This window comes from Parambassis ranga, chromosome 13 (genome assembly GCF_900634625.1).
Source record: "Parambassis ranga chromosome 13, fParRan2.1, whole genome shotgun sequence".
Classification (NCBI taxonomy): domain Eukaryota; kingdom Metazoa; phylum Chordata; class Actinopteri; family Ambassidae; genus Parambassis; species Parambassis ranga.
Window position 1 is genome coordinate 8,533,451 of NC_041033.1, and position 72,089 is coordinate 8,605,539.

The 72,089-nt window shown below is 42.2% G+C and overlaps 1 protein-coding gene across 6 annotated transcripts; it reads left to right on the forward strand.

The window, feature by feature from the left end:
• The first annotated feature begins 8,492 nt into the window (after nt 1-8,492).
• Nucleotides 8,493-39,462, forward strand: ets1 (v-ets avian erythroblastosis virus E26 oncogene homolog 1). Of its 6 annotated transcripts, none has more exons than XM_028419623.1 (10): nt 8,493-8,599; nt 9,805-9,881; nt 12,979-13,126; nt 31,254-31,373; nt 31,866-32,066; nt 32,357-32,434; nt 32,828-33,070; nt 34,656-34,916; nt 38,478-38,596; nt 38,823-39,462. In XM_028419623.1, the coding sequence occupies exons 2-10, from the start codon at nt 9,810-9,812 to the stop codon at nt 39,036-39,038; spliced, it is 1,458 nt and encodes a 485-aa protein (XP_028275424.1). In that variant the 5' UTR covers nt 8,493-8,599; nt 9,805-9,809; the 3' UTR covers nt 39,039-39,462. The 6 variants fall into 6 exon arrangements, with proteins under 6 accessions (XP_028275424.1, XP_028275425.1, XP_028275427.1 ...); XM_028419624.1 differs by having other exon boundaries at nt 32,876-33,070; XM_028419626.1 differs by lacking the exon at nt 31,866-32,066.
• The last annotated feature ends 32,627 nt before the right edge of the window (nt 39,463-72,089 follow it).

Here is a 72,089-nt window from a genome sequence, read left to right on the forward strand (position 1 = left end):
GACTGGAAAAATCTAGAAATGTGACACCTGCGGCTCTTGTAAGAAGGTTTTAAAAGGGAATGTTCAGTTTAAAATCCAATAATGATATCTTTCCTGTGACCTGCAGTGCTATGCATGGATCTATGTGTTGTTTTTTTCTTGCTCACAATCCTCCAACTTGAACCAAACAATCTTGGATAAATAGCTGTATATGTCATTTTGGGGTGAACTGTGAACTCATGCACACACAAAAAAACAGCAATTTCAAAGCTTCTATCTTCATCAAGTCAAGCAACCTATCAGTTGGACTCAACACAGAGTGCAGACTGTCGCTTGTGTGTGTGTGTGGAGTGATAATTAGAAAGGGGAAGTATTAAATTAAAGCAGGGCAGTCATTTTATGAGGCAAGCATTTATGAAGGTAATAGCATCCCTATAAATTAACGACCTCCCAATGCCTCCTGATGTGTTGCCACTCATCAGGTCTGTGCAGAGAGCAAGGCGCTGATATGTCCACTGCATGACCTCATCTGTTCTGTTGTGGTATTTTTGCCCCCGGGGGTAACACTTCTGAGATGAGAGCCGGGGACAGACATGTGGTGTCGAGACACATCGCATGTCGTTATATTCAATATGCTCTGGTATGCACTTAATCAAAAGGGTCAGCTTCTGTGTGTATCTGTGATTTTTGCATCTGCACTGTGTGTCTACATAATTACTTTTCACAACACCACAAATCACAGTGGATGTCTGTCGGTACGCACAAGGGTCTTCCAGACCACCTATTTGACTTCAGTTCAACTTTAAGTGTGGACACACCCTGCCTGTAGTCCAGACTGGGCATGGGAAACCAAGGTGCTTACTTTACATTTTAAATCAGTCTCGCTCGCCAAGGGGTAGACATCCCTACATGAACAACATGGGGCTGGAATAAAATCCCTAAAAACGACTGCTCCTGTGGAAAAAAAGCAGGGAGAGCTAGAGCAGCAGGAAAGCAGTGCCACTGAGAAAGCCTAAATCATCCACTGAACTATAAATCCACTGACCGCTCATCATTCAGCAGCATTTTAAAAAGCCCTTAAAGAAAAACACTGAGTGAAATGAATATGCTGTCACCTCTCATTTGGGTCTGGCCTGCCTGCTCAATAAGAAAAGTGTTGTTCCCTGGAAGGCTGCTAGGTCGGGCTGAGCTCTCAGGTTTAGGGTTTACCCCTGTCCCGCATTCTCAAGGCTTTTACTTTGAGGCCTGAGTCTCTCTTTCCTCCCCCACGTCCCCCCAGACATGTCTGACAGGCTGAACTCGATGTGGGCTGCTCACCAGACTACAAAAATCATTCATCTGTGCCTTCAGACGGTCAAATCTGGATCTAATAAAGGGAGCCTGCCTATTGATCCTATTCATGGTGAACGGCACTGCCAGCTTTCACCACTTGGGGGCTCTGTGGCTCAAGCTAGAGGTAGCAGACTGAGGAAGAGTGGTAGCCTACTCTATTGTATTAACATAAAAGGGAGGAACTTTAAAAGTGAGTGTGATTAATTATTAATTAATGAAATTTTTTTTTCTTACTATCATTTGTGTTGAGTGTTAAGTTTCTTAGGTCTCAAAGAAAACAAATGTCCACAGTCAAGTTAGTGACATGTGCAAGAAAAGGTGTTGGATTGTTATTCTAAAACCAAAAAAAAAACACAGGCCGGCAGGGTTACTGGGGTCAAAGATAACAACAGCACCTTCCTTTTTTTCCACCTGTGGCACCAACAAACATGTGAAACAAAAAACATGCATAATCCTGACACCATGCCAACCAGATGATGGCTGGTGGGGACTGGAATAGAATGAAAGACACAGGCCACAAAACAACACCAGAAACCTTCTCCTCACACAGGCCAGGGAGGCATCTGAGGGTGAAAAAGGAGTGAGAGCGAGAATGAGTCACTTTTAGGGTTGTGTTTATGTGTGGGTGAGGGCACTACCCCAAAACGCCTAAGCAAACCACAGCATTCCATGTCGGGTCTTAAAGAGACAGGGCGACGCTGTCATCATGGGGATCTGGGGCATAAAGTGTTAACATATGGCAAGGGCTATTTGAGACAGCTGGTGAGACGCACAGATTCCAGTAGATGGCCATGCCAGCTCTCTGATGGCTGACAAGTACACCAGCTAACACTGTGTCAGAACGAGGAGACTTTTTCAACTTGGTAATGTAACTAATAAAATCTTAAAAAAAAATCAAATCAAATAAAAGTGAAAAAAAAAACGATATGCAAATGATTTGCAGTCAAAACCCAAATAGACCCACAACAGCCCAAAATATAATTTGTTAAAAATGACAATTTAAGACATGTGTGTCTGTGTTTCAAAGGTCTGCTGATAGAGGGCACAGTTGAGCCGTGAAACAAGTGTTATGTCAGGCTCGCTGAAACTTTTTTATGTAAATTGCAAACCTTTGACTTAGCTAAAAGTGTGCATTAGTGTTTTAAACAATAAACATTTGTTTGCATAACATTTTTGTGTTGTTGCAACTTCACAATAACTCATTCCATTGTAAAAGTTTTGTGTTATTGAATCTGTTTTGGCTAAAATGCTCTACAACTTGACAAGTTAGTTAGCATCTAAAATTCATATCATGTTTCATCCACAGACAGACAGCAGAGTGGCTGAGCAGTCTGTAAGATGACAGGCCCAGATTGCATGTAGAAGCTCACTGCTAGGAAGAGTGCAAGCGAAGATGAGAAAGAGAGAATGAGAAAACTGTGTAGGTGTGAGGAGAGCAAGGCTTTGGTGTTGTGTTGGTTGGTTGGTTTGGGGGGGGGGGGTGAAAGTGTAAGGGGGTGTTATGTAGAGAGGGTTTCTGTGAAGGAAAGAGAAGACACAGAGGAGGAAATGAATGGAAGCGAGGGGGCAAAAAAAGAGAAACAGCTTGTTTCCTCAGTGAAAACCCGGGGCACAATATGGACCTAACATCCTTAAACCATCAACAGAGCTCTAAAAATAACCCCTCTTTCTGCACAGTAAGAGAAGGGAGCGGGAGGAGTGAGGTGTGGGTGAGTAGGGGTGGCTGGCAGTTGGAAAGGAGACTCAAAGCATGGAAGTGTATGAGAGAAGCCAGACAGTGAAACAAAGAAACCTGCCAGTTATGAAGAGAGATGGGTCTGAAACCTGCTGGCTGTGTGCACGTGTTGGAAACAGAATCAGACCCAAAACAAGACACTAAACTGTCAAAACTTTTCCTTTTACTTAATAAGATTTTTTTTATTATATTCAATAAATTATAAAAATGTTTTTTTCTTTGCTCACCTGTACTTTAAGTTCTCACATACAAGGAAATGCAGGTTCATTTCCTGAAATTGAAGCATATATTTAAAAATGAATTTAATTTAATTTGAACTGCACATAAATTGGTGGAATTAACCTTTACCTGAGTCAGCTATCAAGTTAAAATGCATCAAGCTGTTCAATACATCAGTAATTGTATACATAACATGTAGCTTGATGTGAGTGAGTTCAACCAGACATCACTGAAACTGGCAAGTTAAACAATCCTGTGAATGTGTGTTTTGTTGTGATGGATGGGAAACGCATGCCTCGGTCTGTGCTGCTGCTTATTGTCTTTATAAGAACCTGATATTGGTCAGCTATACACTTATAGCACCATAGCACATTTGGGAATCATCTTCTGTGAAGCTGTGTAGTGTAAAAATAATAACAAACACAATAACATGAACATATCTACCTGGGTGGGAATAGAGTATATTAGATGCCATATATATTGGACAGACACATAAGTCAGTTTAGATCATGCATTGTTTCACATGTTGACAGTTTGTATCATAATAATGTTGGTGGATCTACATATAAGACAGGCGATGTAAGCATGCAGGCTCCAGACAAAATGCAGAAACCAGCCACTGACATGTAGCTCCTTCTTCCCTCTCATCACCCTGATAAGCCCTCCTCTGCAGCCTGAACCACACCTCATCACAGGCTGACTGAACTGAGCGAAGCCGACAGGTCTACTAGTGGCACTGATGTTGTTATCAGTGTGAACACAACAGGGATGTAGTGGAGCTAATGATTCCCCCGTCTCTTTAAAAGTGACCAGAGACAGACCTTTTAGGTACCTGTAAGAAACAGCCAGATAAAGAAAGTCTACTAACACCAGGCTCTGTGTGTGACAGAAGATTTTGACATCATGTGTAACTCTTAGGCGGAGATAAAAACGTCTCATATAAAACATGAATATCTTATTTAATGTCATATCTAATGTATTAAAGTTCATATTTGTCTCTTTATTCATAGATGATCCTGCTAGATAATGGCAGCAACCCCTGGCCTAAATGTCTTTTGCAGAAATGAATATTAAAGGGAGTACCAGTTGACCGAGGTAAGTTATTATAATTTTGTCCAGACCAAGTAATTGTCACTTACGCCCCTACTTGGCGCTCTAAATCTCGCCTCTTGACATGAACGGTTCTGCTTTTCTTGCTGCTCTAAACACTTTTTTTTCTCTCCCATGTTCTCCCTGTCCCTCTGTCTGTCTCTCTCCCCATCTGTCTCCCTGATTGCGCTCCCTCTACGTGCCTTCCAGGGCTGCCTCCCTCTCCACCTCTCCCGTCTCCCCCTCTCTCTTTTTCCAGCCTTCTCTCACTTCTCTAATGAGAGTGTGTGTTACACAGGCATTCAGAAAACCTCCTCTGCTAATTACATGACAAGCATCTTGTTCTGGGACTCTAATGAAGAGGAATAGTGAGCTAGAGACGCCACTGGAGTGGTGTGTGCCTGTGTATGTGTGTGGTGGTGGGGGGTCAAGCTCACAACTGGGTGGGGTGTTTGAGTGCGTGTGTGTGTGTGTGGGGGGGGGGGTATTGTGGCGCCAGGCCAGCCGCTTATCAAGTGGGGCAAGTTGGACTCAACATCTAGTTCTCTCCCTCTGTCCTCTGACTGCTTTTTCCTTTCATCTTTCCACACTCTCATTTTAACAGAGTGTAAAACAACATCTACACGTATTAAAGAAGGTCTAAGCTTCGAAACGCTTTGAAGTTTGAGCTAACATGCAAATCCATGCTCTGTCACTGCTTGCTGTCCAATGTGCTGTGCTGGGTTTGTGTACAAAACACTAAATGTGTTATATTGGTTGGAGGAGCGTAATCGGTTGGTCACGGGCATGCTGTTTATTAAAGACAATATTGGCTGACAACAGCAAAAGCTACAGTTCGTGCACACTCATAGCCTACAGATAAACCCACACGCACCGTGGAGACAGAACACAAAAAGGAAGAGAGAGAAAGAGAGACAGAGAGTGCGACCTAGGCAGAAATCCAACGACTCAGCATGTGATTCGGAGGAACTCGCTCTGTCAAGAGGCACACTCAAACAGAAGATCGCTGTCCCGTACCATCCCTCGTGAACGCTTGAGAAACACGAACCATCTGGAGGCTATAGTGCGCACTCTCAACCCATCAAATATCGAGGATGTTTGTCTGATTTACTGAGCCTATTTAGGACTGTTTGGACAACTTGGCTGAGGGATTGGTGCTTTAATTAAAAATAATATCAAGAGCTAATATTGCCCCCAAGACCTTTGCCTCACAGTCAACAGTGCAACAAAGTCATGGTTCTGTGGTTGAGGGTGAGAGTCTGAACCACAAACACTTCTAAATGAATACAGTCAGGCCTGATACAAAGGCCTCTCCATGCTCTTGATTTCACCGAGGTTACTGCCCCATGTTTCCCCTCTTTCTTTCTGCCAGTGCCAATAGCAATGAAGACTGTTTCAGGCCCAAGCCCACTGTGGTGATGGCATATTGATACTGTCATAAAATATTACATCCTCACTTTATTCATTATAACTGTGCTTTAATCTAAAAATACCACGGGCAGGGAATAAAACAGAGTTTTCAGCAGCAGAAAGATTAGGCCTGCGCTTCTCTCACTGAGCACCACAGCTCGGAAACACTGAGGCCCAAAATAGATGTTCTTCTCATAAAGGGCTCCTTCTTTGTAGTCGGCATACAGCAACAACATCTGCAGGGCAGTTTCTATGGGGGGAACAGATTCGGGCAGGCTATCAAAGAGAGAGGCGATCTCCTGTGAGAAACGGTGGGTGGAGGACTTCCATATTCTCTCTCTCTCTCTCTTTCTTTTTTCCCTCTCTGTCTCTCTCTCTCTCGCTCTTTCCTTCTATCTTTTGCTTCCAAAAAATCTGTGGCAATCAGGACGATGCTAATAAAAGACCATTAATATCACCTGTCAGCGCTATCTTTGGAAGATCCAAAATGAGAAAATGAGACAAAAGGATTCACAGTCTGGAGCTGCTCTATAAGACGCAGTAATGGTGGAAGACAGGCGGCAGTATGGTTTGGTCTGATGATTTAAATAAAGCTGTGGGGTGACAGTGATCCATCAAGAAAATAAAAGGGCCAGTGAACAGCTCCATTTATTGCTGCTTAAAAGGTATAAGAGCAAACCTTAGCTTGGGGGGAATTTGTTGGACTGTGCAAACTTTAAAGTAAAATTCCCTACAGCAGCAGTGTGGCGTCTTAACAGCTGTGAATCATTGGATTTTGAACCTAACATGACTCCAGATACTGTATTTTTCAACAACCCTGTCATGAATGCTTTCTTTCAGTGTTGGGCATGAGCAAACATGAAGCATTAAGAATAAGTTGTTCAAGAATTCTAAGTGTTTTAACTCCTCAGGTATAGTACAGAATTCAGAGTTGATGTGGATGTAGAAAAAGTGTGATGCTAAGGCCGTAAACCCCTGCAGGTCTTCTGACTGATGGATTTTACTGGCTGTGATGGCAAGGCGTTCACTGTCTGTTTAATGTAAAACATAAGCACAGACAGACAATCTGAGGCTCTGAGCGGAAAAAGATGGCACCATAATGGGGAGGTGAAAGGCGAGGGGCAACGTGATGATAGTGGCTTCATGCAGAGCAGAAGTGTATCGAAGGCCTCGCCTTTGAACTGGTGAGCCAGCTAATTGAAACAGCATTGCCGGGGCATCGGCCGAAGATCTGGATCGCATTCAGCCCCGCTTTTTATTCAATTTGGTCTCATCACAGGGGCGCGTCCCGTGCTTTTCTCTCCACATGGCAATAAGTCATACCCTCGCCTTTTGCCCTCAACGTGTTGCCCATCTGTGTCCCCTGGGGGCCCGAGGGGGTGCACAGGCCTACAAAACGCACAGGGATTCAGATGAGGTCTTGAGAAAATCCAGGCTGCCTGCCGCTGAGCCCCTTATGGTACTTCTTCACGCCTCTCACCTTGGACTTGACCCCCCCTTCAACTCCTCTCTTCCTCTGCTTCTCTCCTCTTCTTAGTTCTTTTTACACACACACACACACACACACACACACACACACACCTCTTTACTTGCAGACTTAAGATTTACTGGTAAGAGCAGTGGCTGTCAGGAGGTTTGAACCGTGCACTTTCTAATTCAAACAAATGCTGCACTGGGGTCACGGAATTATCATGGAGCCACAAGGTGTTTCAGATGACTCGCAAGTGTTGAGTGTTAAGCTGATAGAGTGAGAGAGAGAGAGAGAGAGAGAGCACGCTGTTAGGCAATGCAGTGTAAAGCTTGTGAGCTTGCTACTTGCAAAATAAATAAACAAATAAAGCGATAAATAAGCAAATAGACAGATAAACCCCCACACTCTTACCTGGTTATCACTAACCTCCATCAGAGCAGGTGGATGTAGATCCTGCGCTGGGCTGGTGGAACTTCTCATTTCGCAGAAGAGTGATCTTTGTTGTAGCTTTAATCAGTGTCCCACATGCATTGGTTGTTATAGCAGGTATAGCAGGGTGATACGATGGTCAGTGATGTAGATAAAAATAAATATGTAGAAGAAGAAACCTCTCAGGTGCATCCTGGTAAGACATCAGACAGTTTACTCTGACAGCTACAGCTCCTTTTGAAGGTTCATTTCAGCCTGTTCAGATGCCAGGTCTTAGAGGTCCACCATACAATACACTGTAAGTGCCATGGAGATGTTCATCAATGTCGAATTGTGCTATTTAGAGTAGCATTGACACACACAAGTGTTTTTGTTGTTTTGTTTTTCCAGATGACAACATCACAGGAAGATCAGCCATTGTCGTTATATTCACACCATTCTGCCTGTGATGTTTTCCTGACTGTTTCCTGCTATTTTTCCCAGCATGACTCTGGCCATGTGTCAACGGAAAAACAAACAACAAAACAAACATTTAAATTCAATTATACTGTGATTATTGAAACAAAGAACTTATAAGATGAGTCTAACAGCCCTACTGTTTACTCACACTGTTTACATACATATTGGAATATGACATTATAATGGAGACTGGAGGGCTGAAAGGTTGCTCTCTCACTCCACACCTGTACTGTACTGTGGCGGCATATGAAGCACAGCTGCAAGTGAAGCCCTAAGAGAACATGCAGAGGAAAAGTAGGATTTGGAGAGGATCACCGTACGATTGAGGGAGGGACTAAAAGTGTGCATAATATTCCTTCCTCTGTGTGGACTCGCTGCGAGCAGGTACAGCATCTCTGCAGTCCACCGCTCAGCTGTCACACTCAGCTGTCCAGCGCTTCCAGTCCACAGGAAACTTCACACACACACGCAGTCGGGTAAGTGCAAAGAAGTTTTATTGTACCTAAATGAAGTATTGTGTCGCGGCGCACCCTTGATGCACAAGGGAGGAAGTATTTAAAGTTTCTCTTTTCTCCCGGTTGGAATTGACATGAAGCGCGCAGCGCGCTTTTTAATGAAGATGCGCAGCTATCGACCTGTTTGCTGTAGTTTTGCGTAAAAGTTGCATGCACACTTTATTATGAGTCTGACTTATCTACATTTTATCCGAACATAGCCTCTTATATAAATACATTATATCACATAATAAATAATTAGGACTATATGAACGCTGTATTCTTTTATCCAACATTGATTTCTTTTCCCATCTCTCCAAATCAGTTACATTTAAAAGGCTAAAGGTAGTGCATGCATTTGAATGACAGAAGTGATTTGAGCATTATTCACTTTGTGTATGGGTACTTTTTCTCTGAAACAAGAACATCTGAATCTTTTTGAGCTGCTGAACATCTGCAAGCATTGAGCCCCGAGCGCATCTTCCCCGCAGTCTGTCAGCAGCTGCCATAAAACTAGTTATGCCAAATTGCTTAACATATGAATGTGAGGAAGATGGGACCTGTATGCAACATGCCACTGCCCATACACACCATTCCCTCTTCCTCTAATGTTCAGTTTCCAGTCTCTTTTGTTGATGCTGCTTCAAGTAAACAATGTTAAGTGATAAGCAAAGTGTGTAGGAGGGAAGGAAGAGGAAGGAGAAGAGGAGGAGGAGGAGGAGGAGGAAGGAGTGAGGCAGATGAAAAGAGGAGGCAGTTTAGCATAATGGGAAGGGAGGGAGACAGTGGAAGAAGTGATGGAAATGTTACACCAGCCTCAATATGGATGGGTTTGCTTTAATCAATTTTCTGCTTAAAAAAAAAGAAAAGAAAGAAACATAAATCAGATAAATGTCAGATGTGATGACATGATTGTGTGTGTGTGCGTGTTTTCTTTTTAAAAAAAGCCACAACCACATTTTTCACTCTTTAAAAGACCTGTTACAGATCATTCAAACCCAGCTCAAATGTCCTCTTTTTCTCTTTGACCCCCTTTTTCTCTCTCTCTCTCACACACACAAAGTTTATACCACACACACTCACACACATACACAGTGTAAACAGCGTGTGATAGATAGGTTTCTCCACCCTGCCTTGGCTGTTTTCGTGTTGATCCCTTCAGCAGGCCCTGCTTCTCCTGTCCACAGTGTCCATGATGAGTTACTACATGGATCCAGTTTCTTCCTACCCAGCCCTTCACCCCTGTGACCGTCTGGGAGCAATGGTAAGACCTTCCTCATAAATTATCTCTGCGTTAAGGCTGCCTCAGCTACCTACCACACAGTCAGCCAGGAGTGTTAGGGAATGTGTGTGTGTTCAGACACATGGCAGTGGAGGAATGTGTGCAGCAGCATACAGGAGTGGTGTTCTTGTACTGTGCATTAGCAACTCTGGAATCCATCAGCTCGTAGGAGCACACTCTATCTGAATCTGTTGTGTTTAGTCCACCATAGTTGCACTAATATCTGTATCTGTACGTGCTGTTCTTCCTGATTTCGTCAAAAGTTAGGAAACAGAGATTTAACAAGATGATTTTAAACAAGGCTGTGAAATCGCCGCTGTGAACTCCTCTGTGTTGCACAACCACCCTGCTCAGCGCACTTCTCTTTAGCAAGTAATATTGGACGTAATGACCAACCTTGCCACGAACCAATCAAAGAAGAGTTAGACAGTCCCCACCGACTAACACTTTTCTCAGCTGAGCCACCTGCGTAGTGCTTTGCAACAGCAACCGAGGCTCTTAACGTCCTCCAAATGAAAGAGCTGGATACAGAGTCAGAGACAGTGGTAGCTGGGAACATTGGGATTCCTGTCAGGTGAGCATTCGAAGGGTGAAGGCCAAGGAGCAGTAAAATAAATGCATCCATTTGTATGCAGAGCACCAGCACATTAGGATAATAGACTGAGGTTACATGCAAATGGCAACCCCACCCTGGCCTGATAGAAAACATGGAAGAATACAGCTCCCTGGCTCCTAATTGGCTCAGGTGGTGGGACTTGCCTTTGAAATTGAGACTACTGGGTGGTGGGGCAATGTGGTCAAAAGGTGAACCACTGTCACCTCTATAGCTCTATTCCCTTGAATTTACATGAATTATTAGCAAAGAGCAGAGGGTCCGATGTGTTTTCTTTTTTTTTTGTTTACTATTAAGACACCATCTGTGTATTCTGCGCTTCACGTTGTAGCTCATAGCAGCAGCTGAAAGTGCAACCTGACCTAGAAGGTAATTAGTTTAAGTTTTTAAAATTAAAGTTCCTTACTGTAGTACATGTCACACAAACAACACATTCTTCCTATTGTGTTATAATTACAAATATGTTAAACACGTGCGAACATGTAGGATTGTGACATGCTGAAAGGAGAGAAATGAGTCATGTTAAGCTGTATTGAAACATGCATGTATTGCAAAACATTCTGTGAGATTTCAAAGTGATGTACTTTTCTATACAGTCACACTCTTGTCAATTTAAAACTATAATTATTATAATTATAAGCTGCACTATACTCTAGAATGTTTTCATTGTGGTGTCTTTAATTGCATTCTGGACATCACTGAAAATGAGGGCATGCTCTTAATGATTTAAATAAAGGATAAATGAATGAATGAATGGGTGGTTACTTTGTGGATTAAGTGTGATGATTAATATTAATAAGCAGTGAAACAGAATCAAGAGAATCTAATGTGAGACTGCACACTGTAAAAGCTCATACAGCAGGCACCGTATCCAGGAATAAATTATCTTAGTGATAATAGCCTACACATTATACTTGATAATGTCGATATATGTCAAAATGAATATGGAAAAGATCATCACACTGAGGAAAGTGTGAAATCAACGTGCCACATCCACTTAAGACTTAACTTACCACTACTTTATGATTCTAATGATGACAGACTGCCAGATGAACATGTTAATATGCACAGTATTCATACTATACTTTCGTGAAAGGCTAAAGGTTGCTCTAACTGTACTGAGTTTTGCATGAAAAGTTATTCTACACCTGAGCTGATCAAAGAATTTTATGGTGTTGATGTTATCTCCATCGTTATCTATAACAGTCTGTCTGTCTAATCCATAAATCACCCAGGTGGCTCCTTCTCTGCCTATCTAACCCCCCCTTTTTTGCTGAGAGTCTTGATAGGAGATGCAAACCTCTGAAGAACCATATTAACCGGTCCTCCCTGATCCTCTGGTCACGTTAGCCATCCATAAAGCTGGACGGCTACTGATAAATGCCGCCGTGCTCAAACGGGGTCTGCTTATCAGATCGGCAGTCACTCCGTCTGCCTGGCTGTCAATTATTCATGATATGACATGTGGAAGAAAAGCGTTTTCATGTGTCGTATATACACAAAATGAAAAATTGCTGCTCAGTAAATGACACTGCATAAGGACACATGCTGCACATTGAAAGTGGAGAATATCATCATGTTTTGTACTGCATTTAAAAAAAAAAAAAAAGATCACATAGCATGCATTCTTGTGAGCGGAATGCCAGTTTGAAATGCCTAATGCTATCTGCTTGTGGTCAAATGAAGGGTTATATTTGCTAAAAATGGCCAAGTGGCTATCTTCCTCCCTCTCTCATGTATCCATGCAGAATTTCATATCTCTTCTGACTCCGCTGTCAACTGCTGACTTTAGACTTCCCCCTTTAGTGCAACCGCTTACGTGAACATTTCTGTGATAAGCAGGATAAAACAACACAGCTAAGATAAACTGAATGAGTCAAATTTAGCTGCAGGGGTTATCTTTACTGTGTGTGAAAACAATGAAAAAAAATGTTTCCCAAAATCCAAGGTTACACTGTCGCCAGAGCCACTGGATCAGTCCGATCAGTTGTTTTTTTTTTTTTTATGAACAACAACAACTCTTTTGGGGTTTTTGTTACATAAATCCAGTACAAACCAGGAATTGAAAACAGCTACTTTAAAATCTCATTTTCTTTACAAAAATCAAAGTTAAGAAACCTTTAACAACATTAAATTCTATGTACACTGCTTATTGTCTTTGCCTGGTGTCACTTAATGAGTTACACTGTTCATAAAAAGGGGCTCTCCATGGTGTAAATGTAAGAATGTTAAATGTTAAAATTGCACACAGTGTCACACTGACACTGACTTCATGATGTGCAAAAGCACTTATATCAGGTTTATGCTTAGTACATATTGCGTATTGTAGTATATGTCACTTGGACATAAACTGCAAGTTTTATTCAGATTTGATGTGTTTTAAAAGCTGTGACAAATATCTAGAAGTTTATCAGCTGAGTACGGATCATTCATGTTCAATCAATACTGCATGCTCTTTGTCTCCAGCGGCAGAGTGGAGGAGTGGCAGTGGGCCCTCAGACCCAGCTCCCAGGTGTGGTTCACCCTCAGCAGCAGTACTATCCATCGCAGCCACTTTACCCCCATGATATACCCCTGCAGGAGGTACCCGAAGGGCACGAGGTGTGTCCTACAGGTAAGAAATACACAGACAGTCTGATGCAGTGGCATGCATATATATATATATATATATATATATATATATATATATATATATATATATATATGTGCATTGTTTTTGTTGATTAGGACATACTGTATACATACATACAATCAGCTTTATATTTTCTCTCATACTGTACATGCTTCAGAAGTCAATAGTTCACTGTGAATAAACAACTCAGAGCAAACAAAAGACTTTGTGTCAAATGGAATGCTAAATGTTCAGTCACACACATTCATGTCTGCAGACTGACACACACAGGCTCCCTTATATAGTTTATTTTAGCATAGGCACACATACAGTTTTGCATCATTCTAGATCCTATCCACTACTCCTGAAACAAAGCCCTGTTGGAAAATGTAATGATTCACACTACAAATGCAGTGTGTGTGCTGGAAACTGCTTTATGTCCCCACAACAAATGTATATATGCACACACACACACACACACACACACACACAAAGTACTCTGCCACTGCTGCATAAGGGATGTTGGTGATGCTGACCCTAAGGGCAATGTCTTTACCAGACAACCACACACTCAAACACGCACACACCTCCCTCTTTTTTCTGTGTCTCTCCAGTCTGGGGACAGCTCAACACCCCGCATATTTCTGCTTCCAGTCGCCTCTTTCTAGTTTTTCTTTCATTGTTTTTCGAATGGATTTTACTGGAACATTCCTTCCAGTGCATTTGCCTGTGTCTGACTCCGGCCTCTTCTAGTCCTCAAAAGTGATTGATGCTGGTGGACTGGGACACACGCCACGGGAGTAGGGTAGGGGTGCTGTGGGGGCACTAGCTTTCTTCCGTCACCTCCTTCAGCTGTATGCAGGGGGCAAGACGGAGGCCAAAGGGCGGCCATCTTTTTCCCAAGCCTCTGGTTTGGTCTCTGGAGAGGTGGAGGGGGCCTAAGTGTGCATATGTGTGTGTGTGTGTGCATGTGTGTGTGTGTTTGTGCCTGTATGAAAGGGAGTCAACATTTGATGGGATTTGCTGATGTTTGTTGCCAGAGACACACTCCTTTGGAGGCTTCACTTCATTCCTCCCAGCGCTAACCATTGAGATAAACATTGCTGAGTGGAAAAAAATGACCGAGCTGTGACCCCTTTTTCTTTTTCTCTGACTATTAAATCCTTGTAGACCACAGGTCTAAGAGCGTCTGAGCCACCTGGAGATGTTCTTAGAGTCATTTAGCTCTTGATGGTTGTGTCATGTAGAGCTGCTGAGGTTTCTGTGCTACCAGTATACGCCGTTATGAGTTGCTGCTAACCTCAGAAGAAGTTAAATAACCTCTGACACAGCCTGCACACCCCGAGCCGTTGCTTTGACTCATTTCTCTCAAGCTCAAACAGTCGCATCTTAACAATGTGGCATTTATAATGTAAGGATATAACAATTAGAAATGGAGCTAGCAAAAAAAAAGCTGCAGTGATTTGGTAATTTGCAGATATAGAAATCACTTTAGTTTATTTAGACAAATGGAAATCACATGCAATAAGTTCATATGATGAAAATTAGAGTCATTGTAACCTCCTTTCACACATGACATTACAACAGACAGGGATATAAATGTCACATACAGTTGGACATGTCCATTATCACCGCCTCCCACACAAAGCAACACATTCCATTCATTTCCATTGCAATACTTTGGTACCTCTTTCAGTAACTTGTGCAAAACTCCATCCATCTCTATTCAGGCAGCACAAGTGTGTTTTCAGCTGGTGTTGAGCTGGAAGAGACTAAAAAGACATTAAAAAGTAACACAGGAGCTCCTTTAACACACACTATAATGCAACTAAAAGGACTAGGAAATAAATAGAAGCTCACATTGAAATAGATGAATACATGGAAGTAAACACCCTGGATATAAATGTATGCTTTAAGTCAGTTTCCAAATATTTTATAACAACCAGATCATAATAAAATCATAATAAATTTGGTGACTTCTGTCCTGTCTCAAGAACAAAACACACTGTCTGGGATATATGGAATGATTTATTGTATTTATCCTGTAAAGTGGGTACATTAGGACTTTACAGCCGAACTCACTTTTTTTTTTAGTTGTGAATGGATAGGCTGTTTTAAAATGAAATGTGTTAGTGTGAGAAAGAAAAAGTACAGAGCAGATGTGAGGCGGGGAAGTTGGATGTGAAAGGAATATCGCATGTTTGGCTTAGAGCCCAATGTCACACACACTGCTTCCTGACAACAGCCATGCCATGGTGATGTTTACACTAACCCGGCTCTTCTCTTCACTGTCCAGCACTCACACTCACTTACATTACAGGACCTGTCGTAAAACTCACTGTGTGTGTGTGAGTGGGAAAAATGTAGCTCAAATCTGGATGCAGATATCACACACTTGTATATAACATCCTGCAGTGATGCGCACTCCGCATATTCATTCATTAAATTCACACCCTGCACTCTGGTGTGTATTGTATTACAGCATCCTTCCATTCAATAAAGGAGGCACACACATCCACTCCCAGGCACTCGGGTTCACTGTACATTTAAACATGCACTCCCATTTAGTACACGCAGACACAGCTGTGATCTGGCACTCAGGGACCATTGGCCTGTGTTTTATTTGATGTGATTTGACAGCTGGACAGTTGGAAGAGGAGGGGAACGGGGTGGGAAGAAAACGGGAGTGGGTGGAATAGAGTTTGTGGAGAGAAGACGGATAAGGAAAGGGATAAGTCACAGGACTGGGACTGCGATGGTGGGAGGAGAGGAGACGAGGGGAGGAGGATCTGAGATGTGGAGACTTGGGAGGGTGACTGGGTGGGGGGTGGGATGTGGTGGGGGGGCTGGTGGGGGCTTCGCCTCTGATGAGGGGCACGTCCTCACGGGCGAAGGCCCATTTTTTATTTCTAAAAGTAAACAGGCAGCCTGCGGGGGTCTGGGGGGTTATGGGAAAGGAGGAAACAGTGATGCTAATCAGGCCGGCGCACACTTCCCCCTCCAACAATAAAACAAAACAAGAGTGGAAACACGGAAAAGCGACAGACAACTGTGGAGGAATGGGCCTATACACAATTGCTGTGGTCCTTTAGTTGAACTGCGCTGTATGATGATAGTGCTAAGGCAAGAGGTGTTAGTCAATAAACAGAGGAAAGTGGTAATCTGTTCTATACATTTGTAGATTATATTTTTAGAAGTCTGAACTATTTGTTTCTACAGTTAGGCTTCTGAGAAGTGGGTGTATTGTGTGTTCAAAAAACATTTTACAATAGAGTTACTCTGGAGTTTCTGCCTGTTACTCTCCATACTGTTTGGGTCAGCAAAAAGCTTTTCCCAGATAAGCCATATTTGTTTCTAAATAAATACTACTGACCTTAAGAAATGCATTTTCCACCACTGAAACAGTTATTGGCTTTAATGCAGAATGACTCCTTTCTTTCTTGTTAGCATTTAAAAGGTTTCTAAAGCCTCAGCCAAATACCCGATTCTTGAACTTCCCTTTCTCAGAGTTCTACAAGTTTTATTTCTAGGAAGTTTTTGTGTGGTAAGTTCCTCTTGATAGCACGGTGACTAATTACAATGCACTTGGGCTGGAGAACATGCAGTTCTGAAAGACATGCAATCACTGACGGGGTGATGATGCAACACATGCCAGCTCATCAGGAAAGGTGGTGCTTTAATGAGTCCTTAGAGGGACCTCCCATTGTTTTAATGTTTATATTGTGAGCTTAGCCATATTCACAGACTATTAACTACAATGAGTGTACACTGTCTAACTGCGTCTCCTAATTTGCGTCCATAGCGACGAGTCAAGTCTGTACTGTTGCACTAGGGTCTTTTCTCTGTAATCATTCAATATTATAAGAAAGAAAACAATTGTCCAACAACTGTATCTGTGCAGACTGAGCACATAATTTCTTTAAGTAGTGCAACTTATTATCATACCCAGCCTTCACTTATTCATTGAGAAATAAATTGAAACCGCAGACGGATGTATTTTCCTTGTGAGGACTAGCAGAGCTTTTTCATGGTGCTAACAGAGCGCAGGGAGGGGAGGGCAAGACGAGGAGAGGGAGGTCTGGGAGGCAAAGAGACTCGGAGGGGGGTGGGGATAATTGAATTATCTGCACAATGGAGTGATGGGGGGCACGTGGTGCCGCTAATGGAGGAAGAGATGTCCTTTTTAGCGAAGCTAATTGTTCAGAAAAGAGCTGAGCCTTTGTTCAGGGAGGCCCTGCTACTTTCCCAGTGCACTTACATGCACACAGTTTAGCAGAGCGCACACGCACATACACACACACACACAGGAGAGACTTTGGAATGTGAGGCACAAGAGAGAGTGGCTCACACAGACACACACACACTTAAGGAATACACCACCGTCGCTGTCCCAACTAAGTCTCTGATCTCAGCAGGAGTGCATCCAGCCTGTGGCACCTTCAGACAGTATCCACCACAGATAGAGCTGAGACTGAGCTGCTAGACAGGGGCCACAAGGACCCCACTGTTTTACTGTTAGACTGTCTGGTCTGTGTGTGTGTGTGTGTGAGTGTGAGTGCCATCACCCATCTGTGTGAGTGCTTGAGTGCCTGTAAATGAGTGACTGATTGATTACATGCTAAATGCCGTCCATTCACACAACATACCAAACCTGTCAAGTCATATCCATTGTCTGTATTCGTCTTTTTTTTCTGCCATCGTTTCACATTTTATGTGTGTGAATGTAAAAGAAAGTCTGGCTCACTGTTGAACTCTAAAGACTTACTAGAGCAACCAGGACTCCTTACGGCTTGCTGCGAGGGCGCCAGCATCAAAGACAAATATCACTTGACAGCTGTATGGATTGCTCCAAATCGAATAACCTTTCAGTTAACTCTGTGAAAAGTAGCAGGTGCAACGGTTACATCTAAGGATTATAGACAGGCAGGCAACACAGATGTGTCAGTGAGAGACAGACAGCGAGAGCAGTGAGAGAGAGAGAGAGAGAGAGAGAGAGAGAGCTGCTTTAGCTGTTGTTGCTACACTGCAGCAGCACAAACGAATGAAGCCAGCTAACTGTCAAAACCATGGAAACAGCATTTGCCAGGTGAAGAAAAGAAACCCAAACTTGATTTTGATCTGGGACAGTTACCCTCAAGTGAACTAGTATGCACACTGGCTTATTGTTTTACTACAAGACAACTGACAATCCCTCATGTCTATAAAGAAAATGACACGGATCAGATCAATAATAGAAGTTTAATAGCCGTTTTTTTGGAGTGTGCACATGTCAGTCCTATAAATGGACATCTCTATGAAGAGAAAGTTATTGTATTTAACCACCTAGGGTTTATGCACATTATTTTCCTCATGTCAGTATACACCGTTCATAAAATGTGTTTGTCAGGAGGGTCATTGCACACCAGACTGTGAAATGGTTGCTGCTCTGAGAAACAGATTAGTAATGCACTAGGATACAAAGATATAACTGTGTGCCCCGATTTCAGGAAGTTAAAGAGACAAAGCTTTATTTATTTTGATCTAATTCGGTTTTATCATCTAATAAAATACATAAATAAGAAAATAGAATAAAAGTTATACTGCAAAAAAAAATATGTAATGTAAGAAAAGCAGAGACATGCAGAGGAAACTACAGTGACTACAGTCACTACAGGACTACAGTGATGCCTGGCCAGATATTAGTCAGCAACACCATTAAACCCTAAATGGCTGCCCTTAGGCACGAAAAGCACCCAGGCTGTCCTTTCAAGAACAGATACGAGGGAGTTCATTAGGAGAAGACAAAGAGGTTCAGTCAGAAGTAGTGAGAGACTGACGGGCTGAGATGAAGTGAGAGGTTACCGTTCCTCCTTCCATTCTCCTCCTCCTCCATCTACTTTGCCCCCGGTGAGGCGGCTCCTCGCACCGCAGAACCCACCAGCACTCCTCCCAGATGAGGCTCCTATCAGGCCAGTGAAATCTGATCCAGGGCTGCTAATGGAGGCCGGTGAAGTACCACCGGTTTAAAAATCCATGTGTGATCAATATTCCTGGCTCCCGAGCCTCCTTCTAGATTATCCCATTTAGACCTACATGCATGCAGTACATGCAGGAGTATCATATTGACGTGCACTGTAGGTTGGCATATGACTCACTCTAACTAGGCTGCTTATAATGAGGCTGATGTGGAAAAAATGGAGGGTTGATGCCTTTAAGAAAGACATTTTTATTGTTGTAGAGGAGAAAAGCATTAACCTGGCCCCACACTACTCCATCATTTTTCTTTACTTACGATAAAAGAAATAGTATTATAATCTGTTGTTTCAGTTGCCATGGGAGATGGTCCCTAATGGAGATGGCTTGTACAGAATGGAGTCTTACCACGGCTTAAAAAGCCTAATCTTTCTCTTGTCTTTGTTCTTTTGCAGTGGCAGAACAAATTCTTGATTTAATTTCCAGCAAGACATGGCCATTGTTCCTGATTATTGTAGATAAGAAAGCACAAAACTCTTAAAGAAGAAGAAGAAAAAGTAGCTAACTGGGAATAAGGATGGCTGGTTCACCATGCTCACAGCAGATTTTCATTGATAGTCTTGGTGGATTTGGATATCTGTACACTTTATTTTTGCACTTACCTGCACAGATGTACTGTTGCTGGTGCAGCAGCGTGAAGAGAATAGACATGCCTGGTTTTTATTGATCAGGACACAGCGGACAGGAAATACTCTGAGGTGTTTATGAGGGTGAGTTACAAGTTATGAGCTTAGACCTGGAATATAGGGCAGAGACAGTCCAGACTCTCCTCTGTGTTTTTTTAAAACATAAACTGTATGTAAATTGTTAAGATAGGCTTGTCCGTAACCTGAATTATCTCCAGATATCCTTCTTATATCATTATACTGTGGAAGCTATTTTGGTCCCAGTAAAGCATTCAGGAGACTATATTCCAGTTTGTAATCTGGCATAAATGATAGAATAAAAGAGTTTTCTCATCCTGTAAAACACATGTAACATGCGTCTGGTGGAGTCTTGGTGCAACTAGGTTCACTGACACGGGGGAGGATTGTTTGAGCGTGTGTGTCTCTGTGCATATGTGTGTGGGTGGTGGGGCATTGTAATTGAATTGTGAATCAACTGGCAAGCCCCAAACACCGCCCCCTTCGGTTGTCGACGCACTCCGGGGCTCTGCGCGAATGCAACGCCCATAGCCAGAGATAGAGAGGAAGGAGTGAGTGAGTGAGTGTGAGTAAGAAAGAACGAGGAAAAGAGGGAGTGTGTGTGTGTACCGGAGAGAGGGAAAAGATAAGTTAGGAGTACAAGAATTTGAATCGGGTTTTTTTTTGAGTGTGAGAGGAAAGGTTTATAAGAAATAATCACGCAGTTGAACAGAGCCGGGGCGCCAGAGGAAAGAGAAGATTTCTCCTGATATTCTGTGTGTTTTTTGTTTTTTTGGAGCTGTTAGAATAAAAGAGGGACGCGGCGGTGTTAGGTCACACTGATCTGATGATCATGACGGCAGCTGTCGATATGAAACCGACGTTAACAATCATAAAGCCTGAAAAAATGGACGGTGAGTAATACAACTCTTCTGTGACAGCTTGACAGTTAACACGAGTCTAACATTGTACTTGTAACGCAGCCGGCTGGTGGCACGTTACGCTGACGGTGACCACGGTCAGACTTAATTCTCAGCAATTAGATGCGGGGAGAAGGACATAACGTCCTGAACGCGCTTCTGTGTGCAGACGCTGTTGATTGCTCAATACTGGACAACACACAATACTTGACAAAAACGCAATCACGCCGGAGGGCACAGTCATTATGCGCTGTACTGTATGTGTGCGTGTTTCTTATTGTTGTTGAATGAATCAGCGCCTGGCCGGCGTGCCTTGTGTGAGACCTGGTGGCAACATATGGAAGAAAAAAAGTTGTTACACTAAGTTTGGACATTTTGATCTGAAAAGCAGAGCAAAAGTTGAATCCTCTCATGTAGCCTACCTGTCATACAGACAGACATGTCAGAGACTCTAAGGACTATTTTCAGGTTTTATTCCTCTCATGTAAGTTTTCTTACTTCTTTGTGTTTGTGTTGGGAAGAATGCACATGGCTACTGTCTCTTTGATCAGATTGTCAGCATCCCTCTCTCTGACCCATATATTCCATGCCATGCTGGGGAGAGTCAAGGCGCTCTGCCCAGCCAGCAATGGAGACAGGCAATGGTGCCTAATAACCCACCCACCCCCTCCTCCCCCCCTTGCCAACCCCACTGTCTCCTCTGCCTCTCCCTCCTCCTCCTCCTCCTCGTCTTCCTCGATTTTCCAGAGAGAAGGAGAGGCAGACTGAGGTGATGAATCTGCAGATCTGAGGCTTGCCTCTGCTGTGTGGAACACTTGGCTCACTCCAGGGGTAGTCCAGGGGGCAAAGACAGGGAAGGCCGCAACCGTGAGCTGTTTCTGTGTGTTGTGTTTTAACTGTAGGGTGGTTTCACTTCTCGTTTATTTTTTTTTATTATTTTTTTTTACACACAGTGATGTTACGCGTGGTGGCATGTTTTGGTGATTTGCATTTAGCAGCTTTTTACATGCAATAATCCCCTGTGCTTTTCCAGCTCAGGTGGTGTTGACCCTGTTAGTACCGCTTTGATGCCACCATGGAAATCTGATACTAATTGCTAGTGTTGACCTACTAAGGCGCTCTGACTCACCACATTAACCACCTTCCAAGTACCGTACCTGCAGAGCATAGATGCATACATACACATCTCACTCCAAAATGTGCTGACAGCTGCAGTTACATTGCCAAAGCATAGCACTATCTTGCAAAACCATTTCGCAACACCCGCTCCTTCTTATGCTCACTTGGATGCGCTCGGGTCAAGCTCAGGTTGTCACGCAGCAGTTCAGAACTTCACACAAATGTGTCTTTTCTTACATACATACAGAGTTTTGTTTACTCCGTGATATTACCATGCTTGCAAGATAAACTACCAATGTCCAAGGTTAATCCCAATCAGACATAACAGAGGTTCAGGCATGTACTACTTACAACTTGCTGCAAGAGATAAGAGCTGCATTCAAAGTCAGAGTGCATATGTCATTGTTGTACACAGAGCTGCAGCACTGTGGGAAGTACAGCTGAACACCTGCAACCACAATCCGCACATACATGCACACCCCCCCTAACAGGCTTGAGTGGTCTCCAGAACACCTTTCTATATTGTTTGTTTTCTTTTGCGACAGAAGTGCAGCTGGTGTCACCTTACCAAAGGCCCGACCTCGCTCTGTAGCAGAGGTAATTCCTTTAAAAGCGCTCACACACCGCCTGGGTCAGAGGTACACCCAAACATAGCTTCTAATGTTCCACTAAGCTGCTATTTGTCTGTTCTGTGATACAGTAGTCTCAGCACAGGACACTTACTTCATAGGCTGTGGATAACTATTATATATATATATATTATTGAGAGCCTTAATAATAAAGTTTTAAAGATTGGAGGAGAACTTTATGGAATTACTGTACATTCAATATTTAATAAGACAAACCTCTTATGTATTTAGTACCCATCAGAGCTGTCAATTATTTACAGTGTAGGTCTTGATTCAGTTGTCTGCCTTTTACTTCATCAGTTCTGAAGGTTGGGGTTCAGTGACTGACAGGAATGTTTGTGAGCATGCCCTGCTGGGTGGCATGCATGGAAGCAAAGAAAGAGCTTGAGGGAAGGCGCACTTTTATCTGATCAAAATGCCGCTGTTTGTTGTAACTAGCAGTTCTGATGCTTTTCCGGAGAGGCCTTATATGGCATCCCGTTCCACGCCTGCCTCCATACGGTACACATACAAGCACATACAGGCCACGCCACATCAGTGCTCCACAGAAGGTCTTCACTGGGTTTCTTTCTCACACTGGCTCCCATGTTGGTACAGTGTGGAGCAGGGCAGCTTGTGTCAGAACAGAGGGAGTTACATAAGCTCCAGGTTTTTTGCTTTGGTGTGTTTGTGTCAGCACTACTTCAGTAGCGCAGTGTAATATATGCCAATGTTTGAGTGTGCGTGGCTGCCTGGCAGCTGTGCAAACACAGTTTGGGTGATCCAGGCTTCTTTTGATGCGGTCTATCAATGGGTTGGGCCAAAGGAGCAAACAGGTCAGTTTTTCATCCCGATGTGTGTCGTGTCAAACCGAGGACGATCTGCTTTGCAAGATCTAAACTTGATTAGTCAGACCAGTGTTCAGTCCATCACCCCTATGATATGAGGTAGTGTTTGACCAGGCCATGTCTGTGCCTAGAGGGCAACAGATACCAGCTTCATCAATAGGCCTCGCTGTGCTGGTCAGACATGTCGACAGGCTGGGCGGACCTCAATGAAGTGGATGTCTGTGAGTTTCTACAATGACCCTGTCTTTTTCTCTTTCCCGCGCTGCTCAGTTATGCCACTGTGTTACATCAAATGGGTTATTCCCCCTTTCAGTCAGCCTTTCATTCATTCTGCCTGTTGCCCATATAAACATTAAACTGTGTGGGACGTCTCTCAATGCCTCCCTGGTGACTACACGCCTTAATCTTTGCTTATAAAGCTTAGTCATAAAGTAAGGCGTGTTAGCACCAGATACAGCAGTCTGCTAAATAATAAGCATATGGTAAGAGAGGGGTTGGAGGGTTTATAGACCTACCAAGGTGTGGTCAAATATGATGGCAGTAAATAGAAAAATGGAGATTAAAATGATTTGAAGGGCCTCTTCTGTTAACTTCTTCTCTTCTCTTCTGCAGCTTTTCATTTTACAAAAAAGGCAACAACCAAAACAAAGCCAAATGTATTTCTTGGCTTGGGGAAATGAAGCATTAACAAGCATTTTGGGTAACTTTTCAATCATTCACCCACCCACTCACTCACTCACTCAGTCCCTCCTCCCCCTCCTTTCCCTTTCTTCCTCTGGTTCCATGTCTCTCTGTTGGCCACATGAGTTTCTGTCACGACACCTTGATGTGGTGTGTATAGTGAGTTCCCAGTGAGTGCATTTCGTCCCATCCCCAGTCATTCCCGGCTCATAATCCCTGAGTCATGGCACCAGACGCCTGCTGCACCACACGCCACTGGCTGTCCGACTGTGTGTGCTGGTTCCTGCTAGCACAGGCCTCTGTCCCATCAGTCTAACTGTGAACCCTAACTCATTTGACGCTGCCCTTAAATGGGTCCACAACTGCCCACGCATCTCAGCGTTGAATCCTTTTTTTATCCACTTGCTCTGTTGCTGTTTCTTTTTTTATAGCTCCACATTTAGGAGTTGTGTTTCGTATAAAGAAATGGAAAATGGGCTACTTTAGAAACACGTCTGCTTTGAGAATCAGACCACTGTCCTGAAAGGCAGCGGTGTTTGTTTCACCGCGGATGTCCACAACCAGGCCATGTCACTCATTTTGTTCAGTGTATGTCCCAGATTTTTTTTTCCTCTTTATTTTCTGCAGACCACCTGTTTTTGGAGTCAGCCTGCATCGCGTGCTGTTTTTGTAATCAGGTGAACAAATGGGGCACAGGCACAGACTGTATGTGTATCAGACCTACACGCATAGGAGTTGTATTGATTGACAGACCTGCCAAAGCAAAAGAATGATAAAAAAGCAGGGTGTGTTTGTGTGGGTGGCAGGCTCTGTAGGTGTTTGTGATGAGCTGATGTAGTAAAATGAAAGATTAGGATGTCTTATACAGCGACGGCAGTGCGGTTTTGGAGATTTATCATTTGTCGTAATATTAACACTGATTAGAGTTTGCTGCTCTAAAACATTGACTAGTGTTGTTGTCGTAGTTAAGAACAGTGAACAACTTTTGAGTCACTGGGCAGGAATTTTACAAGATATGGTCAATGCTTTCATCATGACCAGTCACATTGTCAAATAATATCCCCCGGAGTCCAGTCATTCTTTGATGAAATGAGTCACAACATGTGCGTGTTAATGTGTGTGTGTGTGTGTGTGTTTTACTGTGTTCGTGTGTGAAAGAAAGGGAACTAAAGAGATAAAGATGAAGACTGACAGTTTGAGCACAAAGTTTACACCACTGCAGTGTTATTTGCATGTTTTAGAAATCACTTCCATCTCTTATTGCAAAATTTTTAGGTTGTAACTTCCCACTTATCGACTCATGGTTTGCATCTTATAATCAGTACAGCCAGTTAAAACCAGAGGTGTTGTGCGTCATGAAAAAAAAAGGAGAAATCAATTAGATAAAGGAAGAGAGAGATGTTGCCAGATGTTTGATGTTTTAGTCTTCTATTAGCCATGGAGCCTACACCAAGCTTAAAATAGAAGTGCAATTCATCATCCCAAACTGAAACCATTTTGCCACTTAGACCACTAGTCATTTTTTGGTCACATTAGAGGAAAACAAGAAAGCTGTGAGAAGCACATTAGTGATTGTAAAACAGAGGTGGAATGTGAGGCATGCAACATGAAAACACTGTGGTCTAGGGAGAATTTATTTATCAAGTATACATCTGTTGCCCATAGCTTGCCTTCAAACAAGCAACCATCTCTTTCTATATGTATGATGAATAATGAGATCCAGACATTACAAGACTGACATGTTGTCCCAAAGAATGGTTGAAATCGATGAATGTCTGTATGCTGTGTCCCACATAACCCATGCTTATATCAGGAAACCTGGTTGTGGAATGTATCAGTTTGGACTAAAAATGGGGCAGGCACCCTGTTTTGTGGAAAAAATGCAACACGGAGAGTAAATTGTTTGTCAGATATGTCGTGTGTTTGGTTTAATGCCTAAACAGTTCCCCCAGAGCATCCCATGTCTGTTTATAACAGGGATGGAGCTGTGGAGGGGATCTAGCCTGGATGTAGCTAGGCTAGCTCCACCTGCACTTCCCAGTATAGTGCTGGCCTCTTAGTTACTGTTTTTTTCCATAGTACTATGCTAGCTAGCACAGATGGATGTATTAAGACATTCAGCTCTTGTGGACCTAAGTATTACTTCCATTATAAATATGGAAGTAATCTTTCAAGTTGTGTGAGATTTGTGTAGATCCAACTCACCCCAGTATTTTTTCTCTGACTCTTCAAAGCAGTAGAGAAGTTGAAGGCATTGCTTAATCTTTAATTCTTGAGGCATACCTGAAAATCAGACCTTTTCACACCGTTAAAGATCACAGAGCAACAGAGCTTGTAGGCAGTTAAATAAGCAACAAGGAGCCAAATCCTGCTTCAAGCGATTTGTCTCTGTTTCTCTCCTTCTTCTGAAGAGGGAAGGATTTCCAACATGCTTTTAGCGAAAATATGTTTAGCATCTGTTGCTGATGGTGTGGATCATTTCAAACTTGATGTCGTATCAAGCTCTGAGACCTTGGCATAAACAGTAGACTTAATGCACTTTCACATCATACGCTAATATGATTTTAGAGATGGAGGGAGTGGAAGACAGAAAGGCAGCTATGGGGTATTAGTCTGACTTATTGTCTGCTTCAGTAGCCAGTGTGTCTGTGGTGGTGATGATCCTGAGCAACTCTACTCTTATGGCCCAAAGACAGATGTCAGCAGTAGTGGCCGGGTCCCATACAGCTGACTTACACCACCGCAGGCTTGTGTTTCAGGAGGGCAGCCAGAAGCCAGCGGTGAAGACCTAAGAATAAAAGTGGTGTTTCAGCACTGTTACCCCGTGACGGTGGTGGGATTGTCCTGGTTTGTGCGTTGGATCACTTGAGCATATGGGTCCGTATCTGGTCTGGTTTCATCACATTGCTTGCACTTCTATTCCTGGGCCTTGGCATTGAGATGTAAACCTAAACAGCGTGGCTGACTGAACAAGCAGCACTCTTAAAAACCAGACTGCCCCCCCCCCTTCTCCTTATGCTCCCACTGCAGCCTTCAGTCACCACTTTATCACCCTGTGGCGCTGAATGGACCCTCTTCATACTGGTCGGTTTATGACCCTGTGTTCTCAGACCAGGGGTCCAGATATGGATCTCCATCAAAGGCTCTCTCAGATACCACTGTCACCTCTGGTTGGCTGTGGGTAGGCTGGCCGGCCTACCCTCAGAAAGCCGATTACAAACCATTTGGCATGTAACAAAGCATCCTCTCTTTTTTCCTGCAGCTTGGAACCCCATTGCTATGTACCTGTGTGCAAGTATATTCAGGACTAAGGCCATAGTGGTGGCTATGAAAGGTTTGACTCTCAACTGAACCCGCAGCTTGTCTCACTTCCCACAGGAAGTGGCAACTTAGCCACAGGAAATGGACTCTTTCGCATATTTATGAAAAATCCACCATAAACTGCTACAGAGGGACATATAGTGGGTGACATGAATGGCCACATGCTTTGAAACAGATATAAATAAGGCCCCTGCTTTGAATAGCCATTTAGATGCCGTCCTCAGTTTCTGTCACAATCCGCCTTCTCTTCCTCACACCAACACACACCCACTCATAACCTCTGTGTGGCTATTTATAGCTCAATTGCATGATAGAAAGCATATTGTCCCTTATTTGTTGGGTCTGGTTGCCTGCTCTGCTTGTATCATTGCATCATTCTGAGTGGAGGCAGCAGTCCAGGCTTTATGAATGAACTGAGTCTAAGCCAGAGGCTGGGAGATGGCACTGATCCCACTGTGATGTCACTCTGAAGATGAGGAGAAGAGAGGGAGCTTTATGAAACCTCCCATTCATTTGTCTGGCTTGGTCTCTCTCTCTCTCTCTCTTTCTTTCTTTGTGCACCCCCCTGTGATAGGCTCATGTTACAGGCTGGTGACTCACCCCCGCCCTCAACCCCTCACCCACCCAAGATGCAACCCTTGCTATCTTCCCCTGCCCTGTCCTGCCCTGCCCAGCCGTGCCTTTTCCAGCCCAATAGACTTTGGCCTCGGCCGCAAAATTCCCAATTTCACACCCACGCTCTGGCGCACAGGCGAAGACTGCTGCTAATTTAGTTTGTGTGTGTGTGTGTGTGTTTTATGTGTGTCAGTTTAACAGCCTAAGGTGCCAAATAGAACATATCAGGTTGTGTTGGGGGTTTGGTCATAAGGACAGGACAGTAAAGTTGCATCCATGGGGCAAATATTGTTGTTGTTGCACTCAGCAGCTTGTCCATCACTCATATCATGGCACGAGGGGAGTGGCTAATCAATACCTTTTACTGTACATCCAGACTAATCAGTCTCACTTCATCAGTGACTTTTAGAATAAATGGCCCTATTCTTTCTACATCATTAGAAGAATTGTATTCATTTTATACTTGTCACTGCAGATGATTTTTTTGTTGGTGAAATGTGAATGCCATAATGTTGCCTGTGATTTACACCCACTCCCACAATTGGTGAGCTAAGTGGATGGTACTCATTTTTGCGGACAGACCCACACTGTCTAATGTGGAAAGTGATGACTTGTGGATGCTCTAACTCTCAGTACATACTGACCATTCTGCATCTAATGGGACTCACAGGCATTGAAATCGTATCAGGACTTCATCATTTACTAGAGATTGTCTAGATCCGAGCTCGCCTCTCTCACTAATGGAGGCACATTGTACATTAGCACTGCCGCAGATAACTTTCATATGGATCATTCACCATGGAGACTGCCATTATCACTCTTGCATTTAGTATTTGCCTTTCAGCATCGCTGCACCTTTTGAGTCATGTTTTCAATTCACAAAAACACAACACAGAAATAAATACACAAAACACACCATATAAAGAAAGTCGTATATTTAGTTGACATGCAATTGCACTGTCACCTAACAGTCCAAACTGAACTACTGCGAGATGGTAAACAAAATGCCACTTCAAACTCATTCTAAGCAGGGGGAAACAAGTCATTCAAAATCAAAACAAAGAAATTACTCAAATTGCAGTTCACACATTTTAATTTGCTCTATAATCATGGTTCCCGTATTTCTGTCTTTAGAGTGCCTAATGTTAGTTCTCATGCACGATGGAGTTGAGTGTCTTTGATGGAGGATTTAGTGCTAAAGTGGGTTCAAGTCTGTGTGGGCAAGTACGCTGTGGAGGTCGGGTTGATAAAAGCGTTGTGAGGGAGGGGCGTAAACGGTTCGAAAGTGCAGACAAACTCCACTCGATCCAGCTTAAATAAACTGCCACATTTCGCCTTCACCTTCACATCAAAGCGCAGACTGTCTGAGCCCCAGTCCCATCTCAGTTTGCAACATGCACCTTTTTTGTACTCCAGTTGCTGCTTAAAAAGAAAAATGAGCTCAGTAGAAGCCCAGACTGCCTTTCTGTCAGGGGGACTTCACACAAAGGTCTTATTTTTATTGTGAAACTGAATAACTGAGTGGTTTATTTTTATGTATGAGCTGTGTCTGTTTTACCTGAGTAAAACTGTGTCAGCTTTTCAACCTTGCTTTTGCTTCTGAATGGAACGGTTAACTTTCTGTTTGTTCACCAGTGTAACTGAGAGCAATATATTATTACAGGCCTAATTGAATCACATGAAGAAGCAAAGAGCTCTTGTCTGTCTTCTGTTTCGGGTCTGTTGAGAGGTTTCTTTCTTCAGAGAGAGAAAAAGGGAAGAAGACAGGAAAAAAAAGAAACCAGGAGACCTAATTTTACAAACAGCCAGACAGACATTGGTTACATGGGCAAAGGAGGGACAGCTGCTGTGCATTCCAGACGAGGTCGAGACGTCAGCAAGTGGTGAAAACAAGCATGAACTGTATGTTGCTCTAGTGTACTGCTGGCAGATAAAACCACCAGCCAGCAGAGATGCCAGAACATCTGGGTTCAACGAATGGTGATGCTGTGAGGGGACTGACACAACTTTTCCTCATAACTAATTAGCCTTCAAGGCAAGTGTTGTGTCATCTGTTATAAATGCAATGTGCAACAGAGACGGTCGAGAGATGATCTAAAGAGATAGACGTGCTGAAAAAGGTCTGGTTGAACCCTTTATTTTGTGCGCATGTTAACCTACTGCAGCCCCAAGATAGCCAGCTGTGGTCTGTATTTGCCTTTATTGTGTCACACTGCACGCTAACAGATTATGATAGATGTCAGCCTTTGTTGTGTAAATGAGTGTAGGCCCTTTGCAGATTAAATGATAAAATCATGCCAGTTAACTGGCGGTCTATGTAGGGCCTTTTTGAGTCTATTTACAAGTCATTTTTTGTGTGTTGGGTTTTTAGCAATCTATTCTAGTCTTAGTAGCCTGGGGGTCTTCCCCCTTCTTCCCTCCTCATCATCTCCCCAGCTTTGCCCCCTTATCCCACACTTCTGCAGCCTGGTCAATCTAATTAGATGAGTGCGAGTCATCAGGCACTGTTTAAAACCATCAAAGGGACCTCTGTTCCCCACTGGGTGCCCACTGGCTGTAACTGGAGAACAGTAACCCTTGTGTGTGAATGAAACTCTCGAGACGGCCCACCCCCAAACTCTCCTATAGCCACCCGCCAGCAGCCGTGGTGACATCATCACCTCATCCCCTGACCTCTGACCTGTCAGAATGTTTGACCCCGTGCTTGGTCTTGTGACAGTAGGCCCACTGTGTCAGGGCAACACGGTAGGAGGGCTAGAAGGGGGTCACAGTGTCACTGATGGGCACAGGGTGCTGCTCTCCCACCCCAGATGTGTGGGCTGAAGAAAGCGTGGCGTTTGAAGTGTTTGTAAATAAACCTGCATCTCTCTTTTTTTTAAAGCAAGACTTCCAGACTGCTGGATGACACCAAATTTATTTAAAAACTGCTAAAAAAAATAATCTAATTCAGTGGAATTGTACACATGTGCATGTGATTCAAAAACATCACACAAGCATTGTTAGCTCTTTTTTTTCTGAAGCAGTTCAGATCCAACGTGGTGACAATTCCTGTTTAAGTAGATTGGATCTGATATGGAGACAGTGTCTGTCTAGACAGAATGTAATTGTTGAACCATGTTGTTGATCACGACAGATATAACTGTTTGTGTGTGGATGCATGTGTGTGTCTGTGTGAATATTTTCTTAAACACATTCACAAGACTCTCCTTCTCGCCTTCTCTCTTTCTCTGTTTAATTTTTCATTCAGTGAACTTTACCGGCATGAAATATAATACAGGATGCATGGCGGTTGTTAATAAGATTTAAAGCAGCATCTTATATTAGTAAAAATGTTAAATGAAATAATAGTGTAACCAATATTGTTTGTAATTTGTGATCGGCAGATCCAGAGTGTGGAGACGTCCCCCTGCTTACTCCAGGAAGTAAAGAGATGATGTCGCAGGCGCTGAAGGCCACCTTCAGCGGCTTCACAAAGGAACAGCAGCGTCTGGGTATTCCCAAAGGTAAGACTGTCAGCTGCTTGTATTCTCATTAGGCTTGTTAACATTTTCATTGGGGAACGGCATGCATGCACATTCCTAATCCTCACACAGCGCTGCCTGCTTTTAGTGGGGGCGTCTCTAAGAAAGATTGACGCAGAACCAGGAGACACCCAGTTATTCCAGACATGGCCTTACATTATATACATTTCAATCCAGGCAGACAGACAGCAAAATAATGAGTAAGTTCAACAGAGCTGCTTCATGCTGTTTGCAAACAGCAGGGCTTTGAGGATCTCTGTGTAATTGTATATATCTGCAAACTTCGGCTTTTACACTACCACAGCTGTTTACATGCACTGCTGCCTCCCTGTTTGTTGCTGAAAGCTGGCAGTAAAACCACAAGAGTGAAGAGTTGTCATAAGTCGTCATATCAGCCGTAGATTGAAATTACTGTTTAAACAAATTTACTGTTTAAACAGTAAATTTAACAAGAACCAATTGTAATCCTTTCAGATCCCAGACAGTGGACAGAAAGCCACGTTGCTGAGTGGCTAACGTGGACGGTGAATGAGTTCAGTCTGAAGAACGTTGACTTTGACAAATTTGGCATGAACGGAGCCAGCCTGTGCGCCATGGGGAAGGAGCGCTTCCTGGACTTAGCACCTGATTTTGTGGGTGACATCCTTTGGGAACATTTAGAAATGCTTCAGAAAGGTAAAGTCTGATTATCAGATGATTGATGATAATGATAACTACACGATTTTTTTTTTTTGTTCTTGAATCTCAAATATACGATAAGAAAGACTCTCACCACACAGGCTGATATCACTGCTTACTCTGGTTTAGCACTCTGCTGGCATTTGCGTTAGTAACAGGAGCCAAACAGGAAGACACAATTTAGCTCAGGTCATTAATTTTTAAAAAATGCTGGATGCAGTTACATGATACATGAAATCAATGACGAGGTCACTGACGCTCCTTCTCTCTATCTATTTTTCATGAAGAGGATACAAAGCATTACCCCATCAATGGGCTGACCTCCAACTTCCAGGAATCCCGCTATACCTCAGACTATTTTGTCAGTAAGTACTCATCACCGTCCTTGTCCCTGTCTCTCTGTCTTATAACATCAGATGCAAGCTTAAGAAACAGTGGCAAAGGTGCTTAAGTGTCCTTTATTTCTCTTAACTCCTTTAACATTGATCTCCACTTCAGTTTTCGGTGTGTACTGACCCACTTGAATGGGGAATAATATCACTCAAAGCTTAGCTCAGGCTTGGTAAAATCAACAAGATTCATCTCATACACCTATGCCTGTGTTTTGTTACGGACTATTCACACACTTAGCAGCAGCAGCACATCAGCACAAGGGGGATAATGACTCCACTCTCCTCAGATTGATCTCCCTCCTCTGTTGTGCTCCTTGCTTTCCTTCTCTAGTTTCTATCTACACTCATTCCTCTTTGTGTCTCCAGGCTATGGTGTTGAGCATGCTCAGTGTGTCCCTCCTTCTGAATACTCAGAGCCCGGCTTCATCACAGAGTCCTACCAGACACTTCATCCCATCAGCTCAGAGGAACTGCTGACGCTTAAGTATGAGAGTGAATACCCTGCTGTCATCCTACGAGACACGGCCCTGAACTCCATGCAGGGGGACTATTTTTCTGTCAAGCAGGAGGTGGTATCCCCTGACAACATGTGTGTGGGACGCCTCAGAGGTGAGCAGGTTGTGTGCTGCACATAAAGACTGTAGTTGAAGAATAATGTGGGATTAGCCTGGCAGCGCAGAGTTCTTTTGGATGGCCTGCTTTATGAACACCCCTGCATGTGCGTGCATGTGCTTTTGTGAGTGCGTGAAAATGTTAAAGGTTTCTGTGGGTGTCTGTCTGCCTGTGATTGTGCTGAAGCTACCAGAATCTTGTCATGCCACATCAGTGTGCATGTATTAGAAGAGCAGAGCAGCAGGCCCTCTGGTTGGTTTTGTGGTTGAAGCAAACCCGCCTCATACACTCTAGAATGGTTGGGAAAAAAAGAAAACTCTATTGTTTTTGTCAGAATGATACACGAACCAAAGCCACAATGTGCTCTCTTCTTGCCGCCTGTCCTCTGTCAAACAGTTTAAGTGGTGTAACCTTCAAGACCGTTTTTTTTTTCTTTCTTCTTCTTCTTGTTTTTGTTGGCCTCTTTTCCTCGACTCAACCTAAAGGTTTCTGGGTAAGGAGACATAGGTGTCATCCCCAGTTTACCAGCGTGGGGTTTTCTCATGAAACTGTTTGCTTTTCTCAATGCGCAGGCTTGTTTTGTCTCCCAGTTACAGTTTACAGAAGAATTAGCAGCATGGTTTACATTTATAGGCATAAAGCTAGGGTTTTCTTCTCACAAATCCCCAGCTGTATAAATGAATAGCATGTGCCATGTATGCTATACAAGCCTCCTTCCAGTGCTTTACTGTAAGCATTTTGCCTGCAAGGTCTGAGGTCCAATCCTCATGCATCACACATACCAAGCTTTTGAGCGTTGCATTGTACTCTCCCCAACGTGGGAAAGTTATTTTCTAACACAACTGATGTCCACATGTGGCTTCAATTTCACCAGTGGAAGATTTCAGCATCAGTGGAGGCACGGCATTATCTGTCATTTGTTAATGACTTTGCATTGAAAGACTCCTCTTATCTTTCCCCAAAGCCAAAAATAGCAAGACAATTTGTGTGTGATTGTCTTCCATTTAAAATCAAATCCAAATGGCAGTTGTAAAAGTGAAATGATGTGTGAAATGGAGAGACGTGGCACTGTGTAGAACAAAAGCTTAGCAAGAAGCAACATAATTTACTGCTAAGGTGTTGAATGTCGCTTTTGCTGCTTTTGAATAATGCTTCAGAAAACATATCAATCTACATACAAGTGGTGATTGATAAGTTGGTAACCTAAGGCACTGTGAGTTTTGGAAAACTGAGCACATAGTGGCCCCCTGCATTCATGCAAGGATACACCAAGGTGCACAAAGATCATGCTGTTATTGTTAATCACTGTCAAAATGATGATCGCTGAACTCCTTCAACAATGGGATGAGGGAGTCGTGTAATGCTGACTCGCAATTTCCCTTTCTGCATAATCAAAGAGTTAAAACTGCATGTGCATGTAATGAGAGTTGCAAATCTCATGCCCGTCTGCTTTAACAGCTACTTCTAGTGTAAGTGTATAAACATGTATACAAAATGTTGTTTTTTTAGTAATATTTATCAAAGTTAAGCTTTATTAAAGACTTCTTAATCACTCATCTTCTTTCTTGCCCTTCCCTCTCAGGTAAGCTTGGTGGCCAGGACTCCTTTGAGAGCATCGAGAGCTTCGAGAGCTGTGACCGATTGACACAGTCGTGGAGCAGCCAGTCTTCATTCAGCAGCCTACAGCGGGTACCGTCTTATGACAGCTTCGACTCGGAAGACTATCCCACTGCCTTGCATGGCCACAAGCCCAAAGGCACCTTCAAAGACTATGTGAGGGAGCGCTCAGACCTCAGCAAGGATAAACCTGTCATCCCAGCAGCAGCACTGGCAGGTTACACAGGTAAGATGTCTGGAGGTCACACTTTAGTTATTCACATTTTTTTTTTACAGGCCAATGCTTTTTCAGACCATTTTCATTACAGAAAAGGATAGGAGTCACATTGAAATAACAATATTGGTGTTTCCAGTGCAATGTCTGCCATCTCATTAATTAAAAATAACTTCATTAATTCATATTGATATACATATTAATCATATTAATTTTCCTGTCCTGCCATCACTTCTATATGTAATGAAATTCAGTGCACAGCTGTAGCACACTTGTTGCTGCTCTGCAAAAGCCCCAGATGTGGGGGGGCGGGTGCCTTTGTGCACCGCTTTTAGACCAAAGAAGAGAAAAAAAAATCACACCTTTTTACCCAGGCAACCCTAGTTATGCACATCACAGGAAGTAGAAGTAGATTTTGCTCATGCGTCTTTTTTTTTCTTGCCTCACTCACTCGCTCGCGCTCTCTCTCTCTCTTTCTTGTTCTGCCTTCACTTCTCATACACCTCTTTGTTATCTGCAGCCCGCATCTCAACCTATTTTTTCCAGGTCGTCCTAGCAACGCTGGTGAAACATAGAAATTATGCCTGCCCCTGCACATAGCACCAGAGTAGAATTATCTCTTCATCTCTTCATGAGGCATCTTCATACTCAAGCATGCTAAAAAAAAGCTGGCTTCTTCAGATTCAGGGAGATGGGGAGATATGTGCAAGCTCCTCTGAAGCAAATTTTAGCATCTTTCATGGTTTTTGATTTGAAAAAAAAAGGTATAAATACTGCTGTTGGATGTGTGTTTAAACACTGAGCCATATATAGCAATGATTATTTGAAGCTTTGCTGCGAAGAAGCTCTGTTGTGTAGGCTGCATCTTAATGTCAATGAAGAAGAAGTCTAATCATGTGTTGCATATTAAAATACATATCAAACTTTGTTAGCCATTAGAAATGGGCTAAGTTGAAATCGTTCCAGTTTAAAATTTGATTATAAAGAGTTGAACAGCTACCGTGTAGACACTGAATTGTCTTTAACAGCGAAGTGTTTGGGACTTTTTTTTAGTCTTGTTTAAATTATAGTCACAAGGCTGCAGCATTGCCAGCACTGGAAAAGGGGAAGTCCGAGCAACGTCACAAACAATGCATACATTAGAACTTAACCGGCTGCCCCAAAGCTGGTATGCACAGCTTAATTGCTCATCTGTATGGTTATTAATTCAGAAGCCACTTACAGAACAGTGAGTCATTCATATGTAATGATGTTGGAAAGATGTTGTGATGTATTTATAATTGAATAATGAAGGGTAAGACACAGTCTGAAAGCCCTACTGGATGCATTAGAGGCTATGTTGCACCCTGTTTACCTAAAGCAGCAGACTAAAAATAAAGGCATGTAAATGGCAATGTATCATATAGTATTTTAAAAAAAGAACCCTAGCTGCATGTTTGTCATAGCACTTACCTTGATGAAGTTTGTATCAAAATATAAAACGAGCTTGTGGAGTTTCTCCTCCACCTTTCACATACATGATGCATCACTACATTCTTCAAGGCTGACATGTTTATATCAGATCTTAGATCTCCAGAGAGCTCATATGTGAAAGCCTGACTGTTTTCTTCCCTAATGCATAGCAATGTATTGTCCCTGAGAAGAAAAAAACATCCTCTGAGCTTTTATACAAAGAAAAAAAAGAAGGATCATTCTGCAACATCCCACTTTTCTTGAAAGAGTGTCCAACAGCCATCTGTGGGCTGAAGAGCAGTGTAAAAAGAGTGCAGTCCTTCAAAGATGGAAGCATTCAGTGTGTACTTGTGTGTGTGCAGAAGTGTGGGTGAAGAAGGAAATATTAGAAGAAAGGGAGAGCAAGATAGAGATCTCAATAAAAAACAAAACAAAACCCAAAAAAAGATTTCCAATTAAACCTCAAAGTAAAGAAATAAGCTTTAGTACAAATCCAAAATGTTGTTTGTGACAACTTGACAGCTTGCTCTGCTCAGCTTCCTGTCCCAGTCACAGAGTGACAGGTGACACTTGTAGCGAGGACAGGGAGCCTGATAAGGCAGCAGAGAGATAAGTGAAGCTCCAGTTGTCATCTCTGTGGTTTCCTGTGACAATTCATCATTTACACCTCTGTCTGCAGTAAAGCCAGGCAGCCTAAGGACATGGTGAACTCTCGGTTTGTTTTTATAGCACTTAGTCTATTTCTCACAAGTGCAAATGCACATAACAGGGACTGTATTTGCATTGATTAGCTAAGTTATCACATTGGCACAACTCGAGTTCAGAACGTTTAGCCCCACCGATGTGTAACCGCGACATATGCTCAAGAGTGAGCTGTGGATCCGACACTTAACTCTGCTGTGCTTATGACCCCCCCCCCACCCCACCCCTTTGCTACACTGTGTGCTTTTTCAATGAAGCCCTTTGTGCACTAAGATTGTAACATATTTTTGGAAACCTTTTTTTTTTTAAAGAAATGGTCGCCTACATTCTGGCGTGAGAGAGCGCAGGGGGCTGGTATCACCCTTATGTGGGCTTGCTGTGACAGCAGCAGACTTGTTGGAATGTGAGCCAAAGCTCTCTGTCTGAAAGAGACCCAGTGTTACAGAGCCACTTATTTTCCTAACTTGGAGTGGCTGTCATGCACCTTCTTTTATCCTAGCAGGAGTTAAAAAAAAAGAGAGAAGAAGATGAGAAGAAGGTCCCTGAAATGTCATTTCAAGCATTCAACCCACACATCTGTTTCCCTGAAAGCTTTTGTTTGTTATGTATAAGGGTACGTTTGGTTTTCTGAAGGCACTCGAGAGAGGTGACTGCTTAGCTCCAGTTTTGCTGAGGCGGTGTGCTGCATAGGCAGGTGTGATTTCGACATGCAAGCCTCAAAAGTGGGTGGGTTCGTGCTATATGCTGAAAACCACACGATCAAAGTGTATTGCAGTGAATCTAGTTCAGACACAAAACCAACCTTTTTTTAAAGTCTTTGTTCTGCTTCTTTTTCCATGAGCTGTATTAAACTCTTATAAAACACTGAGGAGCTGTTTTACCAGATTATTATAATGTTTTTTTAAAGAATGCATCTCATTACAAAACTCTCCCCTTTCGCACACACTTCCATATTTAAGTTCCTAAGATGTTCTGCTGCAGTCTAAAGGCAGCCCCACTTATTTTAAAACAGTGATTTCATCAGTATGGAACTCATACAGACTCTAGATTCACATACTGCACAGGGCAACTGGCAGACAAGGGAATACATGATGAATGGGACTGTTGTATTTAGGAGGACATTTGGTTCCACTGCTGCACTTCAGTCTGACCCAGATTAGAAGGTTTACTTTGTCCTTCTTTTGGCCAAAATGAATAATTGGCATGAATATTTACCACTCTCATGTGCAGCAGTATGGAGATGCTGTACTGTTTTTTGACCTGGACCTTTTTTCATTCGCCCCACACTGCACGGTTTCTACATGGCTCTCATGCATTTACTGCTCATGCATTCATTTCAATGGGTCAGCAGCATCTGCACAAACAGTGTCTCATGTCAGCTTTTAAACACACACCTTCTCTCTTCCATCTGCTCTCCAGGCAGCGGCCCCATCCAGCTGTGGCAGTTTCTCCTGGAGCTGCTGACCGACAAGTCATGCCAGTCCTTCATCAGCTGGACAGGCGACGGCTGGGAGTTCAAGCTTTCTGACCCAGATGAGGTGAGGGGTTGTGACCCTGCTGGTCACAGACACACACACACTGGGAGGTCCTAAATAGTTAGCCAGATGAACAAGACGTCTTCTTAGAAGAAGTATTTTCCATGTTACAGTCATATGATAACCAGTTTAAAAAAGAGTTATTGATATGAACCCCTTCATGTTTTGTAGCCTTCTAATTTAAATATATGTACACACATGCTCATTCCCTGTGCCGTGTGTGTTTCAGGTTGCTCGGAGGTGGGGCAAAAGAAAAAACAAGCCCAAGATGAATTATGAGAAGCTGAGTCGTGGCCTGCGTTACTACTATGACAAAAACATCATCCACAAGACATCTGGGAAACGCTATGTCTACCGCTTTGTCTGTGACTTAAAAAGCCTGCTGGGTTACACTCCAGAGGAGCTGCATGCGATGTTGGACGTAAAGCCCGACACGGACGAGTGAAAGCAAATAAAAAAAAAAAAAAAAACAGGAAGTGAAGAGCAAAAGTTAAAGAACCACATGGACTGAGGCTCACACACAAAGTGGTCTTAACTGTTTGATAGAGTGGGGTTAACCATTTTTTGGGACCAAAAATGTTTTTAATAACTAACTGTGGTCTTTGTCACCTTTGAGCTCCTGTCTCTCAGACCGTATTTAAAAAAAGAAAAAGAAAAAAAAAAGAAGGCAGAAGCCAAAATCCTGTATTTGTACCCTGTTGCATTGGAAGTGTGTGCGTGTGTGTGTGTGTGTGTGTGTGTGTGTGAATGAATGTGTGAAATATATACTGGTGATATTTAGCAGCTCAAGGCAGACAAAGCGCTATCAGATAGAGTAGAGGTTCTGTTCTGTCAAAGTAGCAAAGTTGGGGGGGTGGGGGACGTAAGAAGTCACAAAGTGTGAGACACAGCGCAAAATAAAAATGATTTACTTCAGTGTTGCAGCTGAATGGAGAGCGGGCGGAAAGTTTCCGCCAAGACAACGGTTGCCAAAATTTACAAACTGAACTGAGCACATATATGCTTACTGTTTCTCTTTGGCAAGGGGAGGGTTTTCAGCTAGGACCAAAAACATGTTTATAATTTGTCGTGCCAGTATTATATTGTTGATGGTCAGTGCACCCAGTAGTAAATCTATCAGGCAAATATTGGAAAGGATATTTTTTTTTTCTCACAAATAATGAAGGTATTGCAGTAGAAGCCAAGTTTAACTGTTTTGTTCTCAAGGAGCCTTATAACTGAAATGTGCTGATTGGTTATCAGACAACACTATAGACACTGGCCCCGTACTTTGTCGGGTGTAAGGATCTGGTGAGCTTACTCATACCAATAGTGTCTGAAAGACAACTGAAAGTAGCCGTTGCTTAAGAAACTGACGCTTTTCGCCTTTATGTACACGTTTGCCACCTCGTATTGTGACTGAAACTTTTTTTTTTTTTTTTTGCATATACCACCAGTATTAGTGAACTGTAGACAATCTGTGTTAGGTGTTAGAAGGGAGGGGAGGCGGTGGGGAACAGGAGTCCTTTAACATGCAGATTAGATGCATAATTTGTCAGTGCACTGTCCACGTTAGCATTGCTTTAGAAGCGTTTCGATTAGTCCTGTATGTGGATACAATAAAGTCACAAGTTCATTTGTGATTTTCATACAATCCTAAGAATGTCTTTTGTTTTTGGCCAAGCTGCAGCACAGTGTGAAGGCACAGTGTGTGAAATAGGGACAGGCAATAGAAAAATGTTGACTATAGAGAACAGGGCTCTGTATGGGACGGATGAAGGTGACTGAAAGGACACTGTAGACAGTGCAAGTGATGATCACTTGTGAAGTGATGGCAGGCGTGACGGAAGTGTGACCGAGAGTGCGCAGGTTGACTTGGAGTTAGTGGCATACGTTGAGTGTTCAAGTAACTCGTGTATGATTCCACCTATATATTTGTGCTCAGAATACATTCACTGGTTACAAGAAAACAAATGGGCAGCAGTTTCCTCCCAGCAGTGGGAACAGTGGGCTGTACACACTGGCTTTATGGGAAATGCCAAAGTTGAATATTATGTTAGAATACAATGTTATTGTTTACAGTGGCTGAATGTTACCCATATGGATGAAAATAGCTTTTGAGATGTCTATTTGTACAGATTGTATTTCATAATGCTTTATTGAGATCCAGATTACACAAATAAGCAAGACACAAAGCAGGAATAATAACCAAAACCCAATGTGAGGTCTTTGGACGCGGTGCCTCGGGTATCATCCACAAATGTATCAAAAGACAGGGACCAGAAATCTCTCTCGTGTTGTTCTTTTTATCTTTTGCGTTGAAAAGCACACAGCTTTATGACAAAGAGAAATGCCTTTGCTGAACCGAGTTTCCCACTGAGTGCAGAACAGAGATGCTGTTTATGTTCATGATGTCTGATTGGTAAACTACGTCCACTGTTATTGAACACTGATCCTCAATCGTTTCTAGCATCGGCTCCCTTATTCTGTTTGTGAGAAGCTGCACTGTACATTGGTTGGCGTCAGAGTTTCAACACACTGTTCTGTGTTGTTCAGGAGTTTTGTTTTTTTTTAAAGTGGGCTTCAGACATTATTAGTGATTTTTTCCTACCTAGCACAAAGTCATTTTGCTATTACAGCTGGCTTCATGAGATTAATATGATTAAAGAACCAATATTTTGAGAAATGTTTTGTCAGGAAACTATACTGTCGTTAAATGTCTACTGCAGGTCTTGTATTAATGAACCTTAGTCAGGCAAGTGTATACATACCAATATTGTGTGGCATATGCATATCTCAGAATGGATTCAGAAGGAAAACCTTATTGTTTTTGGATGTCATTTTTTTGTATATTTTATAGTGTCTCTGTATTTTTGTTATGAGATCATTTTTTATTGTATTTAGTTCACAAACATTTGAATATTTTTCAATAATTTATATTTTATAAAAAGACAAGAGATGCAGACAGCTGGTGCTTTCATGGGAATTTAAAGGTAGCGCAGGACAAAATAATGTAGCGAATTTTTTGTTTTTTTGTTTTTTTTTTTTTTATTCTTTTATTTATATATATATATATATATATATATATATATATATATATATATATATATATATATATATATATTATATATATATATATATATATATATATATATATATATATATATATATATATATATATATATATATATATATATAGAAAGTAGACCTGTCTGCTAGAGGAAAAAAAGGCTGATGCTGGCCCATCAATGATTTCTGCTGGAAAGGTTTTATAAACTGTAGCTTCTATTTCTAAAATGTACTTCAAAATGTTATAAAATATATGTGACGAAAGATTTTATCACTGCGTGTGGTCTGTTTGCTGTACACTTTAAATATTATTAGTGTTTTGTTGTTGTTGTTGTTGCATAGTAGCATGGTGATATTTTATGCAACTTCTGCAGGAAATCTTGTGGTCTGACATATAATGTTGACTCATCACACAGTGTTCCTGAAGCACATGCTGCTTATGCCTCAACATTAAGAGTCATCAGAGACAACCACAAAACAATAGACCGATGACTTGAAAGAGATATCCATTTGTAATCACGCAATCAGACAGGTTTCTTGGTGTGTCCCATTTTTTAACAAGTGCGCTGATGAGGTGACGTACAAACACAACCAACACACTGGGGCCCATTCATGTTGCTTGTAACCCCTCATATAAATTCCACTGCAGATAGACAACATGCAGGGCTGTGGCCTGCTGCCCCAAACTGCGCAGCTGTTTGGCCCCGCTGCTGCAGCCCAGCAATGGGACTGCAGTTTTGAGTTAACAGCAGAAAGGCTGACAGTCGCAGTGTACATGAAAACACTGACACAGATTCAGAGCTTTTTGCAATGCAGTGTAGAACATAGTGTGATGCTGATCCAACACAACACATGTGGTGTAAATAGCAAAGGAGCAGCCAACACACAGGTCTGACTTTACTTAACGTGTGTTCCTCAGACTAACTGTGATAGAGCTGTCTTCTGTCAGAGTCAGAGCCACATACTCCTGTTGGATCTGCTGTTTCTGGCAGAGGGCAGGCTGAGGTTACCCAGGTGGTTCTTCTCCTGTTGCACCTCCCTCGCTCTGACTGGGCTGATGATCCAGACCAGACGTGATCTGGAGGCAGGTTTTAAAATACTCCAGCAGACAGTGCATGTTCCAACAAACCTGGGACAAAATCCAAATCATTACGATACCACTCATACCTGCCTATTCCACGTCCAAACACAGACACAAAGCTGGCTCACGCTGACTGCTTTTCCTCATTTTTTTTACCCCTTCGAGCCTCATTCAGAGAAAGCTGCCACTGATTTAAGCTGTGTTTCAAGGTGAGGAACAGCAATAAGAGACATGAACAGAAAAGGAGGAAGTCTGTGCAGAAAGGGAGAACTGTCACACCTGGCAGTCACAGAAAGATGATTTCTGCCTCTCGCCTACAAAAAGCATGGCCTCCTGTCGTCAGCCCTCTTATACCAGAGAGTGGCTCATTTGTCAGATTTCAAAGTTAAATATTTATCTAAAGGGTGTCACCAAACTACGACTGTCTCCTGTATGTAGTCCTAACATGACTGAGGAAGACAAAAGGAGGCTGAAAGCCATGATGTTGGCCATGGTACAGAGACACTGTCCAATTAAAAACCCGTACTGAATAATCACCTGCAGCATGGAAGATGTGTGCATTGTTGTGACACTGGAGGGTTCTCTGCACAACCCATTATGAAAGTGCAGGCAAGGTATACCATGATATACGCTTTTTAGCCACTTGTTTCTCTAGTGCCCTTTAAAGCTCTACCACCTCTCATAGTGCCTTTAAAGCAGAGCATATTTATAATATAGTGTGTCTTTTTGAAAGGAGATCTCTGGACCCTGTTTTCCCATCTTTTTGAGTAATAGGGACAAACATATGTGGAATAAATTGAGCAAACATAATACAACCATCAACCATAAAAAACATGGAGCATCTGTCAACAGTCCAATAAAAGTACACGTTCTTGTTACTGACAACATTATTGATGGTGAGTCCCATTAAACAGAATAGAAATCTTGAGATGTGCAGGGAGAGTGAAATGTCACAGCCCAGTCAGCAGATAGACCAGAGCTAGGCTAATGTTATTATCTAATTATTTAAGTTATTTTCTTGACCTGGCATCAGTGCACATGACTGCATGACAGTGTGGTAGGATGATGGTCAAAACGAGCACTATACTGCTGATGAATGTCCCATGTGATTACATGGCAGTGGGTTTGTGGTTACCGGTTATAGTTTTCTTGTTCTATACTGGACTTACTCCAGATATTATTGTCCCTAATAATCATTTAGACCCCGAAAGAATGGAAAAATAGTGCCCTGGGTTTAAAAATACAACAATTATCCTTTAAGACTCTCATGTCTCTAGCAGATCTCAGTGTTGAAACAGTTAAAGATCAGCAGCAGAGCCTTGCTTTCCACACACATGTCCTTTGCCTTCCAATCAAATCTATACCAGCATAACATGCAAATAAAATGACAGACAGGACCGCAGCCGTGCCAAATTACTGACTGACTTAACAAATACTAAACTGTAAACATGCGGCAGTTTTGTGGTCCTCATAGTAATTTGTAATAGATTAACCGAATCAGTCCTTGTATCTCTTAAAGCAATCACACTTTTCAGGCTTGGTGAGAGCACAGAGGAAACTGCTCTGTGGTGAAACCAACATGCACGTATACTATAAATCTCCTCAATGTCTGCATCCTCAGTATGAATCAGTGCTGCAGAGAATCACAGGCATCATGTTAAAGAGCATTTTATGATGTAAAAAAAACTCACACTGCAAAGCACAATGTAACATGATCTGCAAAATCTCTGTCAGCTCTTTACTTGGGCTGGTCTGTGGATTTAAGACCTACTTAGACCTTCTGCTATGGATGGAACATAACGATCCTTACTGCCTTAAATTAACGTCCTCTTCATCAAAAGAGAATCTCTGTGACGCACATGAGACCAGCTTAGTGATTCCATTACGCAGATAACTTGTGAAATATGACCAATGTGTCCCCGAGGGGCCTGATGGCCCAACTTAAGACACAGTTGCTGGGGGGACATATTCATCCTTTGTCCTATTGTCCTTCACGGTTGATCTGACTTGGACCAGAATAGTCTCTGACAATGTTTAGAGACTTCAGAAGTTAGATGTCTTCTCAGATATGACCCCTCTCATGGATTTTGAACTGTAAACTATTTCCTCCAAGTTCATTCATTACTTGTGTATTACATCAGGGATTCTGCCATTGATGAATGACACTTACAAACAGTTTCTTCCTTCTCTGGTGCTTCCTTCTGCTCTTTAACACACTTTAAAAAATCATTTGTTTGGGCACTGGCAGCACAGTTGCAGTGGAACGGCTGGATGGCATTATATATCGGAGCAACTTACCACATCACATTTAATATTTTCCAAACATTCACTCTGCTTTTTCTTGACGTTTGCAGTTTCATTGTTGTCCATATTTTCCCCAACAATCACATGGAGATGGGAGGTAGGGAAAGTCTGATGGTACTTTAGCACCAAAATAGCACTCAACAACACTTCCATAGAAAATATGATAGTATTTGAATGGAGTAATATGTCGACTGGATGAGATAATGTGTAATAATTGTAATATGAATTCATAAAAATCCCTTTTAATAGTGACATATAGTGATTGTAAAGAAGACCATTAAGAAACAAAGACTGTCCTCCACAGCTCCTTTGGTCTGGACACACTGTCTACCCCTCCTGTCCCTCCCTTCCTCTCTTTCATTGTATTGTTGTGTCTGATGTGTTGAACCGCATGTCTTGGCAGGTGTGCTGACTGTATTATCCAGGCTTATGAAGGGCAGATCCAGGCCATCCCCTGCTTTGGCTGGTAATTTGCATTTTTATTGCTGTTGTCACATCCTCAGTTAATACACCATTGACTCCCGGAGCCACCCCTGGACCTAACGGCATCACCTTGCTATCCCACCTGAAATGAGACAGCCCGCTGCCCTCCAGAGCTGCATTGGCTGAAGCTCAGGTACCAGTCGACCTGGCATTCTGGGACGGAAATGGAGTGTCCTCTCATGTTAATGTGGACTTTCCATTAGGAAAGATGATTGATTTGTGCTATGCTGTTGCTGTGAATAGGCAATAGACTGACACAATAAAAGAGTGAGATGGGGCTTTGTGTGCAGGTGAGGCCATATGTGAACTAGAGTGTGACTGGAACAGAGTGCTGATGAAGGGGAGGAGGGGGTGCAGCAGGTTTGTAGACAGAGAGAGATGAGAGTCAGAATGAGAAGTTGAATGCAGGAGGGTGAAGGTTAGGAGGTGAAAAGGAGCAAAGGCACAGTGGAGGGTTTACAAGTGTGAGGTATGAGTGCTGGGAGATGGCAAAGGTGGGGAGGCTCTTGACTTCATTTCAAAACATTGTCTCCAAACCAGATGAAAGACGGCAGCAGAAAGAGGGGGGGGGGGTTAGGTCAGCTTTCTCAAAAATGTTACTCTTAGGCTTTTTTTTTCTTATTAGGCAACATGAAAGGCAATTTATTTGAAATGTTTAAGTCACTGGAACATTCAGAAACATTGTCATCATGTACAAGCAGAGGGAGAGAGAGTTCAGCTGGATTAAAACAGGCTTTGGTCACTGTCCAGTTGAACAAGCAAATGTTTTTGCTTTTCTTTTACTGTGTGTCGAGTGGGATTCAGCAACTTTCCCAGGACATCTGCTCCCGACGCCCACGTTTGAATCTCTGTCCAATAGAAGCGCGTCTTTCGCCCCGAAGACCAGTGGGTGCTGTGCAGCGATTGGCTGCCCAGGCCAGGGCCCAGAAAGGGAAGGCTGAACCCTGAGAATTTTCCGAAACATTTTCTCCCCTGTCTTGGCTTTCGCCAACATCTGCTTCCAATCAGTGTTAGTGAAAAGAGCGCTTTTCTTTCTCCCTGCTGTCTAGGTTACACACTCACATGAACAGGCGCATGTACACACACACACACACACCAGGTTTCCTACAGCTAACTTGTTAAAGCGTTCCAATTTTTTAAACAATATTATTTTTAAGGCAACATCAACATGCTTCAAGTCAATTTTATTTGATTTATATATTTAATCTTCTCCATGTTCAACAGGTTTAAACCGTTATACATATGTGAACCTGACATTTTCATATCATAATACATCTTTATTCAGTTAATGAATCAGGTCAGACTGCAATAAATGGGAGCAAAAGGTGTCAAATTGGTTAAAAAGAAAAGTTTTTTCACTCACACAGGAACTGTTCTCGTCAGCACTTTTCATGAGGAACTAGTATTAAAGGTCACTGTCCAGTGCTTTGCTGTTGCTTCCTATTTAATGTTCTTTCTTTCATTCACAGCTCGACCCTCCTGTGTGGTCATTACTGGTGCTCCTGTTGCGTGACTTTCAACCACAACAAGTCAACAATCTGCAGAAAACCCTGCTTATTATAGCAGGTACTTTCCACACATATTCAGAAATAAGCATGGTGATTCACTGGAGCCGAAGAGAAACACACAATGTAAGCAGCAGTTACCCCAGTTCTTAGCAATAGCTTGCTATTAGTAAGGCTGCCTGTGTTGTTTCTGCCAGCAAACTGCTTAATAGGCTTTGGCCCCCACGGCTAAACAATCATGGGAGAATAACTTGGAGGTTATGAGGCTGGTCAAGTGAAATTTAGCTGTTATTACTGACGGTTTTGTGCAACAGCTGGAACAAACTGTACAGGCCAACATTTTCCACAGATAGGAAAAATAAAAGCGCTACCTTTGTGATAACATTTGGAGCCGACATCAGGAACAGTGTGAATAGTCCCAACTGTTATTATAACTACTTACAGACAGTGTCTGAAATCACACTGTAAACCTGCTGATATACAGTGAGAGCTGTGCACTTTAGATAAAGACATCACTGAGGCACATCTTCCTCCCATTGACCTTTGACCCCTGAACATCATTGACTTTGTGGTCTTGCTCCTGTGAGGAACAGCCTGATTTACAGCACAGTAGTTCAAACATAATCCTGGGTCAGAGTGAGCTGATAAATCGGCAACATGTCACTCCAAGACGTTCCTTCTGGCTGTTTATTATTATCCAGAATGTCACTTCGATACAAACATGTAGCTTTATGTGAAATCATCAATAATTAGATGACACAACAAGGTTTTGACTGTTTGTATCACAGTTCAAGTATTTGCTGCACATTCTATCTGCACCATGGGGATTTTTTATTTACATCAAACATACATATTTTACACAATTACTGTGCATGTTCTCCCTGAGCCTGTGTGGGTTTTCTCTGGGTACTCTGGCTTCCTCCCACATTCTGAAGACATGGACGTTGGGTTAACCAGGGACCCTAAATTGGCTGTAGGTGTACATATGAATAGTTGTTTGTCTTTGTGTGGCCCTGCTACACTGGTGACCTGTCCAAGGTGAACCCTAGTTCACAGTGTCCAGATGGATGGACGGACAGATTCTTTGGGTGGTGTTAGAATGAAACAATTTACCAAACATATGAGTAAAATCAAGAAGTCATGGTTTCTGACAGAAGTGGAAGATCATCTGAGTGCTTGCTCTGCAGAATACCATATAATCATACCAATTGCAAGTCACATTTTCACACAGCCTGATGTCAGTTTCTCTGGTCTGCATCACAAAAGCCCATCTGCAATTACCTTTGTCTATATTAAGAATTTTGCAAAGAAATACAGAAAGACAGACAATGGTGAAAGAATGGATAAATATGAATATGTAAATCAATGATGTATGCAACTCCACCCTGTGTTCTTCAATGCTCTCTGTCATTCCCCACCAGACAGGGCCCTTTGTGTTATTAAATCTTACTGATTTAATTTGTTTTTTATAAAGATAGTTTGAGTAGGTAAATAAACTGGTTCATAGCAACTCTCATTCTCTGTTCTGTTTCTCTTGTCAGGCTTAACTCTTTGTTTAACTTGCACTGACACAGCAACAAAAACCTAAACATGGTCAGAGAAAACTTAAATGTAATAGGATGTACTAAATTGGAAAAAAGTTTTGAAAAAGAAAATAACTCCAGCACCTGCCGTCCCACAGTTTGCAGTGAGTCATGAGAACTGGCTGATGATGTGCTTCATGACATGTTGCATGCTCTGTTCTGGCTTACCTTTTGGACAAGGAGGGGCTGAGTAATCGCCTCATGTGGATCAGCTTAGTTAGACTGAAATCACAGAGCGAGCGAATGAAAAGAGGATGAAAAAATGTTTCATCTACCTACAGTTAAACTACAAACTCTAGAAAGTGACAGCATGAGAAATCCAAGCACGCCTCCTTTGTGTTAGGAATCGGATGGAGCTGTGTAAACCTTTGGCACTTCAGAGGTTAAAGTTTTCTGGGAAAGGACAAGAACACTTACAGTCTGTGTGAAGGAATGTATACAACATGAATGAACTATTTTTGTTGCAATAACAAAGTTCATACTTTTTGCCTTTCAATGTGAAACAAGCGTCTCCCATTGAAGTCAGGCTAAGGGCTGCTGAGTGCTCATCAGAGGATCAGGAGATACAAAAAACTAGCCAGGCAACCGTAAAACAACTAACAACAACTACCCTCAACCTGACTGCTGCACACGAGAGAGATAGCAGCAGGAAATCAAGACTGGCTTTACTGACTAAAAATAACTAGCTAGTGACCAAGCAGGTTGAGCTCCTCGGGGTGATGTCTGCAAAGTTTACATAAAAGCTTATGTAGCTATGTTGCTTGCTGAAGTTAGCATACTCAAAGCAACACAGGACCACACAGTTTGTTACATATCTTTACTGTGGACTTTTGTCTTCTTTCGTATGATTTATTTTTAATTTACATCAATGGAAGTGTAATTATAACTGTTGAAATATTCTCTATTGAGCTATAACAAGAGAATTTCCCAGGCTGATACTTTCTGAGATAAAGTTTGTGTGTTATGTCAGAGCTGTCTGATCAGGTTCCAGATGTGAATGCTTCCATAATTCATGCAAATCAGAGTTTGAACTTAATTTTTCTCTGAAGGGCCAGGCTGTGGGACTTTTTCTGCCTCCTGGTTTATCCTTCTGAGCATCTTAAAACTTATCTGTCGTTATGATAAACAGAAAGCGACCTCAGCAGAAAATGTCTCCCTTAATCATGACCACAGGACAACACCGTCACTATGTTTTTTAAATGAGCAGCAAATATCCTGGAAACCCACAGAGTCAATAGCATCTCACCTATATTTACAGAAAGCGGCTCAAAACTCTCCGTGGTTGCTATGTAATCATGTGTTTACTGTGACTCGGCAACTGTGATATTTTTCCACAATAAAACAGTCGGTGCTCACATCCCATTTTTTTTTCTCTCTCACCGTGTGTGTGAGAGAGAGACAGAGAAGTCATGTGACGGCGTGCCAAAAAAGCTCTTGCTCACATAACCACGGACCAATCCCCTGTGACCCACCGTACAATCACACATACTGTACACACACATACACTGTGGAAAACCCTTCCTACGTTGCTTTTCCCGCCAGAGTCTGACAGTGCATGTATCTCACAAGATCCGAGATGAAACATGGGGAAATAAACTACGAGAAATGAGCTCTCTCTTGGCTGTTTTCCCAAGCATCTCTCGCTCCCTTTGTCAGTATAAACAGGGCTCTCCTGATGAGTCACAGCTAATGTGAAGCAGACATGGGGTGGTCTGGTGCCAAATAGTCACTGAATAAAAACCTAAAGATGACTAGAAAAAAAAAATATCATGCCATGTAGTATGAAGCAGCAGGGGGTGTGGAAGGGGAGCGTGGGGAAACAGAGGGAGGATCGTGGCCGTTCACACGCTGTCCTCAGGTCACAGAGTTTCCCATACAGAGATCTGCTCCTTCACATATGGACACTGAATCAGTGCAATTGGGGTTGGCTGGAACACTTTCAGCTAAGTGCACATGAACCTATAGTATTCTTCTAAAAAAAAAAAAAGGACTGCTCTGCCTCTGCTTTTCACATAAACACATTGTGACTGAGGAGGTGTAAACTGTGAAACAATAACCCCATTCCCATGGCAAGAACTTCTGCTGGATACATGCAGGATTTTGAAATGATAATGCTCTCTAAGCTGAGATGAAGATCAATGATCTCTGCGTGTTTTAGTCTTTTCTCATATTTTGGCATTCTTTGGTGTAAAGCCTCATCCGTGCATGTGTGTGTGTGTGTGTGTGTGTGTGTGTGTGCTTTGGCTTGTTATAGGATTTGACGCTGCACAGACCCTCCTGCTCTTTATCAGTAAAAAAAAAAAAGGGAACTAGCCTGAGATTTTTCACCGAGCCACCATGCAGTCACTCTCGCTCCCTATGGATGTTGTGTAATTCTCAATTTTTACCCATGCAGCTGGAGAAAAATCATTACACTTTTCAAAGATTACAACTGCTGCCTGTTAGAAAAGTAGGCGAAACAATTGTGACGTGCTACAAAAAGCTGGAAAACAACCATTAAAGCTGCTGTGTCGATCAATAGCTTTCTATCAAGACTGTAACAGGCAGGCCGAACAGATGTTTACACACATCTTTAGTGGTAACAAGAAGTCACGACTCACTGGCGTAATCTAACCTCAGTTGTTTCCCACTGCAACTTGTGTGGCACTTTCTGTTTAGGCTGAGGCAAGGTGAAACAACATGGCAAAGAAAACAGTCATGAAGTGAACTATCTTTACAAGCCTGGTTCGGCCTGACTGATGCCGCGACTGACTGCAGTGATAGGTTTGGAGCCTGGGACGGCTGCCTGAGCACGCTCAGTGGGACACCCTCCCAGGCTTTTCCCACATCACTGGGGGGCTGGGGGAGGGGGAAGCGGGGGAAGCTAAGGCAAGAGGTGGGCTCTGAGCTCCACAGCAATCTTCTGGGTCGTGGCTGGGAAAGGCTACGGCCCACTGTTCTCACCATCTCCCCCTGTAGTCACTAACCCAGCGGAGAGAGGGAGAGAGAGAGATGGACACATGACAAGTGACACTGCTCATGAATGTAGAGTAAATGTTTAGAACTTCCACTGATATTGCCTAAATGAGATTAACATCAATGTTTTCTTGTTGTAGGAGTTGTGTGTATGTCTACTCCAAAGCTAAGCTCATGCTTTTCAAATGACTCATTAGACGACGGCATTACATTAACAACTCAACGTGCCCACACAACATGTGGATCCCATGCTTACATTTTAGCAGAGTGTTGTTTAATTAATTGCAGCATTCCATTTTGTTTGACTTCCCTTCACAAAGCAAAACATACGGTTCTGTTTTGGGAGGATTGATGAACTAGTCCTTGTGGGGTAATAAAGGATAAATATATGAATCATAGTGACTGTATTTAATGCTTTCACTCATGCGTTCATCTATCAAATTTGCAACTTTTTTTGTCACAGGTACTAACAGTGTGGTGCTGTGAGACTAAATTTACATTAGTTATTTAACCCTAATTACATTTTTAAAAGCAGCCAGTACTCACCAGGAAACTGAGGTCAATATTTCAGAATTGAAAACAGTGATATAGTATTTCTCTGGCTGCACCTCTTCAAGTTCATGTGGACGCACACTCGCTGCCAAGGCATCGGGTTCTTCCATGTGAAATGTGTTTAATGTTTGTGTGTTTTAAGATGATCTTCACCTAACTTGTTGCACCATATGTAATGCCTTAACTGAACGTTTTTTAATGCCAAATTGAGCTATAATTAAATGTGGTGTCAGGGGTACTCAAACCTTGGACTCCTGAGTGATAGTCGCTGTGTTGCATCTACCTCCACCACCCCGTGGTTGTTAATGAGAACCGAACAGGTCAGTTAAAACAAAACCAATCACCAAATCACTAATAACAACAAACATTTGATAGTAAGCTTCTGCCACCAGCAACAAGCTTCTCCACCCTTTTCTTGGTTGCCATAGTGATTGAAGTTTTACATGCAGTTAATTATATATTAGCAGGAAGGGGCACAGCTACATAAATAACTGTAGTTTCAGCTAAAAACAACCAACAGTTTCTCTGGTGAGGACAGGCTGATCTCTCAGATTTCAAACTTCATGATGTAACCATGTTTGTAAAATGTGGTTTCTGGGAAATGTCCACTGGGGGTTCTTGTTCTGTTGCCAGAACATTACATTGCCAAATCTCAAATAAGTTACTGCTCATGGCATCCTGTTTTTAGACCAGCGGAGTATCCAAAATGTATTGTAATATGTAAACATGCTAAAATACTGTAAAACTCAAGTTGAAAAGAATCTAAGTTGTTCTAAATCTTACTTTGAAATTTAAGTAGAAATCATTGTGTGCAATGTTCTTAAAGCAGCTACAGCACTTTCAGTTTCTACACACTCAGTCACCCCTTGCGGATGAGAACGAGTGGGCGGCAGCAGAGATAAGGCCTGGTGAGCAGGAGGGGATGGAGAGGGGGGTAGGCTCTGTTTTGAAGGTCACTGACCAAGCAGCCATTAGCAACTTGCTCTACAGTTGTAAATAAAGTGCATTAGAAGCTGGAGTGATCACATATGCACATCAACATGTACCTCACTACATGAACACACACACACACAAGAATGACCAAGAGCATCAACTCTGCTGATTTTACAATCCTCTCCACTCTCTGTTTAGCTGGAACTGCTGTTCTCTATAGATCTCTTACTCACTGTCTGTCACTCTCTCTCACACACACACACACATATAAACACATTGCGTTGCTAAATGAAGCAAACACAGGAAACCACCTTTATCAGAAACTCCACCCTAGAAGTGTTTTCTTTCTGTGCCCACAATGCTGAATACCTTCAAACAACCTGAACTAAAACATCAGCACATCACCACTGTGATAGAATTGTACCACAATCCTCCTCCAAACAACAGTTCTGCAGAATGAACAATCCTTTGTTCTCTCTGAACCTAAATGATTCACTACTGTTGGGCCATATATTTGGAATAATGTTTAATTTAGAAATATTAAAATTTAAAGAGGTACATACTGGTTAATCTCAACAACATGGGCATCAGTACAGTACTGCTCACTGTGGCTCAGTGCAATAAAAGGAGCATTTTAAATATCACAATAAAATATTGTGATATATAAAATACCATTTTACTTATTATTCCCGGGTACATGTGCATGCATTAAATATGCTTAAGGTAAAAGTTAAGCTTAATGTAGAATGATAGAATGAAGTAAAGTAGAATTAAATCTTTTTTTTTTTTTTAGTTGAAAAATTGAGACTTTCCACACACGTTAGTTTTGGCATTTTAATATGACTACTTCTGCACTTTTAAAAAACTTTTTAAAAAGTATTTCTATCATTACAAAAGTGTCAGACCTTGGTACTTACTGTGTGAATGGCCAGACTACTTGCTAGACTGCTTTGGGCTTATCAGAAAAAATGTTTCCCTCCTTTGGCTTTGGCTTTGGCAGAAGCAAGCTACCTCCCCCAACCACTAAAAAATTAGCACGTCCAGACAAGCCGCAATTTATAGAAACCTCCCACCAGCTTCTGGTTAGACGGCAAATCCAAGCCTCCCAAACAACATTTCACATTATAAATATCTGGATTGCACTTTAGAATATAATAATAAAAAAAGATATTACTGCTGTATATTTTAAAGAGATCATGTTGTCAGGCAGACACTGGTGCAGGTACATGTATGTTGGTGTATATGTGTGTGAGAAAGAAGACAGAGCAGCATTGCACTGAAAGGAAACTTCAAAACCCACTTGGGGTTTTCAATGAAATGACATAACACGATTCTCACAGCGTTGCATATTTCATACCTTGTTAAATTTAATTAGAAAAACATTTACAAGAAGAAATCTGCACGAAATGCATTCATTACCTCTCTGAGTTAATGTTTACAAAAGAGGGATGAATACTAATCTCAGTGTTGATAGAAGCTGTAAAAAGGGGGGATCAGTTGTAGGGACTGTGCAGCTGCATTGGTCTGGAGCTAACATAAGTTCAAGTTTAAGTTTTTAATCATTATTAGATGCCACCACATGGGCTTTGTCACATATCTGTCATTAGGACTGACACAGAACTTAATGACTTAAACAATCTTTTAAAATAGACTGCTACAGAATATATATGTTAAGATTATCATTTTAAATGTGCTATTTGGAGTTCCCAATCTATTTAAATGAATTAAAAACTTGTTTAAATGATGCTCTTTACACATTCGCAGATAGTCCTCAGAATAACTAGACAGCACTGCAGTAGAGATAAGACTCATCCCTCAGGTCTGCATGTAGAAGCAGTTTATAAATTATTGTATTACAGCGCAGCCAGGAAGACATTAATGCAGAGCATCTGTGGGTGTCACAGGTTAGATCTATGTATTTCTGAGCACGGCCATGTTTTTTTATTTACCTATGGATGAATAAAGACATGATTTATCAATTCACCTCTTGTGTTCCCTGTTTTCTCATTCTCCTTCCCTCCTCTGGAGAATTAATCATTTGTCTGACACATGCACTAAAGCAGACAGGGAGGCAGACAGAGTGAGGGAGACTGGAAGAAAGATGATGGGGGGGGGGGGGGGGTTTGAGGATGAGAGGGAAAAGGGTGGCACGAGTCAAATTGGAAACATATCCTTTCAACATGTCCTATCTGAACATTTTATCTGTGAAAAGAGGCACAAGGGGGGGAGACCTCAACGGTTCAAAGGCCTAACTCAATTCAGTGATGAAACCATGGTCAACTCCTTAGTGATGGAACCAACAGCTGCTGAGAAATGGAAGCGTGCAAGTGGCAGCAGCTCCCAACACCTGCAACCCATAATGGTAATATAATAATTAAAATTAAGAGAACGGCGTGGGTCAGTATGAAGGAGCCACATGGACCCACATGTCATACCTCCTCCCCCCTTTAAGAAGATGGACTGGTGAGCCTATGGCCCATCACCCTGCCTCTATTTTTATCTGGGCCCAGGTGGGATTGGATCCAGATGGGGGTATCTATTCTCCTCTTGCTGTATGTCTGTGCTCAAAGCTGGTGTTGTGCTCAGTTCATTGCCCACTTACACTGCAGCTGGGAATTGAATCATACAGGAAAAAGGTGGTTCACTCGATGGTTGCGCCTGAAAAGGAGCAATTCTTACAATAATATAAAAAAATGGATTTGGACCATTTAAATAAGGTGCTAGGTTTTAGTGTCATGGTGAATTTGGAGTGAAGTCCCATAGATCACCTGCTCTTTATGACTACAACCAACATTAAGCATCAACTTTAGGTCTGAAAAATAGAGTACAGTACAATGCAAACAATTGCAAACTGCTGTGATTGTGCAGCTTGACTGCATTACGGGCCCATTCATTTTAAGTGTTAGGGCAACAGGGGGTCATGTCTTATGATCCACTGGCAGGGTAGAATACCCCAGACCCAATGGGTTAACCTAACAGGAAACCTGGAGGATACACCCTATTAGGCCTCTACTTCCTGCTACTTTCAGGCATGTACAATTTATGAGCCCAGAGGTACGGTGCACTGCTGCAGATCTGATGGATTTCCTCTTTCGTTCTCCAAAAAAGACTGAGCCAGAGCATTTTTATGAAAGAAAAATGAGAAAAAAAGCCAGATAAGGTGAATAAAAGAACCATCTGCAGGGCACTCTGCAAAACCTCATGCCAAACAGTCTGGAAAGAATCACACATCCTGGCAGGACATGCTATAAATGAGCTCTGATCTTTATAATTCAAATGAAATGTAGGAGTATATTAAATAGATCCCATTGCCTGAAAGCCAATGTACATCAGTGCCAATGATGTGAGTACAGTAACACATAAGGAATGGGTGCTTACTAGAAATAACTCTAAATTGATAACACATTTACATAGAAGGTTTCAGGTGATGAATCATATACGTAAGAGATGTTTCTCTGTTTGTCATTAAGGCTTTTCTTTTCTCTGGAAATTGTTTTAAATGAACAAGCAGGAGAAATGACATAACATCAGCGTCACAGTGATGCAAGAATGAAAACCACAATACCCAATACAGAACACAGGAGTGAAAAACACAGGCCTCAAAGGACAATGTATTCTACGAAACTGCATAAACAGTGTGAGTGGTATGAGGTAGATATCTATTAAGGCTGAATCAATGCAAAGAGATAACAAGCCTCCATCTCCTAACTATATTTTACACCTTAAATGTCTTGTCTGTCTGTTTTTGTGATCTACAGCAAGAAAAGCATTTGCATAAACCTGCAGTCTGTACAGTTCTTGGTTTGATTGTATGTGTGGGTGTGTGGAAGAAGTGGTACTTACGTATTTACAAAACCACCTAACAATGTGTCTGCAGTCTGTCTCCGGGCTTCAGAGATCTATTTTTTGAGGTAATGTGTGCTTGTCTTTAGACTTCACGCTTCATACTCTGCACTGCGGCCTCATGTGACAGACACTTTGTGCTGTGCTTCTTCTGCAGAAATTTCCCTCCACATAAAGTACCGTAAATGAGACTTGTCTTACATACAAACACTGCATAAAGAATGTGTGAAAGGTGGTTTGATTCAGTAACTGACAAACAATTTTATCTACATACGAATGAGACATGATGGAGAAAAGAGGCACGAGATGAAGCAGGAAAGACAGAAGGAATGGGGTTATGATGAGTTCGAGCGGGAATTAACCAAGAGGAGTGTTGGTTGGAGAGTTGTGAAAAGAAGTATATCTTGAAGAGCAGGATGAGACAGGAGATAGGCAGGCAGTCTCCACAGCTGTCAGAGATGATAGAGGGACTCAGCATCTTGTAAGAGGCTGTCTCTGACTGTTATCAAGCTGCTGTAGAACACTGATCCCTGCAATGCTCAGACACAAAGCCCCTGAAGTGGAAGATCAAAGCCTGGGCCAGAGCATGGGAAGACTTTAAACAGCAGCTAATTCACCGTCAATAATGGAACCAGTGTTAACAGCAAAGATACAATAACAAATGTGCTCATAAGCAAAGCAACAACACTGGATAATAAATGAATGCATATGTACTGATAAACCGCCACGTTGCTATGTTCAGATCATTACCATGGTGTTTTAATGGTATACTGGTCTTTGGATATACAAGGAAATATAAGGATAATATATTATATTATTCCATGAAATGGAGGGCAGCTCCAGGGCTATGTAACATCTTCCACATATTTGTATTAAGTCGTCTTATAAACATATGGTATATTCATCAGACTTCTTGAATGGGTATCCCAGTCGATCAGTGACTGAACTCTGACCAGTAAGTTTGTTGGACACGTACCATTTCTCTCCAGCCTCATCTAACAGAATGCTTCAAACAAGCTGCTGCAGTGAATCACACTGAACCATGCTGTGTACGTGTCTAGCCTCAAGAGTGTTTATCAAATATTTCATCAGATATAACAGTAATGATGAGGTAATTTTCCATATTTCAGCCTGGATTTGTACTTAGTGGAAAGGTGACTTTGGCTCTTATCCAAAGTATCTCTTACACATAACAAAGGACATTATTAGGTACTAAAATAAGTGCTGAATGGAGTCACGTAGGCCTGAGTGCCTGGGCTGCTGTTGGCTGATTAAATTGATATTCGATTGACTATTTTAGCTGCACCTTGCTTCAAGCAGATACAACAAATATAAAATGTCCTTCAGATTCAAAGTTCCAGTGAAAAATCCTCCCATTTGTGCATTTTGAAGGCCAAAGCACTTGCCCTGTATCAAAAATAGCTCGCCTCTCCCACTAAGAGATGATGACATTTGGAGTATGATTTAGCCTTGTCGCCAAGTTACTATCAGCGCGGGGCCTTAGGTAAACACATTTGATGGGACCCAAAGGTCTAGCACCAGCACTGGGCTGGGAGGATAGGCAAGTGCACAGGGCCCTTGGCCCTGCTAAGAATCAGCAGAAGCCAAGCAGGAAACATCTGGAAGACCCAGTGCAAACAGATGTCGGAATGAGATAAGAGTCCATGAGTTAGAGTTCAGCCTCCCATCTCTGTATGATGAGGCTTTGTAATATCCAGGTGGGCTGTAGCCATGGCTCCAACAGCTCAAAGGTCCAAATAATCAAACTATAGTTTTTTTTCTCACACTAGCATCTGGTTGAGGCTGTGAATGTTGTCAATAACTTGTGCTCCATTGTTCCTGGTCTCATTTTGATCCATTGTCAGCCAGACTCTCATGAGACTCCCTTTATACAATGTTTTTGCTTCTCCAGGTCACCATTTACATCATTTCCTGCCATAGTTTTAACATCGGCTAGGCAACAAAGTGAAGTATGTATGAATGGTCAGCCATTCACTTGTAATGCCCACGCTTCAGTTTATTGTTGTGCTTGATATTGTTTGATACTGAATTGCAGTTTCAGATGTATTGTTTATTTTTCAATTGCTCATCTAAACACTCAACGCCATATTTTGTTGTGGTACCAAACGGGCAGAGAGCTGTGTATGAATGTGAGTTTAAGACAAAAATGTCTCTGCATTCCAGTTTTTAACCCTTTGCCACAAATTGTACTCACTCCTTCTTTATGACTGTTGATTACCTTGGATGAGGAACATAAAAACAGAAACGGAGAAAATAACAGATAAATTATGAAGAAAACTATGTCATTCGCACAGATGAGTTGAAGCCACAGGGGAGGGTTGGTTCCTGTTAAACTATAAAAAGGTCTCTCTAGGGACACAAGATCTGAAGTGGAACTCACAGATTGTTCTGCAATCAACGACAACTGCGCACCACCAGCCTGGATCTTCATAAACTGATAAATAATGGGTCCTTGGTGGCAGAGAAAAGTTATAGAAAAGTAAGTCAGAGAGGGAATGGGATTATTGTTGAGTTGGATGATGTGTGCTTCATGCAATTTGTGTTACTTTTGTAAAGTTACATGACTTATTCATGAATTTTAAATAAAGAAAGTTACATCAACCTCAGTAAAACCAATAATTGTGGGGATTGTGTTTTTTTTCTTTTCTTTTTTTTGCCAACCACCTTTTTCTGGTTGTAGATTAATGTAAAGCCTCAGCAGCCAAGAAAATGGCAGACAAGCTTGTTGCATTTTACACAATGAAAGTATCTATTTTAACCAAGACCCAACCAAGACTGACCAACGTTTTATCTGCCAGAACAGGTGCTATCTTCTAATTCAGGTTACATTTAAATTTGTACCTGCAGTTGGAGCTGGTATACTCTTGTCTCTCATTGGTGGTCTCTGATTTGTCTTAATCTGGAATTCTTAAGGAAATCACTGAGCCCCATATTGTTTTAACAGTGTACGTGACAAATGAAAGGCATCTTAATCCAAAGGACTGATGTGACTATGGAGGTTTTAGAAGTGACTCAGATTTCCTCCACTCTGTATTCCCTCTACCACACCCTGTTACCTGCAGTGATTAAGAGAATTTACTAAACTATTCATGGGATGACCAATGGTCCTCTGCACAAACAGGAAGTAGCAAAGAGGTCAGTGAATGAAAGAAGGAAGTGCTGGCAAACAGCAACAATACAAGAGGAGGAAACCCCCCATTATAAATAGGAACAGACCCCTGCAGAGTAATGCTCGGGGTCACGACTAGAGGGATGGGAGACAATAGGGGAACAAGGCCGCTGGCTGACCAGTGTAGGTGTGATATGTCTGCGTAGCTGAGATAGTAGAACGTCAAGGGTCATAGGAGACAGTAAGAGACAAGTAAGCGCTGGAAACACAAGTCAGAAGTGCATAGGATTCATTGCTCCAGTGTTAGGAACACGTCAGAATCATGATAAAAGCTACATGTATTTCATCTGAATTAAAAAAAGAAACCTAAGTGTTCATACACACACGGAGCATATTACTCACCGTCATCCTGTGCTTCACCAAAAGCAGCCTGTTAAGCAGTTAAGTGGTGGACCTCCACCCAGTTTCAATGAAGCATCATCACAACTGCAGCCAGACACTTCCCAGAGGAAATCCTCTGCCAGGCCAGACACAACAGTATAATTATTATCACAGAGTACCATCTGCCTGCGCTCGTTCTTTTTTTACACAGGTTCAGTCAGAATTAATGTGTATTGAAAAAAAAGGGATGGTACTTGTGAGAATGTGCCACAAATCAGGGCACATTCAGCTGATAAAAACATACCAGAAAGGAGGTCTTTAGACATCTGAAAAGGCTGTTCAGGAACAACACATTCTCCAGAAACAACACATGGTTACCTTTATGCTAAGGCTAAAATTTGGACATATCGCCACACTTATGATTTTATGTTACATTTATGCTAACAGGACATATGAATGAATGTCATCGGGGTACAGATCTTCACTCAGTAATCCAAGGTCCCTCTCACATTGCTGTTTTTTCCTGCTGTTGAGTTTCATTTATGCTTGCGGTTAAGTTTTGTTTTGTCTAGGTGAATTAGACATTAAAACACAGTTCAGACCCATTATACAATCATCAGTTCCATTTTTGGGTGCGGGTACCACTCTATGACGGGGTGTACAGAGAGACAAAACATGAAATCTCCACAAAGACAGGCGCCTCAGGACCATAGTCCTTCGTGGAGACAGTGCTAACCACTGCACCACCTGCCATGTAATTAATCACAATTATATATTTAGGTTAATTGACAGCTGCAGTTAAAGTTTCAGTTTTAATCATAACTGGATTTGTGTATTGAGTTTCTTCTCGATATACAGTGCTACGGAAAGCTGTAGGGCACTGTCAACATTTAAAATAGTTTAAAATCCATCAGGGAAGAATTTTATTGCTGTGTCTTATGCTATAAGGTTGATTTGATTTACATTTTTTATGAATTTATAAATTAAAGCATTAATAAATCAGCTACTTTAAGTTTCTGTGAGTTCCATCCATACAGTATCTCTGAAGCAGACAGAATTACTTTGAAGAAGGAGCTGAGAAGCCAAATGGAACTGACAAAGGAGACAAATCACACCTGTGGGAGAAGAACAACTGTTATCTGCAAAGGTGATTTCTCAGATAGAAAATGACAAGTGTAATTTTGACAAAAAGAGCATGGGGTCTTTAGGCCTGCTGTGGATCACACATCAATTACCACATTTGGATTGATGTTGACAGGTTTAAATGTGGTACATAAGCAGATAATGGTTTGAGAGATAATGGAAATTTCACTGCGACACTGTCAAAAAGATAAATTGTCAGGTCAGGGAAAAGGGCTTAAACAAAAACTGAACGTTTAGTTGACAAGCATGCATATATTTGAATGATTAAAATCTCACTTTTTCCACTGCAATCCATCATGTTATGGAGCAATGGACATGGTGGTTGAGCAACAGACTGACAGGTGAGTGTTAATAGTATCATATTAAAATGATCTTTGCATTCAAAGCCTTTGAAAAGCTCTCTGTATAGTAATTTGCTGACCCCCAAAAATGTGACAAACACAGTGTTACCATATGCACAAATGGTAATGCAATACTATGGCATCCCTGAAGCCATAGGCCTACACACTAACAAGAGAGTGAAGGAGGAGGCTTAAGTCTCTAAGGAGTTGGCTAAGCCAGGGGAGCATGGAACATGGAGGGCTTAGGGCAGCGTCCAAGGCCTTTCACCTTGGAGCTGTTAACAGTCAGGCCTGTGATCCCAAGGCCCCAGTTAAACACCCCCTTGGGTTTTGGACTGTAACCAGAGAGTTGAAATAACACGGGAGGAACGCACCATGCAGCAGAGCCCCATGTGGTGCGGTGGGCTCAACCCTGCTCCCTGCGCGGGGCCTGGAGAGAGGTCACAGGGTAAGAGAACGCTTTTTTTTCTCTCTCTCGCTGTCTCTCTCTCTCTCTCTCTTTTCCACTACATCTCTCCTGTTCTCTGTCTTTCTTTGTCTCCCTCTGACATAGATCAGCCAGGCAGGAGGTCAGAGAAGGGTGGGATCCCCGGGGCCTGCAGTACGTGGACACAGTGGCTAAGGTCAAAACAACCCCCTGGCTGTCGGACATTTATCACTGAATGCCTTTGCATGTGTGAAGGAACCAATGGATATGAGGTGTGTGCACATGTGAGTGTCAGTGCTCATATACACATGCATATTTATGTGTATCAGATTTAACCATTCAGACAAGTGTCGCCCTGCCTGAGTGGTAAAAGTTGCTTTTTCCAAAAATTTACTCCAAGTTGCTGTGTCATGGTAATATCATGGTTAATATCAGAATATTGCTTTATTGCAAGCTTGCAGCACTGAAAAAGTGCAGCCCTGTGCAAACAGATCTGTGGTGGAAATTCTGTCTGCCCACAGTCACCCTAAGTGTGAAGAGTTGAAACGCTTAACTGTGCAAAATCCATTACCTTCCTTCAGAAACAACGATTAAGACTTCTGCTCAATTAGGCTAAAAATATTGGTGAGTGTGTGTACTTTTATCAGCTTTAACTGCATGGGAAGGACTGTGCAGGATATCCTGGAAGACCATAAACCCAGTGGGTTCCCTCAAGTCTTTTTGAAGAAGTCAGCCGGTAGTGCATCATGTAAAACAGCTAGCTAATATGCTGCTTGCAGATGGGACAGATATGATGTATGTTGTTTGTTTTGTTTTTTGTTTTTTAATGTTATTCTATTTGAGTTGTTTGTAATGTAAGAATGTTTTAATAAATCTCTTCCTCTGTAAAGCACATTGAATCACAGACACACCTGACCAAAAATCTACCTTGTTCTTTCCTTTAATTCTAAAAAGAATAAAACATACAAAAGACTGTGTTGATATTTATTGATGCCTTTTTTGAACTGTTTGAATAGCACAAATCTCACGTCTGAGATACAATAAACCAAGTATATTTACTCTTTATCAGCAATAAAAATAAGTCAACTTGACTTATTACTCTTTCTGCCAGCAATCTCCATATAATTAAAATAAAAGTTGGCTTAAGATGGTCTGCAGTGACAGAAATGCAGTCTGTTGATCTCTGGAGAGTCAAGTGTCTGTTATATTTTAAAATGCGTTGTTGATTTTGGATTGTGAAGAGACTGTAGAACATATATCTCAAGATCAGAGATATCTCTACACTTGTCATTTAGATTAATAGCAGGCATGGACTGCTTCAGTTTCATATCACACATATGACAGCGATAGTGTTTGTGAAATCTAATCAACCCTGTATCTGCTTACACTACCTGTCACCTCAAACCTTTAAACAGAGCAATGGAAAAATTGAAAGGTCAAAATGAGCAGCGGTTGATTCAGTGCACAACAACTTTGGTAACCTGATTTTTTTTCTCCTCCCTCTTGCCTGATTTGCTTGTGTGAACTGAAGAGAGGTTTAAATAACCTCTTTATTTTAAAAAAAATCTTACACCTTCTACAGGGTTGGTAAACAAATGCTACACATCCCATGGGTGTGGAGCTCAGCGAACCGCAGAGCCTTATTTGCTCCTGCTTGTCTCAGCTTGCGGCTGTGTATTTCTGTCCTTCTGAAGATGCAAAGGTACCATGGTAGGACACACATCAACACACAGACTTTTGTGCATACACCCCTGCAGAAACACACACACTCACAAACAAAAGTACTTAAACACACAGCTCCCTGCAACAAAGCAACCAAAAATAACAGGCACCTGTTGCTCAAACCACAATGTCTACAATGAAGCCAAATTAGAGCGTTTCCTTGGCAACGGTAATTTCAATCATGCTGTGCTGCAGCGGCCTAGAAAACAACTACCCTTAAACAATGCTGCTATATGAATCACTAAAAAACAATGATTTAACAGGAGTGTCTGCTCACACTTTGCACATGACTTGTATTCTGTAGAAGTGGATGTAAAGTCTAATAACGAATGATGAGTGATGGAAGACCTCCTCAGCTGTTTGAGGGTAAGGGCAAAGACCACATTAACCATTAGTGGTTAAGAAATGATTTCAAAGTTCCATGCATAGATTTTACTGAAGTGTGAGTATAAAACAACTTCCTTGTGACAGACGACTAAACCAGCGAGCCGTCTGAGTGTTTGTCACTGAGTGCAGGCTGCTGTGTTCATGTGTCATAGGGGCTCCTCTAGTGGTCACAACAGGAACTCCACAGGAGTTTATTAACGTCCACATTACACTAACAGCTGCTAAGAGACAAACAGTAGTGACTTAAATGTAAACATGGAACTGTGCCAAACATGATTTTGGGTTGATTTTTTTGTTTTTACAGTAGTCTCTTTGCTGTGGTGTGACAGAAAGAAATAAGAATTTCTGACAGCGTATGTATGAATCTCATACTCAGAAAATCAATGAATGCAAAAGCACGTGTTTAGAAAATGTTAGATTTGTAAACTGAAAGGGAAGTGCATTGTGCCACATAACATGTGTTTCTCCACATATGTGAGCGGGGGTGTTTGAATACATGAAGGAGGCGGTGGTCCTGAGGAGCCTCGCTTCTTTACAAAAGAAATTGGAAGCACATGTGTTGCACTGTGCAGCAGTTTAGGAAGGTTGTATGCGTGTGTGTTTGGGGGGGGGGGGGGGGGGGTATAAGGTGCTATTGTGAATGAGGGTGTAACTGATGGGAGAAAGAGAGAGGGAGAAGAGTGGGCTGGAGACGGGGGTCTGTTGGTTGGAAGGGCATGAGAATGTAAACCTCGACGTAACTGAGGCGATTTACTCGGGCCTGGGAATTCAAAGTTGGGGTGGGGGTGGGGGTTGTGGGGGTTAAGTGGACATGTTCAACAAACCAAAAAAGTACCATCATACATAAGACATGCCCTTATTCTGTGTCTTCTTCATCACCCTGGCCACAGGGATGTATCACCAGTGCAGGCCACCATGCTGCTATGTTGTTGTGTTCTTATATTAATAGTCCTACAGTAATAAAGACTAAGGAGGAATATAACTTAAATATGATAACATAGATTTATGTGTTATCATTCCCTTTAAGGAATCAACCATTCAAACTTAGACATGTATGAGGAGCCCTTGTTTGGATGGCACATGAAACTAGTGTACCATGGGCTCTTCATTTAACAGTTTTATTTCTTCCCTTAACCCCCCCACTGCTGCAATAAGAGACCAACATGAGAACGAATGGCCATGGGACTGAGCCTATATACTTCTCCTCTATGGCCCACTCAGATTTATACACTTTCATAAAAGTGGGCCCAAAACATCTGGCTCAGGGCCCAAAATCCCATCCGAGTTTGGATCATGGCCAAAAAAATAATGTCTGCCCCAAAAAAAAGAGGACTAAAAGTCTTACTATAAATTACAAAGGGCAGGTGAAAGAAAAAGGACATAAGGGCAGTGAAAGAGGTCTGAGATGTGAGCATATAGTAGAAGCAGATGAGATAAAAAAAAGAAAGAAAAAAAATGGAAAACAAGGATGAGGAAAAGACAAATGAGAAAGTGAGATGAAGGTCTTGGAAGTTCAGAAAGAAACCCTATATGGCCAGAGAACATGGTGGTACATCTCTCTTGTCCCCCTCCACTCCTAATGACACACGGTCACTACCCTCCCACCCCCACCCCCCCAAATCACACTCAATTCTGGCAGCACCTGAATGCTGGGTCTCATCAGAGCTACCTGCCAGGGATTAACCAGAACCTGCTACCCCTCAGTGTCAGATGACTGAACTCTCTCTCTCTCTCTTTCTCTCACCCACACCCACACAAACACACAGACACTCACACACGTGCACTGTGAGAGTCTGTAATAGGAACCAGCTGGGCTTTCAAGGCCGTGCAGCGGGCCAGACAGGCCCATTCATAACCCTCTAGTGAGTTTTAATGAAGGTGGGTTCTGGGGCAGCAGCAGCAGCATGGAGGGAGTATTGGGGAAATGATGAAAGAGGGAGAGATGGTTGCCTCCTTCTTCCTCTTTCTCTGTTCCTTCCAATCAATGAATGTACTGTACCCATGCTTGTATGGCTTAATATTCACCTTAAACCCATTCGTTTAGAGTTATGTGTTATTTTTCCTTTCTTAAACAGCAGGAACTCAATGACATAAATGTGTTGTGACATAAACATTGCAATAAGTTGATTGTCAGGGTATCCAAAACAACAGCTGGAGGCCTGGGGTGTGTGTCCTGTTTGCCTTTCTGTTTAGTTGTTGTTTTGGTTTATGCACCAAAATTACTTGGTTAGGTTTCAGAAAAGATCACATTTAAAATAAAACAAGCCCATTTACAACACAAGTTACAAGGCCAGGTCTCCTCCATTTCCTTGGCGACCATTCTTGGCAACCTCAAGGGGTGCTCACCTTAAGAATTCATACGGTCTGTCCTTTTGCTGGTGATGACAGGCTGAACTGAAATGCAAGGTGATTGAATTAAAAATGCTTAGTTTAATATGTACTCCACACATACATTCACATTACTTACATTTGATGCTAAGCTACTTTTAAAGGTGGGATGCACCTTTTTTTACTCTGATCTGTGGAAGCTCTGCTGTCCCTATTATAATGGGCAGAAATGGTTTTGAATTGGATTACAATGTGTCCTTCCTTGATTTCCTTCCAGAAGGAATCAAAAACATAAGCCCCTAGTGACCTATAAGCTGCTATGTTGTATGTATGCATGCATGCGTTTTATCATGTGAGCATAGCCTACTTGTATAAAAGGCATGCTACAACGTTTCTCTGTTCACTCAGCCTTATATGGAGCACTATCTTTTTCAGTTCCTCACACTCTGCTTAAAAGTCCTATAAATAGTCAGTAATATTGTTTTCAATATCATACACATACCTGCAAAGGCCGAAACCTCAAATCTCAAACCACAGTATATATTTTCTGGGATTGTTGTTGGAATATTTCTAGCCTGTTAGACCTATATGTTCATATCATGCATCAAATGTGCACTGACAAAGATCAATTCCAGATATCTGTTTCTTCTGAGGGAGTGATTGGCGGCTGCATTTGGTAACCATTTGAACCTTTATTTGCCCACATATAACAATTCATAATGGATGCCAAATGCTGTGCAGTGTTGTGGAGATTTGACACATTTGTTAATTTGCATGTGACAGAACAGGCCTGTTTCAGGGAGTGGTCACCTCCATCTTGCTTTCTCTCCGGGTGGATGGCTAGGGTGTAACCTGAGCTGGTGAAGTAACGGTGAAGAAACAGCCCTTTACACCCTGAGGTCAGGCTGATGTGAACACCAATAAACCAGGCAGTGGCACACATTCTTTTCCTCCAACGCGCAGATAAACAAAAGGTTCATGCCAGAAGTCAAAGCCTTGAAAAGTGAAAATCACTGTTATATAATTAATTTGAGAAAACAACAGGGTTGTATTGCCTATTTTGAAATAAAGTATTTATATGACCTTGCTCAGGATTTCTCCTGGGAGGTGTTTAGTGGATGATGCCTCACTGAAATTAGGTGGAAGTCCACTGCAAAGCAGGCAAACAACCTCATAAGAAGCATCATGGCTTTCCTCTCCGAGCCACACAGACCTGCACGACAAACTGCCCTCACACGCACACAGATACAGCACACGCATGTTTTTTTTTTTTTCAGTGGGCAGATGGAGAGAAATCGGGGGGTATGTCACAAACCTCCCACGCTCTTCACTTCAGCACTGGTGGCCACACAGCCTTTGATATTTCCCACATAATAACTTGGTGGTTTTTCAGCTAACCCCAGGAATGTTCATATGAAACAAATAGCACAACGCATGACTTCATTGCGCAGTGTCTTGCTCGTGTATTATAATGATGCAGGAAATATTTCAGTCATGTAGAGACTTATTTAATCTTGCTTTCACCTCTGCAGACCATTGCTGGGTTAAACTGTAGTTTGTAGAAGCATTAGCTTGCCTCATTATACGAAACAGTCAAATCAGATTTACAGATGCGTGCAGAGTGTAAGCATGAATGATGGGTAGAGCTGCACGATCCACACAGCAAAATATATGTAAGGAATGTAGTGAGTCAAATCACAATTATTACAAATTAGGAAATCACAGCATAGTAATTGTGTTTGGTCCTACTTGGAATTACATCACTGTGCTTTGCATAACCATTATAGTGCAGACAAACTATGGTGCATGTCCTGTGCTCTCTGGGTGTGGTGATATGTATATATATTTCTGTCATACAGAGCTGATGGGTTGTGTGTGAGGAGAGGTCATCCGAAGTTGAAAAGAAGATGGCTCTCTTGTTCTGCTGGGCTTTCCTCTCTCATCACCGTCTGCATGCTGAAGCACCAACCAGCATCCAGCCTGTCAGGCTCAGGTCCAAGAATGCGGGAGCTTGCTAGGTGCCGTGCTGGGTGATTTCCTGTCTGAGGGGTCTTCTCGTAGTCGTAATGTGATCCGCCCTCAGTCCAAAAATAACCTGTCCCTGCAGGAGACTGTGGCGCAAAGCTTGTGGGGGCACTAAGGCAGCCTGCCCTGCTTCCTTCCTCAGAGGATCCAGTGAGGATGGAGCTGATAGCAGCTAAAAGATAGTTATACTGTCAGCTGCTGGGAAGTAGATAGACAAGGCCATTTCAGTTGTGTAAAACAGGTTACTCTCTTGAAAGACATCAGTGTTCCTGTAACAATAATGAACTAAACTAAAACCACCATTTCACATCTCGCTGTTGCTATCTACGCAGAGTTTCAAAACAGAAAATCAAAATCAACACAATCTCTAGGACTTTAAAAGAAACTGACATACCTCCATGTTTATTTTCACAAGAATGTCACATTAGGGTGCTGTGGTTTCACAGTTTTTCTGCTCTGTGACCTTCATGGGCACCAGCATCGCAAAGTCAGAATAATAACAAGTCACTTCTACTCCTGCACATTGTGTCAGAGAGACACAGACTGTGAGAAAGACAGAAAGAGCAGGACATGATCAGTGAAGGAGGGACAGGTATAGGAAATGTTTTATACTTCATAAGTGTGGGGGAAAAAGGAGAAAACAGATTCCAATATCTGACCCTAATAGGACAACTATTTCCATGAGGACTTTGCCTCTGCATAAACAGAGCAGCATATTTGTGCAGGTTTGTCTGTGTTGTTTCAGAGAGCCTATAGGCTCTCCTGGTGGGGGGACATTTCTCTGGGTCATTATGTAGCAATTTGGGTGGCTGGGCCAGCATTTTTCACAGCACCTTACAAACCGCAGCACAACAGATAGCAAAGAGGTGGAGACATAAAACCAACACACTGTTTCCCTTTGAAGAGGATCCACCCAAGACGCATGGCTGAGGCCCACAGCTCCACAAGGAGCCAGAAGGAATGAGATGGAGGATTAGCGTAAAGAGTTAAAGTTCTGTAAACGAGCAGGAAAAAGTAAAAGGTAGAGAGGGGGGAAAAAAACTAAAATGAGAGAGTCCCAATAATGAAATAAATCTGCCCACAGCTTTTTTGTTTAATGAATGTGGAGCTGATTTATTTTCCGTATGGCTCGGCAGATTTTTTTCAGGGTGCAGAACAGAGCGTGCTCTGTTAAGTGCCACGCTCAGCGACCAGGTGTGGGACAGACGGCCTGAAACAGTTAAAAGTAAACTGAGTGTAGTGGAAATGGTTTTGCTTCAAAACTTAGCGGTGATTTTTTTTTCTACTTTTTTTATAGGTTTGCCAGGGGAAATAGATTTGCTGCTGCAATCACAAACAGTCTGGTTTCTGTCGCGGCTCAGTTCGTAGTCACAACAGCCTGCTATGTTTGTGTCAAATATCTGGGCTGCTGTCAAAACAAGAAGGCCATCAGTTTTAACCCCCCTCTACTGTACATTGGGGGAAACAAAAGTTACATATGAACAATGAAGGAAAAACAATATTTTCAAGAATTAATTTAGAAACAGACCATTCAGGATATGACACCGACAGAAGAGAAAGATAAAAAGAGAGAGCACAGAGGGAGGGAGGTGGAGGAGCGAGAGCATTAGCTGAGAAGAAAGAACTACAAACAAACAGTGAGGGGGAAAATATCATAAACAGATCTACTGAGACTATCAAGTAATGTAAATATGAAAAATGCCAAGCTCAAGTACATGAACCCTTGCAGGAATGAAACCCCCCTCTGTGCCCGGGTAACCTCTGTTTATGAAGACAAGCCAGTCCATCTCTCAAAGGGGCCTTAGGGGACGCCAACAAGTACGGTCAGTTCTCGGAGTATTTTAATGTTCTGCCCTCCCTCCGTCTTACCCAGCACTGTATCCATCTGGATCAGAAGCCACAAACAGGTCAGCGAGGACACTGCTAACCATTACTCACCTGAGCCACATCACAAACATACTACATGGAATCCTACCTATGTACTTTTACAGTACTTATGCACAATCCTTTCCAGTTTAATCACACTTCATGCACATGCTCTTTCATTGTTACACTAGCTTCCAGTAAAAATGAAACTCTTCAGGTTTGAGTGGCAGCAGCATGACCGTTTTGAGTCACACTTCAGTTGAACTTTAGCATGAAAAAAATCTGCTTTGATAAGTCAAAATCAATGACAGAATGTCTCATAGTTCAGTACAGAAAAAATACTTGCACTTGTTTTTTTGTGATGTATAGTATTATAAAGGGACACATAAGGACCATTAGATCCTCTTATATGGAAGAATGGAGTAATAAAAAGGTCTCCAAAGGCTAATGCAACAATCCCAAAGATTTGAGGGAAAAACTGTTATGACAAAAGGTTGATGGTGTCTTTTAACCCCTGATACTCCCCTTGTCATCCACTTCATTGCACAATGTCAAGATGGCTTAACCAGCATATTTGCGTATTGCTCAAATTAAGTCATGCTCCAAACTGACATATTGTTTCAATGCAGTAATGTGCATGCAACCCCAAATATGACTGGCTGTAGTTCAAATATGCTTTGGAGATGGAGCACATGGTGGTTTGGCTCTCCTCAGACAGACAGTTTTCAACCAATGAATCAAACAAGCTTAAATTGGACAAATTACGAAGAGTGTGATCAACTTAAGTTCATGGCTTGTCTTTGGCATGTGGCTCTGGGTCTGAAACCAAAGCGGAGGATGTTTGTTTTTTTAATGGCTTACTGCTGCCCTCTGTCAAGAAACAGTGGTTACTGCAACGAGACATGGAGAAAAAAAGGCACACAGTAGCAAAGCTTCCAAACTCTTCAAAAAGAAATAAAACTTTAACAATGAAATATCCATCAAATAATTCCCGGAATACCCTTTCAGTCGTGACAGTCATCCCCTCTTTGTCAGCCTGTGAGTCTGCTTCCAGGAATGCAACTGCAGACGCAGCACTTCTACGTCCCAATGTGTGTTTCATTTGGGCTTTCTGTCTCAAACACACATGTGGCTCAAATATGTGGCCCAGCGCTCCAACAGAAACACACTGCGATCCAGCGAGGTGCACATTCAGGCCTCGCTGGAACGTGCCATACTGACACCAAACAAAGTCAGACGGGGCCACGTGTTCGAAAATTCAACGCACATTCTTCAGAAGCTCTGTCACAGCCCTCTGCAGATGAGTCAACTGGGGTGTCTGACAGGAATAATAGTTTAATTAACCAAAAGGAAATGTTAACAGCTCAAAAGTTCTAATGCTAATAAGCCCTCTTTTTATATGATGTAAAAACAGACTGAACTGAAACTGAACTACAAAACCAAAACTACAGAAAAGAAC

Coding starts and splice junctions, on each gene's coding strand:
- ets1 (XM_028419623.1), top strand. CDS start 9,810: ATGATGAGTTACTACATGGATCCAGTTTCTTCCTACCCAGCCCTTCAC. Junction 31,374..31,865: donor GCGTCTGGGTATTCCCAAAG/GTAAGACTGTCA, acceptor TAATCCTTTCAG/ATCCCAGACAGTGGACAGAA. Junction 32,435..32,827: donor TACCTCAGACTATTTTGTCA/GTAAGTACTCAT, acceptor TTGTGTCTCCAG/GCTATGGTGTTGAGCATGCT.